The sequence below is a fragment of the Zootoca vivipara genome, chromosome 6, assembly GCF_963506605.1.
Source record: "Zootoca vivipara chromosome 6, rZooViv1.1, whole genome shotgun sequence".
Classification (NCBI taxonomy): domain Eukaryota; kingdom Metazoa; phylum Chordata; class Lepidosauria; order Squamata; family Lacertidae; genus Zootoca; species Zootoca vivipara.
The window spans coordinates 5945049-6000624 of record NC_083281.1 but is presented as its reverse complement, the minus strand read 5'-3'; the positions used below and the strand labels follow the sequence as shown (position 1 = coordinate 6000624).

Below are 55576 nucleotides of genomic sequence, written 5' to 3'. Positions count from 1 at the left end.
GTAAAAATAAATAGATAAAGAACCATTGAGAACCATCAACTGTTTAGAAGCTGCCAATTCCAGTTCAACATGCAAAACTCTGTACATTTTAGGAACATTTCCTGACTGATTTTCACATGAAATAATTTTCCCTTTCCAGCAGGATGCTGAGATTCAGGGTGCAGAAATTCTTTCAGGACCTTAATGCAAAATTATCTCCCAATAGGGGGGGGGGGGGACACGCCACCTAAACAAGCCCCCTCCACACTTGGAAATTCATAGAAAATTGCTGTCTACCAGTTGACAGACTATGCAAACAAAAGGCTCCATTTCTTTCCTAGCAGGTACTCAGGATGGATACTTATCTCTCATTTGCATTTCACCCCGAAGCATTACCCTATGTTAATATAACCCTCCCTTTTCTAATGTAGCAATGATTGAGTGTTTTGCCAATTCTTTTCTTCCACAGCAAAAAAAAAAAAAAAAAGTGAGGAGTGAGGAGATACAAACAGTAATTTCATTTCTCTTTGGTTTTGCCTCTTCTCTTTAGCTTATAATCTGCTTCCATTTATTAAATCAGTTTTTCCATTATGTCTATGAAATTATTCTAACAATAACCAGGTATTGTTTTGTGATGCTCATTATTAGAAATTGTGTGTTTTAGCAGTTATTTATTTATTGGTAAGTGTTTTGTTTTGTTATATCTTGGAGCATGTCCACCAGTCCATCACGTGGAATGAGGTCTTTCACTTATTGCATATCCAAAAACTTATTACTGATGTTTGTTCAGGTACCATCTGTTTTTCCCCAAAGAGTTCTCTTTTATCAGATAGCACATGATGAATTTCAAAGCTTTTTCCGTTATTTTACCATTTTTCCATCTTAATTGGATATTTCACCTTCAGATCTTTAAGGTTCCTCTCCAATTTATAATGTCTTTGTATTATTTAATGATAATCCTTTTTTAAAAAAAATCTGATATCTTTGTGTCAAGTCCAATTTCATTTGAAAAATTGTTGTGAGAGTGGTAATCTAAATTTTATTGTTTTATTTTTTTATCTTTTTTTTGGTATTTCTACTTTTTCTTTCTGTACATACAAATGTAGCATCTAACTCATTCTTTCCTGTAAATAATAATAATAATAATATTAATCCCTTTCAAACAAGATACGTGAACCTCAAAGAGAATTCAGAACCACATAAGGAAAATGTTAATAACTTATCGATTGTGTCCTAATTAACAAAATTTTTGTCCTTTGTTTCCTCCACAGCCAAACTAGGTGAAGTAAATTAAACTGACTGAGTGGACAATAACAGCAGTAATTAAATATGAATGATAATAGTAATATTTAAAATGAATAAAATGCTTAACTATGATCTTATATTATTTGCAGCTTCCCAAGAAGAAATTTCTAGAATATTCTCCCCTTTCTTGATTATTTTTAACTAATTATATCTTCAGGCCCCAACCCCCTGCAGGCCTATTTTCAAAAGGATGTGTATCATTTACAGCTTCCCGACAATTTTTTTAGAAATACTGTAGGATATTCTCCCCTTTTGTTTTCCCACTCCTTCCTTCCTACGTAACTGTCTTTTAGTTCCAAGCACTCCTGTCCCTCTGCAGACTGTATTTCTGAAGACTGAATAATGAACCTACAGCAGCTGAACAGCATGAGAAAGCCCACAGCCATTGTTTCCATAAATGACTTTTTTGGGACTTTTTGGGACTTAAGGGAGGGGGGAGAAAGGGGGGAACTATTGTTGAAAAGTTTTAAGGATTTTGACTATAAGACTGTTTATTATCTGCAACAACAACAGACATCAGATTTTCCAAAGTAGCCACAGCATCTTCAAATTCTCCTTCCAAAAGAAACAGACTGAAGAGGGGCAAGGGAAAGTGAATTGCAAGGACATACGCTCTCTTTTGACTTCAAGACTCTGTGCCCTATTAAGAATTGGCCTCAAGACATACAACTGATATAAATTATTATGTTTTATGTTGTGTGATATTCGACAGAAACATTGAACTATGTCTGACAGTATGTTATTTCCACAAGGAGGGGGGGGGTGAACCAATTTTGTGTTTAATTGTTTTTTAATGTTTAATGTATAGTGTCCCAATGTTTTTTTTTTGTATTATTGCCATGCATTGTATGCCTTTTAAAGGATCAGGATATTGCATAGTCCAGTATTTAGATTAGATCAACTTATGACCATGTTTTCTTGTCCCACCTGGCACTCTGCAGTGTGCCAACCTTCTCTACACATTTTTTAAAATTGTTTTTACTCATTTTACCAAGAATAAGCTCCAAGATCCATGAAACACCAGATAATTGAAGGTATTTATGTCTTGATTTAACAGGAATGATCCCTTTTAGAGTTAAATTTGACTAATTTGGACATGTTTTATGGGGCTGTATAAATTTTAATTTGGCTTCAGTTCTAATTGGGCAAGTGTATCCAAGGTGCAAGTAGCTTTCTTCCTTTAAGAGCAACTGGGCAACTCCCTACAGTGCAAGGCCAGAGCCTCTAATAAAGGCCCATAGAAAGCCCAAGGCAAAGGCATCTCTCTCATGACATGTCCAAACCTGTGGCAGCTATGGTGAGTGCCAGGCGACATGGTCAATATGAAAGCCCTAAGGGGATTCACCAGGGATTGTTGCTGTTGTGCCACGATGGAGGTGTGCAACCAGAGGAGAGCTAGCTTTTGACACCTGAAGAACACACAAAAGGGTAAACAAACAAACTGCACTTTCCAGTCAATATTGGTGGACCATCCTGTTAAATGAAATACGTAGACCATTTTTGAGAAATGCTTCTCCCAAAGTACTAAAACAACACATCTGGTTATTCTTTTGTGGGGCAACAATTTTTAAGAAAAATTATAGCCCCAAATGGGGGATATTGTTATAAGAATTTTGAGGTCATATATATATATATAATAATTGTTCATAAAACATGTACATGAATGTACAGAAACATGTCTGAAGCAGCACAGGAAAACAGGCCTGACTGACACCATTTTGACTCTCTGACCAGGTGTTCCTCTGCAAGGAAGAAGTGGGGTGGGGGGGAACCTTCTCATTGTCTCAGGAATTAAAGTGATAATCCCTGGCATCCTGATACCTGACTGCCAGACAAAAGGGTGTGATTAACTTGGCTGGGAAACAGGGAAATGTAAATATCTCTCAATTTTGTTGATTAGGTTTTGGGGGCAGGGGGCAGGGTCCAGGATGCTCAGATTACTGCCACCAGACCTCCCCTTTCATGATGTACCTATGATGAATCTAGGGAGAGGGGTCTTGGGCTACACCCCTTCTGTGACATATGGATGATGCTTCTGGGGGGTGGGCTGAAACCAATTTCAAATCTCTTTTTAAGGACAAGACATCTTTGTTTGGGGTTCCTTCCTTGTTCTCCTGTGTGAGAGGAAGGACCCTGTTGCAACAGCAAAAATAAAAGTGCCTTGCTTCGCACGTCCTGGTTTGGTCTCTGTTATTTGGTGGGCAGGAGACGCTTAAACTTTGTCTGCTTGCCAGGATACCTGGACTCTTCCTGGGTCGAGGATCCACTTAATTCTAGGGCCGTGTAGCTCTGCAAAATTTTTACAACACCCACAAAGGTAAGGCTGGTTGATTTGATTTCCCCATCTTGTTCCAAATCACTCCCCCCTTCTTCCTTGGCGGTGGGTGAGGAGGTGGCATTTTGTGGCCAAAACGATGCCGAAACGACTTGGGCCGGCCCTGCTCTGCTCTAACCACTACACCACCCTGCCTCCAGCCAACCAATGCATCCTAGAGCTGCAGCCCCCCCTCCCACAAATTGACGGGAGCCCCCAACTCCCTCCAAGCCAAAGAGGATGCTGGGAGCGAAGGTGTGTCTCTCCCCACCCCACAGCTAAATTTAAGTCCCATTAAGAATAATTAGATCCAGGTGTGCCAACTTGAATAAAATATGGGGGGGGGAGGTAAGCCCCGCCGCCCTACATAATTGATCACATGATGCGCTGCACGCAGACCATTTGAATGCCAATGCCCATCAAATTTGCCCCCCCTTCAAATATTTTATTGGGGGGGGTTGAAGGGATGCTTGTCCCTAGGAGTTTGCTCCTATGATTAGACCCCCCCTCTCACCCCCCTCCCCAATTGCAATTTAACCCTTGCAAACTCTCAGGCTGATGGCGCTGCCTCTTGCGCTCTGTTCCCCCTCCCAGGACCCTCTCTTTGTGTTAATACCCCATGAATGAAGTTAGCCCCCCCCCAAGCCCAGCCCACTTTCCCACTGCGGGCTCCAGGCCAGAGGGGGAAGGGGCTTTGGAATGCGTTGATAAAGGGGCCCCCCGCCGCCGCCGCTTGGCGTTTGCGAGCAGCGATTGGCGGGTGGGAGGGGACGGGGGCGGCGCCTCTAGGAACAGATGTGTGCGGGGGGGGGGAAGGCTGGACAGAGTACGAATCAGTGAAAGTTTGTAGCAGGTTTTTTTTTGTTTTAATTTTTTCTAGCGGAACCTGGAGAAGCGCGCGCAGACCGGTAAAGAAAATTGGGGTGTGGGGGGCGGCATAAAATAGGAGGTAGCGATTTGGGGAGGGGGCAGCATGGTGAGGGAAGAGATCTCAAATGATAGGGGATAATCAAGCGGGGGGGGGAGAGATCTGGGGTGCCAGGAGAGAAGCGGTGCTGGAAAGGAATTCAGGATGGAGACGGAGAGAGCTGCGGGGAATGGTTTTTGGGTTTTTTGGCTGGGGGGGGGCGTGTTGCATTGGGGGGGGAGGTGAAGCTCAATAAAGAGGGTGGTGTTGGTAGGGTGAATTTGTGGGGGCTGTTTGTGGAAGTAAAAACTGGGGGAGGGGTACCATTGTATGATGGGGGGCTTCTGGTACGGGGGGGGCGCGAAAGTTAAAGGAATTTATCTTGTTTTCTTAGGGGTTAAGAGGCCGAGATTTGAGGGGCTGCTATGATGGAGATAGGCTGATGGGGGGGGGGGGAGAGTGGATAAATTTTTTTTTTGGTGGGCAGCACACAGAAAAGAGCTCGGCTGGGAAGAGAATAGTGTCGGGGATCCTTTGAGGTTTGGGGGTTCACCGCTTGAGTCCTGGGGTGCCGGCGTGGGTCGCAGAGGTGGGGTTGATTTGGAGAGAGGGGGTGTGTGTGGGGTGGAGTGGATTTGGGGGTGGCGGAAAATGAGGATGCTGTCTAGCCCAGACGGGAGCCCACCTTGGCTATGCGCTGGGGGTGGGTTTCAAAGCAGCAAATCAAACATGGGAGGGTAGTTCTTGGAATGGGGAGTCGGTGACAGATTTGGGGTATGCAACCCCCCCTCCCCACTTTTGCTGTACTTTTAAACCATCAAATCCTCCTCAACAGGACTTTTTGTTGGGGGGGGGAGTGACAGAGGCCGAGAGAGATCCCTGTTTTTGGCCAGAACCCTTCCTAAGAAGTGGGGGAAATCCTTGCATTTCTGATCTATAGGAGGTGGGGGCGGGGGGCTGCATTTATTTCTTCCTCAGCATTTGGGGGGGGGGGCAAGAGAAAGAGGTCAAGTGGTTGGAGGTCGAAGACAGCTGCATTTATGCCTTGGGATTCTAGTTAAAAAAAGAAGAATAAAGGGGGAGGGACTTCGCACAAGCCGAAAGTCTCCCTGTCCCTGCGATAGGCTATTAGCCACCTGTCAATCTGGCCACTGGAGAGACAGCGGGGAGCATCACGGAATGCTCACAAACATTTTGTGGGCTGAAAGGGCAAACTGTCCAACACGGGAAATGGTCAGGGATATGAAACCTGCATTTGGGGGGGGGGAAGGAAGGGAGCATAAGAACAGAGGCTGCTGCCAACCCATCATGGTTAACATCTACTCTGCTACCGGTTCTTTCATGGGATGGTTGCAGGACAAGGAGGAAGAAAATTAAAAGGCCGGGGTGTGTGTGTGTGTGTGTATAGAGCAGTCGAATAAAAAGGGCGGCGAAGCAGTCCCCGGTGAGAGGGAGCAAAACGGTGACCTATTCCTCGAATGTTCGTTTCCAAGTTTCTAGTCCTTTTGAGGCCTGTGCCCCAGGACTCGCTCCAGGTATGAAACAAAATAAAAGAATTCCTTCCAGTAGCACCTTAGAGACCGACTAAGTTTATTATTGGTATGAGCTTCCGTGCGCTACCTACCTGTTTCCAGGTATGAAGGGAGGAAAGTGGACTCTGGTAAGCCCCTCTTTTGTTAGTATGTCCGGAAGGGGCCAGGTGGTAGTACCCAGAGACACCACTGAGTTGCTGAGCATCCGCCTCGGAGCATTGCTGTTGTCGTCTATGCTCTGGTAACCTCAGGGTTAGATTACTGCAATGCATTAGACGTAGGGCTTCCTCTGAAGACAGTTCGGAAACTTCAGCCGGTGCAGAATTCAGCATCCAGGTTGCTCACTGTGTGGCAAGACAGTTTGAGCATATTGCACCAATCCTGGTTTGACTGCACGGGCTACCAATGAGTTTCCGGGCCCAATTCAAAGTGCTGATTTTGACCTATAAAGCCTTAAACGGCTCAGGACCGCAATACCTCAAGGACCACCTCTTTCCATATGAACCTACCTGGACCCTGAGATCATAGGCCCTTCTTCGTGTGCCTCCTCCTTGAGAGGTCTGGAGGGTGGCAACACGAGAACAGGGCCTTTTCTGTGGTGGCTCCCCTTCTGCGGAATGCTCTCCCCAGGGAAGTTTGCCTGGCGCCTTCATTGTACACCTTTAGGTGCCAGGCGAAAATGTTCCTTTTTAACCAGGCCTTTGGTTGATCCTATACCCTTTTAAAACGTGGCTCTTTTTTGGGGGGGTGTTATTGGGTTACTGTTCTTATTTTGATTTTATATATTATGATCTTTGTTTGTGAACTGCCCTGAGGCCTCTGGGTATAGGGCAGTATATGAATTCAATAAAAATAAATAAATATTTTTTTGGGGGGAGTTAAATGTCAGGAAACAGTAGCATCGGGGAAGGGGCCAGCCAACTACCCAAGGATGCCAGGTCATGCCTGCTGTCTTCTTTCCAGACACCCTCGCCCGTTGCTCACCCTCTCTCCCTACGATGGCGACCACAAGGAGCCCCGCCAGCCCCCGCCAGCTGAAGGAGTTTGACAGCGTCCGAGACTCTCTTGCCGACATCATCGGCCAGCTCCGTGACATTGACCCTAGCCACCTCTCCTTCTCGCCATTCCTGGACCTCGACACCCAGATTTCCCTGGCGCCCGTCTCCGACAGCCCTGAATCGTCTCTCGAGGAGCTGCATTCTACTGAAGCGGAGGAGGAAGAGGAAGAGGAGGAGGAGGAGGAAGGAGGAGGAGGAGGAGGAGGAGGAGGAGGAGGAGGAGGAGGAGGAGGAGGAGGAGGACGGATGTCCTCTCCCAGCCCTCTCCCTGGGCTAGCCTTCCCCGACCCCCTGGTTCAACCTAGTCTCCCTCCGCCGCAGGGGGCAGCGCAGGCCCCAGAAGGGAGCGACGTGGGGCTGCCCCCCATGGCTGGGGCCGACACTGTGGCCACCCGGCTGCCCAAAGAGACGTCCTTTTTGGACTCCGTCCATGTCGTGCCACGGTTTCCCCTTCCCCATCCTGAGCAAAGGTCAGAAGGCGGCCAAACCGGGACCCTCACACCGACCGACTGGCCTCCCCACGAATGCCAGCCCTGGCTGGAAGCGGGAGACAGCGCCTGCCCGGTTTTGCGCCACGGCTCGGGGGAGCTGACCTCCTGCGTGGGGGGCAGCAGGGGTTGCCGGGCCTGCTCCGGGAGCGAGCACATGAAAGCCGTGGCCTCGGCCTTCGTCGCCCTCCTCCTGGCTCCGTGGTTCCTCTATGTAACCTATTACTTCCTTCCGCTGCCAGCCCTTGCCTGCCCGGATCTTGCCAGTCGTGTTGCCTTGGCTCTGCGTTGCCTGCCGGTCGCTGGGCTGCCTATCCTCCTCGGTAAAAGATGCATGTTTTGGGGGGTTGGGGGGAGCAGCAAACAGAAGGTGCAGACCCCCCCCCGCAAGGGTCCTTATTTTGCAGGGACAGTCTCAGGTTTACAGAAACCGTTACAGAAAATGTCCCTATTTTCATCGGGAAAATGTTGGAGGGTATAAATAATAATAATAATAATAATAATAATAATAATAATAATAATAATAATAAATTATTTATACCCTGCTCACATCTGGCTGGGTTTCCCCAGCCACTCTGGGCGGCTCCCAAACAGAATATTAGAAACACGATAAAACATCAAACATTGAAAACTTCCATAAACAGGGCTGCCTTCAGATGTCTTCTAAAAGTCTGATAGCTGTTTTCTTTCCTTGACTTCTGATGGGAGGGTGTTCCACAGTGTGGGCGCCACCACCGAGAAGGCCCTTTGCCTGGTTCCTTGTAATCTCACTTCTCGCAGGGAGGGAACCACCAGAAGGCCCTCGGAGCTGGACCTCCGTGTCCGGGCTGGATGATGGGGGTGGAGACACTCCTTCAGGTATACTGGGCTGAGACCGTTTAGGCCTTAGGGCTTGAAAGGTCAGCACCAACACTTTGAATTGTGCTTGGAAACGTCCTGGGAACCAATGGGATGGAGTTATGCGAGCCCCAAGCCCTTTATAGGGAAGCTTTTTAATGTTTAATGTTTTATTATGTTTTTATATCTGTTTGGGAGCTGCCCAGAGTGGGGTATAAATAAGAATATTATTATTTATTTATTTATATGCCGTTTTTTTATTCAAATAAATCTCAAAGCGTCTTACAAACAAAAGATAACATAATGGAACATCACGAATACAGCATAAATTGTATAGAATACTTAACGTCAGTAAAACAATCCCTAATCCCAAATAAAACAATTGCCATCTATGTAATACTATTAACAGAACAACTAACAAATAAGCTAAACATCACAGTTACACAGTTATTGAATAGGATGTCCCTATTTTTATTGGAGAAATGTTGGAGGGTGTATAAGCCAGGTGACATTTCCTATTGCAGCAGAATGTTTCCTCCACCAACTTCTCTCCCCTCGCTCATTTTTTTTCCTGGGTCTGCCACCTAGGTGCAATTTGCCAGCGGCGTGGTCCCATTGCGGCCCCGTGGAGATTTCTGGGCACCAGTTTGGCGAACACAGTTTATAAACCTCCGCTTTAAAGTTAAAGGGACCCCTGACCATTAGGTCCAGTCACGGACGACTCTGGGGTTGCGGCGCTCATCTTGCTTTATTGGCCGAGGGAGCCGGCGTACAGCTTCCGGGTCATGTGGCCAGCATGACTAAGCCGCTTCTGGCGAACCAGAGCAGCACACGGAAACGCTTGTTTACCTTCCCGCTGTAGCGGTACCTATTTATCTACTTGCACTTTGACGTGCTTTCAAACTGCTAGGTTGGCAGGAGCTGGGACCGAGCAACGGGAGCTCACCCTGTTGTGGGGATTCGAACCGCCAACCTTCTGATTGGCAAGCCCTAGGACAAGCATCCCCAAACTGCGGCCCTCCAGATGTTTTGGCCTACAACTCCCATGATCCCTAGCTAACAGGACCAGTGGTCGGGAAAGATGGGAATTGTAGTGAAGGGGCCAGCCAGATGGAGATCTTCACGAGGTCGCAGTTGGACTTGCACCCGTCGCAAAACACGCCTGGCGACTGGGGGATTTCTAACACTGATTTGACACTGGTAATAATAATAATAATAATAATAATAATAATAATAATAATAATACCCTGCCCATCTGGCTGGGTTCCCCCAGCCACTCTGGGCGGCTTCCGACAGGATATTAAAAACGCAGTAAAAGATCAAACATTAAAAAATTCAATAAACAAGGCTGCATTCAAATGTCTTCAGAAAGTCAGATAGTTGTTTATTTCCTTGACATCTGATGGGAGGGCGTTCCACAGGGCGGGCGCCACCACCGAGAAGGCCCTCTGCCTGGTTCCTTGTAACCTTACTTCTCGCAGTGAGGGAACTGCCAGAAGGCCCTCGGCACTGGACCTCATTGTCTGGACTGAACGATGGGGGTGGAGACGCTCCTTCAAGTATACTTGTCCAAGGCCATTGAGGGGTTTAAAGGTCAGCACCAACACTTTGAATTGTGCCCAGAAATGTACACTGGTAATTATCCAATCCAATGAGTCCAATGAGTCCCAATGCGTTTAGGGCGGCCGAGATTCTCGTCCACCCCATCACCTTTCCCATCTCTGTTTCCATTAAGGCAGAAACCTATTCCAGCCACCTGCTGTTATTTCTGCAAACAGAGGGCAGCATGTGAGTTGCGGGGGTCCAAACGCAGAGATTTTTTCCCCAAGCTGAGCATTCCTGGCTTAATGGGATGTTTGGGGGAGCGGACAGAAAAATTTGCAAAGTGGGCAGCTTTCAAGCCACAATTCCTCCGAAGGTTGCAAAAAGCAATGAGAGATATTTATCTTGGAGGCCGAAAGTTCCGGGTTGCAGGCAGCGCTGGCCCTACTCAGAGTTGTTGTTTAGTCGTTTAGTCGTGTCCGACTCTTCGTGACCCCATGGACCAGAGCACGCCAGGCACTCCTGTCTTCCACTGCCTCCCGCAGTTTGGTCAAACTCATGTTGGTAGCTTCAAGAACACTGTCCAACCATCTCATCCTCTGTCGTCCCCCTTCTCCTTGAGCCCTCCATCTTTCCCGACATCAGGGTCTTCTCCAGGGAGTCTTCTCTTCTCATGAGGTGGCCAAAGTATTGTAGCCTCAGCTTCAGGATCTGCCCTTCCAGTGAGCACTCAGGGCTGATCTCCTTCAGAATGGAGAGGTTTGATCTTCTTGCAGTCCATGGGACTCTCAAGAGTCTCCTCCAGCACCGTAATTCAAAAGCATCAATTCTTCAGCGATCAGCCTTCTTTATGGTCCAGCTCTCACTTCCATACATCACTATTGGGAAAACCATTGCTTTAACTATACGGACCTTTGTCGGCAAGGTTATAAATCTTCAACCTCTGACCTTTATATCCTTATAATCAAACTCTGTCTCTTTGGTCTAGAAAGTTTTTAAAGTTTTTCGTTGCAGGATTTATTTCAGTCCCGCTAGCGTCTTCACATTTTTACAGTAATTATTCATATACCAAATAAATTTACTCCAGTCTCTTTGAAATTTTTGGTCGTCTTGGTTCCGGATTCTACCGGTCAGCTTGGCTAGTTCCTCATAGTCCATCATCTTTGTCTGCCACTCCTCAAAACTTGGAGAGCTTTTAAAAGAAATTAGATAAATAATCTTTATGTTGAGATTCCTGCATTTCAGGGGGTTGAACTAGATGGCCCTTTGTTTCCCCAAGGTCACTCAGTGAGCTTCGTGGCTGAGTGGGGATCTGAACCCAGTACAACACTCACTCATTTTTTAAATTTAATTAAAATTAATTAAAATTAAAATTTTATTTTTTTTAAAAAATATTTATTTGGTTTGTCAAATTAAAATTTTTCAGAGGTATATCAAGCATAAGTCATAAAAACAAGATTCTAAGGAATCTCCTGGACTTCCCCCCTCCCCTTTGTAGGTTCTATTATTAATCATTTCCTCCTGCATCTCTTATGACGATCCTAATCTTTTACCTCTCCATCATGCCCAGAATTCGACCTTAAATTACAAGTGATATTCCAATCCTACTAACAATTTTAACTGTTTACAATGATCTTTCAGATAAGTTATAAAATTTTCCCATTCCTTATTAAAATTTTGGTCTTCCTGATTTCTGACACTTCTGGTCATTTTAGCCATTTCAGTATAGTCCATCAACTTCATCTGCCATTCTTCTCTGGTGGGAACTTTATCTTCTTTCCATCTCTGGTCCATTAACATCCGCACAGCCGTGGTCACATACATAAATAGTCTTTACTGCTCCTTTGGGATTTCGGCACCTAGAATTCCTAAAAGGAAGGCTTCGGGGGTTCCCCCCCCCCGCAAAGGTTATTTTAAACATTTTTTTCAACTCATTATATATCATTTCCCAAAACCCTTTTACTACCTTGCAATTCCACCACATATGATAGAACAGGCATCCCCAAACCTCAGCCCTCCAGATCTTTTGGACTACAATTCCCATCTTCCCTGACCACTGGTCCTGTTAGCTAGGGATCATGGGAGTTGTATGCCAAAACATCTGGAGGGCCGCAGTTTGGGGATGCCTGTGATAGAAGGTGCCTTCTTTTCCCTTATGTTTCCAGCATACATTTGAGCGTGTTTTATACATTTCTGCTTATTTACTAGGAGTTACAGATCATCGGTATGGGGACACAGATGGCGCTGTGGTCTAAACCACTGAGTCTCTTGGGCCTGCCGATCGGAAGGTCTGTGGTTCGAATCCCCTCCGATGGGATGAGCTCCTGTTGCTCTGTTCTAGCTCCTGCCAACTTAGCAGTTTGAAAGCACGTCAAAGTGCCAGTAGATAAATAGGTGGGTGGGAAGGTAAACGACGTTTCCGTGCGCTGCTCTGGTTTTGGTGTTCCATTCTCCAGAAGCAGCTTAGTCCTGCTGGCCACATGACCCGGAAAAACTGTCTGCGGACAAAAGCAAAATGAGGGCCGCAACCCCAGAGTCGTCTGCAACTGCACTTAACTGTCAGGGGTCCTTTACCTTTCTTCCTTTTTTACAGACCATCAGTACATCGTTTTCATATAATTTTCTTTCAACGTACAGTATAACATGCCGTGAACTTTAAATCCCGATTCCATAACTTTCCCCAAGCTGTAGGTTGTATGTCGTACGCAAAGTCTCTCCGCCAGTGTATCCTTATAGTCTGAGGTACTCCCATTTCACCCCGATGCTGTTGAACTGGAAACGGTCTCCGAAAAAAATCTCACCCTACCCTCCTTTCTCCTCCTGGCTGCAGGCATTGTTCTGAGGGCCTTTTCTGCCTTGTGCCTGGACAACCTCGGCCCCCTGGGCACTCGCTCTCGGCCCGCCCTGCTCCACCAGCTTTTCGTCGCGGGCTCCGTGGACCAGCTGTCCGTCTTTGCCCTCAATGTGGTGGTGACGGCGACTTTCCTTCCCCAGGAGCACCTGCGTCTCATCCCGATCCTTGTGGGGCTCTTTGCTGTTGGAAGGTGAGATGTTGAGTCAGGGACTGCGGCCCCCTAGACATCTCTGCCTGGCCTTTGGGACCTTCCTCGGGCCAAACCCTCCAATCTCCAGGCTAGGCAACCTCTGACAATCCTGCTCTACCCTTTTCATCGAGGGGTTTTACCCGACAGGAACGGCTGAGATTGCAGCCCGCCCTCTGAAAACAAAACCCAAGTTCCCAGACCTCATTGTTCAGGAAGCAGTCCTGCTCTTAAGAGCAACACAGGAAGCTGAATTTCGACCAGCTTAGTGTTGTCTACGGCTAGTAAATACAGCGCCTTCTAGGTGTTGCTGTCTCTCATTGCCTGGGGTTGGACTAGATGACCATTTGGGATCCCAGCTCTACAACTCTGTGGTTCTGTGAGTGGGGCTCGGCGGGGTAGGGTGGCAAGGAGAGGACTATGAAAACCAGTGAACGCAAACACACAGCGAAGGCGACTTCACAGGTTAGTCCGTTTCTAACCTGTGGGTTTTGCATCTATTTGTTTCTAAGTCCACTTACTGACTCCTGTTTCCATATTACAGGAGCAGAAGCAGCACCAAATGCTTAGAACGTATAACCCAAATACAGTCGTACCTTGGTTTTCAAATTTAATCCGTCCTGGAATGGGTTCGAAAATCAAGGTGCAGCTTCCGATTGGCTGCAGGAGCACGCCAGACGCCCGGCTTCTGAAAATCATTCGAAAACTGGAACAATCACTTCCGGTTTTCGATCGTTTAGGAGTCAAAACGCTTGAGTTCAAAGGTGTTCGGCTTCCCAGGTTCCACCTTGTTTGATTTCGCTAATGGCGACATGCTGCATTTAACGGATGCCGCTAATTCAGTGCTTTTTTTTCTAGAAAGAGGCGCTGGAACTCACCTTGAGCACCTCCGCTGTTCTCTTAGAATGGAAAAGGCGCCCATCCGAGAGTTCTGGCTGGGGGGAAAAGCCCTGAATAGGAACAAACCGGTTCAGCCGATCCGGTTCAGCCGACGAATTTAATCCGTTCCACGGGTCTTTTCTTATAATGAAAAATTTGTCTAGCAAATCCCATAGGAATGCACTGAAATTTTTTTTGCCCATAGGAACGCATTAATTGAATTTCAATGCATTCCTATGGGAAACCGCGATTCGCTAGACGAATTTTTCATAAAACGAATTCATCTAGCGAGGCAACCTCCACTCGAAAAATCCTTTCGTTAAGCGGAAATTTAGTTAAGCAGGACATTCGTTAAGCGAGGCACCACTGTATCTCCGAATTACTCCTGAAAGGTGCTGGGTGAACTGAACGGGAGCAAAGTTTGTTGGGGGGGGGGTAGCAACCTGAATGACTTCTACTTATCTTCAAGTTCAATTCTCTTTTTGACGCTTTGGAGCAGGGTTTTTCCAAAACTGGGTCTCCAGCTGCTTGAGGATTACAAAGCCCATCATCCCTAGCTAGCAAGACCAGCGGCCGTGGATGATGGGAACTGTAGTCCCCAAACAACCGGAGACCCAAGTTTGGGAAACGCTGATCTCGAGGCTCTTCTTTGCTCCGCTTTGCTTTCACAGGTGCTGCTACTGGGCCTGCCTGCACCTCTGCAGCACTTACCGTGGGTTCGGGTTCGGCCTCTCCTTCTTCCCGACAGTCGGCATGAGTATCTACAACCTCTTCTGCCTCTACCACCTGGGCTTGGGGTTCCTGTTCGCAGCCTTGCCCGACATCCGCAACACATCCGCTCCGGCGCTCGAACTGACTATGCCCAAGAGATGAGGGACTACAAAACTCTTCCCCCCGCCCCACTCACTTCTCAAGCTCCCTATCCCTGCAAAAACCAGCACAACTCTGCAACACCCCTCTTAAGTTTATGGGTCAGCTCCAGGAGGACTTAAAAGAGACCAGCCATCTGCTTCAAAACATGGATTTTCTTTGCAAAACCCCAGTGGCTTCGCAAGAAAGGACTAAATTTGCAGACAGGGTCAAATGCTCCTCCCTTAAAAAGAAAGGCAAGCACTAGCATGTCAGAAGGAAGCTAGGCTGGAGCTCCCCCCCCCCCACATGCTGAATTTCCACATGCAGGGGATTATTCGACGCTTCCGGGTATACGCAAGGTATAGGGGTGTCTGCCAACTGAGTGTGGAAAGCTCAGTTGATTAGAGCGTGGTGGTGATAACGTCAAGGTCGCAGGTTTGATCGGGGGGGGGGGCAGCTGCATATTCCTGCATTGCAAAGGGGTTGGACTCGATTGCCCTCAGGGTCCCTTCCAATTCTATGATTCTATGAAATTTCTCTTTGCAAAAAGGTTCCTGCATTGCAAAGGGGTTGGATCAGATGAACTTTGGGGGGCGCTTCCAACTCCACACTTCTGCGATCCTGTGGAACACCTGATGTCATAAGGGGGAACTGTCTTCCATAAATAAGAACGAATTTAAATCGAGCCTCTGCGGAATGTGCAGAGAGGGGGTATTTAATTGTCCGCACTCGAGTGTCCTGTATTAGCAATGGGTTGGTCTCGATGACGTATGAAGTCCCCTTCCAGCGATGTGATTGTTCATAGTGCTTTTGAGCATATGCATACCATAGAATCATAGAATCATAGAATCATAGAATCATAGAGTTGGAAGAGACCACAAGGGCCATCCAGTCCAACCCCCTGCCAAGCAGGAAACACCATCAAAGCATTCCTGACAGATGGCTGTCAAGCCTCTGCTTAAAGACCTCCAAAGAAGGAGACTCCACCACACTCCTTGGCAGCAAATTCCACTGCCGAACAGCTCTTACTGTCAGGAAGTTCTTCCTAATGTTTAGGTGGAATTTTCTTTCTTGTAGTTTGAATCCGTTGCTCCGTGTCCGCTTCTCTGGAGCAGCAGAAAACAACCTTTCTCCCTCCTCCATATGACATCCTTTTATATATTTGAACATGGTTATCATATCACCCCTTAACCTTCTCTTCTCCAGGCTAAACATACCCAGCTCCCTAAGCCGTTCCTCATAAGGCATCGTTTCCAGGCCTTTGACCATTTTGGTTGCCCTCTTCTGGACACGTTCCAGCTTATCAGTATCCTTCTTGAACTGTGGTGCCCAGAACTGGACACAGTACTCCAGGTGAGGTCTGACCAGAGCAGAATACAGTGGTACTATTACTTCCCTTGATCTAGATGCTATACTCCTATTGATGCAGCCCAGAATTGCATTGGCTTTTTTAGCTGCTGCATCACACTGCTGACTCATGTCAAGTTTGTGGTCTACCAAGACTCCTAGATCCTTTTCACATGTACTGCTCTCAAGCCAGGTGTCTCCCATCCTGTATTTGTGCCTTTCATTTTTTTTGCCCAAGTGTAGTACTTTACATTTCTCCTTGTTAAAATTCATCTTGTTTGCTTTGGCCCAGTTGTCTAATCTGTTAAGGTCATTCTGAAGTGTGATCCTGTCCTCTGGGGTGTTAGCCACCCCTCCCAATTTGGTGTCATCTGCAAACTTGCTCAGGATGCCCTCAAGCCCATCATCCAAGTCATTGATAAAGATGTTGAACAAGACTGGGCCCAAGACAGAACCCTGTGGCACGCCACTAGTCACTACTCTCCAGGATGAGGAGGAGCCATTGATGAGCACCCTTTGGGTTCGGTCAGTAAGCCAGTTACAAATCCACTGAATGGTAGCATTGTCTAGCCCACATTTTACCAGCTTCTTTACAAGAATATCATGGGGCACCTTGTCAAAGGCCTTGCTGAAATCAAGATAGGCTACATCCACAGCGTTCCCTTCATCTACCAGGCTTGTAATTCTGTCAAAAAATGAGATCAGATTAATCTGACATGACTTATTTTTCAGGAACCCATGCTGACTTTTAGTGATCACAGAGTTTCTTTCTAGGTGCTCACAGACTGTTTGCTTAATGATCTGCTCTAGAATCTTTCCTGGTATTGATGTCAGGCTGACTGGGCGGTAATTGTTTGGGTCCTCTCTTTTCCCCTTTTTGAAAATAGGGACAACATTTGCCCTCCTCCAGTCTGCCATAGTGTTGCTGTTCCCTCCCTCTCCCCCCTCTCCCCCCCCCATATTGAAAATTGGAAGACCAAGGGAAGCTCCCAAGTCAAGCTTCTAGGGAAGGGTGAACCCAGAGGATTTTCCCGTTTTCAGAAACGGGCCATCAAACAAGGACTCAAGGAATACCAGAAGCCTTGGCCTGCAGGAGGCAGGGATAGTAGTAAAAAAAAAAAAGTCTGGGTATGTTTAGCCTGGAGAAGAGAAGGTTAAGGGGTGATATGATAGCCATGTTCAAATATATAAAAGGATGTCATATAGAGGAGGGTGAAAGGTTGTTTTCTGCTGCTCCAGAGAAGCGGACACAGAGCAATGGATTCAAACTACAAGAAAGAAGATTCCACCTAAACATTAGGAAGAACTTCCTGACAGTAAGAGCTGTTCGGCAGTGGAATTTGCTACCAAGGAGTGTGGTGGAGTCTCCTTCTTTGGAGGTCTTTAAGCAGAGGCTTGACAGGCATATGTCAAGAATGCTTTGATGGTGTTTCCTGCTCGGCAGGGGGTTGGACTGGATGGCCCTTGTGGTCTCTTCCAACTCTATGATTCTATGATTCTAAGTCCATCAAGCATGTGCAGAGCGCAGTTCCCTTTGCTGAGCGCTACCAGGTGTGCTCCAGTACGAACGCTCGAGATAAAAGCAATAATAAACAACCCGCGAAACTTAAATACACAAACCGCACCCCTAAATCACAAACACACAATACACAGGCTGAGATTGTATTACATTCGAGAAAAAACAGGGTTTGGTGTTTTTTTTTGGGGGGGGAAGAGTAAAAAAAAGAACCAAGGCATCAATGCAGAGCCGGGTTCGAGTCCTCCTGCTTTCGTTTTCACGGGAAAGGCTTCTGCAGCGGCTCCTTTAAACATTCCTCTGTCTGGTTTAGGCACAGCATCTCCGACCCGGATATGGCCCGGGCCCCAGCCCCCTTCTGCCCCTTGGCCCTTCGGGAGGCCAGGCGGTAAGCCCCGTAAAGGAGGGAGAAGAAGATGGGCCCCACAAACAGCAGGGCCACCGCAAGCAGGAGGGGGAGGTGCCTTTGCCCCTGAGCCACCTCCCCTCCACGGGACGTGTAGAACGGGTGCTGGGAACAGCTGTGGGTGGCCTCCTGCAAGCTACTGAAAGGCGGGCAGGCGGTGCAGTTGTTTGCCATGCCTCCGCGGCAGGTGTAGCAGGATGGGTGGCAAGCGGCGCAGGACCGGGTGGAGCGGGGCGTCCCGTCGGGAGCCAGGGAGGGCCGGGAGAGGGCGTAATATCTGGGGGGGCAGTAGGCGACGCATCGGCGCTGGAGAACGTAGAAGCGGCCGTGGCATTCTGAGAAGAGAAAGAGAGGGTGAGGCACCGGAGGGGAAGCGGGGAGCAATGGTTCCCCATTTTTGTTGGAATGCCCGCAGGGTTCCATTAACTCGTTCCCAGGCACAGCCCGCCCCCCGCCCTGTAAAAACAGCATTATAGTCGTACCTTGGAGGTTGGACGCCTTGCGAGTCGAACGTTTCAGCTCCCGAATGCCGCAAACCTGGAAGTGAGTGTTCCGGTTTGCGAACGTTCTTTGGAACCTGAATGTTCTGACGCGGCTTCTGCAGCTTCCGATTGGCTGCAGGAGCTTCCTGCAACCAATCGGAAGCAGCACCTTGGTTTTTGAACGTTTTGGAAGTCGGGCGGACTTCCGGATCAGATTCCGAGGCATGGCCGTGTTCAGAATTTGTCCGTCTCAAGAGACAATAGCGTGAAAAGCAGCAGGGGTTCCGCGGCTTGGATTTGACTGTATTATTCATCGCACATTTGTTCCAAACCCAGAACTCTCATGGCAAATTTGATGCACTTGATCCGGCGCTGCCAGCTTTCCAAAGTCTGATTGCCGCCTGCACCTGCTGGGCGCTGCGTTTCCCGACGGGAAAGATGTCGATGTGCATGCGTCCGCTGTGACCAGACGGTTCGGATTCCCCCACCTGTCAATGACCTACCAAAGTCGGCCTGGGGTGGTCCCTCCCGCCAAACCAAAAGAGCCCCCCCCCCATTTTCCAACAGTCCATTTCTTTTGTTACTGGAATCCAGTGGCAAGGAGTTCTGCAGGCTCCGCGGCTTGCCAGCAGCGGTAAGGAGGGATGGACGCAACTTACCCAGGCATGCTCCATCAGCGCTTCGCATAGCACAGCTGCCCACCATCGAGGCTGCAGATGGCCTCGCCCTCATATCTTCCTCTGTCCCGTACAGTTTTAACACCAAGCTGTCGAGGGACCCTGTGTTGTATGCATCGCCTTTGTTCTCCAGCAGAAGGGACCAGACACCCCACGGACTTTCGTCCCAATAGTGTGTGGACATGAAAGACCAGTCCCTGTACCCCTCGCGGCTCGTGTCGTGAGGCCTGGCGGGCAAAAGAGAGAAACCGCAGGGGCTCACCGTCGTGCACGAGTTTAACATGAGCCGATGGCGTGATGCAGCAGCAAATAAAGCTAATGCTCTTCTCGGCCACATCCACAGAATTACAGTGTGCCCAAAACAAGGGTGATAATATTCTGCTAAGATCTGGCCCCGCCTGCAGTCCTGCGTGTGGTTCTGGGCACCCCAGTTTAAGAAGGATGTCGACAAGGTGGAAGGTGGAACAATAGGATCGAGGCTCTGGAAACCAAGCCTTATGAGGAACGGTTGAAGGACTTGGGGATGTTCAGCCTGTAGGAGCAAGTGGCGATAATCCGGTTTTCAACATCATGATCCATCGCCAGCTAAACGTTGCTGATATATCAGGATGTCTGAAATAAGACCGGGGCTACGTAGAGGCATGGGCCGGCTTCACGGCTCCCCCCCCCCCACATCTCGTTATTTTTGCAAAGCACACACACTTCATGATTTGCAATATGTTGCTGGGTCAAAAAGTGGGAGGATGCAGTACCTACGACAAAGGAGCGGCAGCTGAAATATGCTGAATTAGCAGGCTTAGCTAGTACAATTAGGGAACAAGATGAGACCGCCTTCAAGGAGCACTGGAGAAAATGTTTGTAGATTATTTAAAAAGTTATTGTAAGCATGTTAAAATGCTGGCAGGTTTGGAGTAAGCTCGGCAGTAAAAGTTATTATGAGGACAAGGTGGAGGAACGAAGCTAGAGAATAATTATAATACGCAGCAGTAATTGATAATTTGTGGAAACCATGGGAGGGTGGAAGGGAAGTCAATTACCAAGGGAATATATACAGTGGTACCTTGGTTTACGGACTCAATCCATTCCGGAAGTCCATTCTTAAACCAAAGCGTTCTTAAACCAAAGCGTGCTTTCCCACAGCAACGGGGGACTCGATTTACAAATGCAACACACTCAACAGGACGCGGAATATGTTCTTATTCCAAGGCAAAGTTCACAAACCAAAACACCTGCTTCCGGGTTTGCAGCGTTCTTAATCCAAATTGTTCATAAACTAAGCTGTTCTAAAACCAAGGTACCACTGTGTTGGGAAGTGTTTGATTATTTTATTTTGGGGAAATTTATAACGATTGATATCATAACACGGGCTTGAAACCGGTTTGGGGGCAAAATATCGCCCATCATGATTTGCGAAATATAGCCCAATCAGAAACGATGGAGCCGACATCACGATATGGACTTCGGTTTGGGACGATGTACCAACATATAGCCCGGCATTACCTGACAGCCACCAGAGTGGATTTGGTCCCCATGGGGCTGGTCAGAGAGATGGCTAAATCCCCTCGCCGGCTGTAGTGGAGAGAGAGCTGGACCTGCACGTGCTCCAGGGAGCGGATGCTCTGGTCGTTCGCCAGGCAGGAGGAGGAGGTAATGTTTTTGGCGATGGAGAGCCTTGAACCGATCGGCCTGCCAGAAAGCCAAAGGAGAGGGAGAGGAAGAAGAGGGAGAGGAAGAAGAGACAGAGTTATTTGCAGTGGTGTTAGAACATGTTCGGCCCCTTTGGGTTTCGGCTTACCAAAGCAAACAGCCTAATTTGTCAACGTCTAAAAGATATCGAGCATCAGAACAACCTGGCCACTATAAGGAAATTCTACCCATGCTATGATCAATTTCCATCTTCCCATTTTGATTCTCTGGCAGGGGCGTCTTACCCATAGAGGCTAGTGGGGCAGGGCGCCAGGGCGCCAAGTTCTGGAGGGCGCCAGGGAAGAGGTGGAGGCTGGCATCAGTTTATAATAATAATAATAATAATCTTTATTTATACCCCGCCCTTCCCAGTCAAGACCGGGCTCAGGGCGGCTAACAACAAATAATATCAACACAAGTATAAAAGAAACAATTCAGTTAAAACGCAGATTAATATAATGTTAAAATTAAATTTTAAAATTTAAAATCTATGAATAAGATAAAACCATTATGAAACAAAACCTATGGGGAAGGTAACCGTGGGGTCAGACTGCGTCAGTCCGAAGGCCAAACGGAACAGCTCTGTCTTGCAGTCCCCACAAAAGGATGACAAATCCCGCAGGGCCCTAGTCTCCTGGGACAGAGCGTTCCACCAGGTCGGGGCCAGTACTGAGAAGGCCCGGGCCCTGGTCGAGGCCAGCCTAACCACCTTGTGACTCGGGATCTCCAATATGTTATTATTTGTGGAACTTAATGTCCTCTGTGGGTCATACCGGGAGAGGCGGTCCCGTAGGTACGAGGGTCCTAAGCCGCATAGGGCTTTAAAGGTCAAGACCAGCACCTTAAACCTGATCCTGTACTCCACCGGGAGCCAGTGCAGTTGGTAAAGCACTGGATGAATGTGATCCCCACCCTCGCTCGCCTCTGCCATGCCGCCTTGAAGCAGCGCCACGCCCGGAGCCTCCATCTGCCGTGGCCACCGCAGTACAAAGCGGCCAGCTGAGCTGGGAGGCGCTGCGTCCAGCTTCCGCCTCTTCCATGCCGGAGGAGCTGCCCTCCAGCCGCTGCCCGCCTGTTCTCTGGCTCCACACCTGTACAAACTAGCTATCCCAAAATACAGGCGTGCTTCCACCCTCGCGAGACTGAACGTTTTGCCATCTGTGGTACCTGAGGGCCGATTCCAAAAGATCCCGCATGAGAAACGCCTTTGCCCCCGTGGAGACGGTAGCACCGAAACAGTGGCACACGCCCTCCTGTTTTGCACTCTCTACAAAGACCACAGGAATGAATCACCCCACTAAATACTGACCATCCCAATGCACACAGCCACTGCCACAGTCTCCTTTCTCCTGGCAGACCAAACGTAGCAGATAACAGCAAAGGTTGCTAGGTTCTTAGCAGGGGCGATCAGAATAAGGGCCACTATCTGACTGTTGATTCAGGACCCTAATCTGTGCTCTTATACTAAATTTCCTTTCCCCCCCCCCTGTGTATATTGTAATATTTTATTGTTGCTATGGCCATCGGCTAACGCAAATAAAGTTTGCCTTTGGATTTCATTTCGTGGTCCGCATTCAAAAAAAAGTTCTGCACCCCTCGATTAGCGGATGGCCTCTAAACGGCCTACGAGAAATATTAAAAAGTATAAATGAAACCGTGGTGTTTTAATGAGGCCTGTCTGGAGCCCCTCTTCATGTACAAAACGAACAAAATTAACTTTGGGATACATTGGCAGCTGTCCCCAAAGTGGTTAATCCTGTGTAAGCCTAAACTCTGTCCCCTTGTCCCTCGCTGTAGTCAAATCCAGTTGCAAGTAACAGCCTCAACGCTCAAGATCTCTTAAGCACAAAAGTGCCTTTTTTAGCTAGGACATTAGTTGCCAACCTGATTGGAGGGTAAATAATAATAATAATAATTAATAATAATAAGAATAAGAATAAGAATAAATAATTATAATTATTATTTTTTATACCCCACCCATGGGCGGCTCCCAACAGAATATTAAAAACATGATAAAACACCAGACATTAAGAACCTCCCTAAGCAGGGCTGCCTTCAGATGTCTTCTAAAAGCCAGATACAGTAGTTGTTTATTTCCTTGACATCTAATGGGAGGGCGTTCCACAGGGCAGGTGCCGCTACCAAGAAGGCCCTCTGCCTGTTGAGATTCCGTCCCTTACAATGGCTTGTAGACAATTCTGACGGAGCATCTCCTCTGGGGCCCAGTCGTATTCCACCTCTTGGCCAGATCCACCAGGCGTCCAGCGTCTAAGAGCCCGTATCCGTAATAGTGACTCACTGAATGGAGGGCGGGGGAGAAAAAAACAACAACAATGGTGAGATCCTGCTCCCTCGGACAGTGGCAAAGCTGCATGCTTCGGCACCAGGGGTGGAGAGCAGTGTTTTCCCCAACATTATGGTTTAATCTGTTTATGATATTTTTCTTTTCTTTTGGAAAATCAATAACTTGTTATTAAAAAAGAGAGCAGTGTCTGCCCAAACTTGGACTACAAATCCCATCATCCCTGACCACTGGTCCTGCTAGCTAGGGAGGATGGGAGTTGTGGCCCCAAAACAGCTGGAGACCCAAGTATGGGAAATGCTGAATTGGAGACTCGCAAAGACAGAGGACGGGGGAACCTGCAGCTCTCCAGATGTGGCAGGCTTCCAGATGTTGCCTCGGCCCCAGCTCTCCCCAGCCTCACCTTTGCGGCCCACGCCATTCACAGCCCAGTCGTCTGCCTGGAGGTGAGCTGGCCTGGAGGCTCTCACTACGAGGTGCTGCATGTCACGCCAGGTCAGGGCTGGGCTACAAAGATGGAGAAGGGCATGAGAATCTTAAGAGTTGCAATGCAGGAATGTGCAGGCGGTCTGTATGGAGATCGAGCGTTATCAGCACCAGGCTCCGGTCCAGGGCTAGGCAACCTAAGGCCCTGGGGCCAGACGCAGCCCAATCGCCTTCTCAATCCAGACTGCGGACAGTCCAGGAATCAGCGTGTTTTTACATTAGAATGTGTCCTTTTATTTAAAACTAGTGTAATTCAGCCCGTTGATGTCTCCGGGATGTCTCCTTCCTGTCGGCGGCTGGGGGAGAGGAAGGAAGGGCTGCTTTCTCCTCCTTCATTCCTGTCCCCCTGCCGCCGACAACAAGGACAGGTCCCGGGGTTACTCCGAACCCCGGTACCTGTCCTTGCTGGACGCACACACACACGCTCTCCCCCCCCCCGCCAACGCTCAGTCTGGCTGGGAGCAGCGGTTGGCGGCTGCAGGGAAACGGTAGGTGGGGGGTGGGGAGAGCGTGTGTGTGTGTGGTGCAGTCTCTGCATCCAATCCCTGTGTCCGTGGGGCACATGCGCAGTAGCGCGGACACAGGGACACAGGGAATCTGGACGCAGAGACACTTGCACTTTATTATATAGGATGCATCTCTGGGTTATTTGTGGGGCCTGCCTGGTGTTTTCACATGAGTAGAATGTGTGCTTTTATTTAAAATGCATCTCTGGGTTATTTGTGGGCCATAGGAATTAGTTCTCCCCCCAAAAAAAATATAGTCTGCCCCCCTCCCCCACAAGGTCTGAGGGACAGTGGACCGGCCCATGGCTGAAAAAGGTTGCTGAACCCTGCTCTAATCAACTGAGATGAGAAGGCAGATTTATGCCTCTCGTTTTATTTGTTATCATTTATCAAATTTACGTAATGTCAGGGAGGATAAAAATTAATGATTTTATTTTTATTTTTTAAAAATCGGATTTTTAAAAATTTAAAAGAGATTTTTAAAATAAGATGCTTCTGGAGGAAAAATATTCCTAAAGATAGCTTTCTCTTTAAGTTACATTATAGTCCAAAGGCTATCATTTAACCGTATCAGTTAACAAACATGGATACACATGCTATAATGTTATTGTTTTAGTTAAATAAATTGTTTAAATTGTTATTAGGGAAATGATTGTTTTTCTCCTTCCAATAAAGTACAGCAGAAAAGCCGTCCAAATATAAACAGTAATTTAATAATTACATGTTTTTCTATTTCTAATAGTATAACAAAATCAGTCATTTTTGATATAACTGTAAAAACTACTCTGAAAATTTATTATTCCGAAAATGAAACTTCATCTGGTTGCAAATATTAAGATTATACCAGCAAGAATGAGTCTTTCCCTTAAAAAAATGATTTCAATCAAGTCTTACTGACTAGTGATTTCAATCAAGTCTTACTGACTAGAGATTTAAATCGTGATTTAAATCATGATTTAAATCGATTTAAATCAAATCCACCCTTCATCAAAAGATTTCGGGGCGGTGCGCAGATGCAGAACACCTACCAGAAATCTAAGGAAGCTTCTGCTTTTAAATACCTCCAGCAAACGGATCCAGGGGGTTGGGCTAAATGAGCCTTATTTGGCGGGGGGGGGGGAGCGGTCCCCTTCCAATTCTTACCATTCTAAGGAAATCCTACCGTGGCTCAAACAAGCTTGTTCTTTCAACAAGCTGCTTTTATACCTAGTCAAACCATGGGCCTATCAAGCTCAGCGCCGTCAACACCGACCATCAGTGTCTCTCCAGATTTTCAGAGGGTATTCCCAGCTCAACCTGGGCATGGAAACCAGCGACATTCTGCCCCTTTCCGCTAAAAAATACCCGATTGTCCAGTTTACCCTTAATGGTTACCTGCCGTTTTATTCTTTTGTTTCGGCACCGCAAGCTGCCCTGACGATATTTCGCGCCACGGTTTTTATCGGAAGACCTTTATGGACAAATAAAGTCCCCGGCACTCTCAAACTGCCCCATCCCCTCCGGAAGATTTGCGGTGGGGCCCTTGGACCCCAACAATGTTAGCCGACTCTCCTCCCTTCTTACTTGGCTTCCAAAGCGAGTGAAATCATGCCGGCCGCGAGGGGGGCGGAAGCTGAAGTTCCCGTGTGGCCGCTGGTGCAGGTGTGGCGAAGGTCTGTGGTCACCTGAGAGGGGAAAGAGCATCACTAAAAATAAAATAAGACCTATAGGATGCACAGATTTCTCAGCCAGCCCACTGTTATAGGAGTTCTAAGGTGCTGTCAATAAAACAAATGCTCATGTGGAAGGTACATAGACCACAGGTCCGAAATAGTGCAGGAGTGCTATCCTGAAGCCACCTTTACTCTTCCAGGGTGTTGGGTCTGTTATAAGAATTTTAAGGTCTTGGATATATAATAAATGTTCATAAATGTACAAGGCAAACACGTACAGAAATCTATAAACCACGTCTGAAACAGTTCAGGAAGACAGCCCTGAAACCATTTAGACTCCCAAGCTGACCAAGTGTTTCTCTGCAAGGAGGGAGGAGGTGAAAGAAACCTTCCCATTTTCTCAGGAATTAAGTGATTACCATCTCAGAGGAATGGCCAGACTACTGTACCAGGAAAGGCAATCAGATAAGGCATTATCGGATAACGTGGCAGACAGGAAGAACAACAACATTCAAATTTCTGTTATAGACCGCCTTTTCTGTTATGTAGGTATGATGTATCTGGGGGGTAGTCTTGGGCTACACCCCTTCTGTGATGTAAGTTTGATGTAGCTGGAGGGTGGTCTTGAGCTCCAGGGCAGAGAATTTCAAAATGTCTATATAAGGGCAGGCACACCTTTGTTCTGGGTCCTCCTCTTTTCTCCTGCCTGTGAAGGGAGCACCCTGTTGCAACAGCTTTAATAAAGATCAGGCTTACTAGCTGCTTTGCTTCTCAATATTCTCTGGTTGGCCTCTGTTATTTCTCCTACTGATGGAGAACCTACAAAGGACTCTGTAAGGGCAGATTTTGTTTACAACAGGTCCCCGTCCAACTCTGAAATTCTATGATTCTTAATAACACCCCCCCCCCCATATTTCCTCTGCAGAAGGAAAAATCTTGGGAGGAAACCTCTCCCAATCGTTGTTTTCACTCACAAAGCCTTCAAATCCAATCAAAAGGGCATGTTTTGTTCAAACCCGGTGAACTGGGTTTGAGAACTAAGGTATTTGCCACCTCAAAAGAATAGCCAAGACTGGCCAGGGTAAGGCAATTGGCAAACATGATCAGGTATCTCGACAAAACAGGAGACAAAAGCCACACTCTCACATTCCTGTTGCAGACCGCCTTTTCCTGTGACGCTTGCATGATGCTTTTGGGTGGTGTTATAGGAATTCTAAGGTCTCATATATATAAATCCTGTAACAGTGGTCTTTGGCTAAGGGGTTGGGCCATTTCTCAAGTTGTTGTTGTTGTTGTTGTTGTTGTTGTTGTTGTTGTTGTTGTTGTTAATATACTGTGTGTGTGTGTAAAATTAAATTTCCACAAATTGCACATAAAGTTCCAATACGTAATAAGTTTTTCTTTCATATCACTGACTTCCCTCCAACCCTTTTCCGTGATGTTTTTCTTTCCACTCTTTGCTAGACCTTATCTTCCTCCTTTCCTATCCCAACTCTAATACAGCAATCTCAAATTCTCTCTGCTGCTCACAGCTCGCATCCCGCTTGCGAGTTCATCACACTGTAATATTCCTTCAAGTAACCCAAAGGAGGCTTCCGTTCTTCAGTAAAGCAACAGCCATAAACTCTCTTAGTTTAAGCTGTTAACTTTGCTGATTCAGCATGTTTCATCACAAGCCTTCAAAAGCAGCAGGAAAACAAAGATCTCCCTTGCTTTACTGCTACTGGTTCCTGCCTCCACTCATTTTCCTCTGACTGATAACGTACTTTGGGGACCCTGAATCTCTCCATGGAGAGCCCAGCTGTAAAATCCAAGCCCATATTTCTCTGTGATAGCATAAATACGTTTGCGTTGCCCATGGGCCCAGAACTGTGTCACATTCCACATCCAACTCAAGCTTCTAGTCCTCAGTTCTCAACATTCCTCTTCTACTACCTTTCCTCCACCAGGCAACCTCTTAGGCATGTCTCCATCCTGGAATTAGTTGCATAAGTTTCAGAAAGCAGGCAGGCAAGACTTTTTCCTCGGTGCTGTCCACCCTAGCTATAGAGCAAAACTAAGAATGGAAAACATCACAGAACAACTTCTAAAGTGGAATAATGCATGGATGTTGTTGTTGTTTAGTCGTTTAGTCGTGTTCGACTCTTCGTGACCCCATGGACCAGAGCACGCCAGGCACTCCTGTCTTCCACTGCCTCCCGCAGTTTGGTCAAACTCATGTTCGTAGCTTCGAGAACACTGCCCAACCATCTCGTCCTCTGTCATCCCCTTCTCCTAGTGCCCTCCATCTTTCCCAACATCAGGGTCTTTTCCAGGGAGTCTTCTCTTCTCATGAGGTGGCCAGAGTATTGGAGCCTCAGCTTCAGGATCTGTCCTTCCAGTGACCACTCAGGGCTGATTTCCTTCAGAATGGATAGGTTTGATCTTCTTGCAGTCCATGGGACTCTCAAGAGTCTCCTCCAGCACCACAATTCAAAACCATCCATTCTTTGTTGGACTGGTCATGTTGTGCAGATGCCTGATTATCGTCTTCCAAAGCAATTGTTCTAATCCGGACTTAAAAATGGAAAGCATAATGCTGGTGGTCAACAAAAGAGGTTTAAAGACTGACTCAAGGCAATTTTTTTAAAAAATGTAGTATAAACACCAACAACTGGGAAACACTTGCCTGAGAGCGCTCCAATTGGAAAAACAGCCTTCCTCAAAGGTGCCATGGGCTTTGAAGACGCTCAAACTCAGGACGCGTGCTAAGAGGAAGGCACGCTTGGCAAACCCTCACTGGGATCAACTCCCGCCCGGAAACCTATGTCCCCACTGTGGAAGGACGTGGGGATCCAGAATTGGCCTCCACAGTCACTTACGGACTCATTGTTAAAACCGTGTTTATGGAAGACAATCTTACTCGGCTACGAGGGATCGCCAAAGAAGAAGATGTATGTATTCCAAAAACAGCCTTTTTACCAGATGGCGCATGCGTGAGATTGGCTGGGCCCCATACCTGCCCTCCAATTCCCCCCCCCTCGTCAAGAGAACCGCAAGCAAAAAAGGCATCTCACAATCTGCTTCTCCCCTTTCGCCCCGCTGCTGTAGGTGGTGGTGAGGGTCGAGGCGCAAGCCTCGTTGTACCAGGGCACCCTGCCCCTCTCGGTCGTGCTGCCCACCGACAAGGTGTAGATGCTGTTGGTGTAGCCGTCGCAGTTGCAGTTGTCACTGCGGAGGCCGCCATTCCCAGAGGCCCAGATGAAGAGGGAGCCCAGCCCCTGGCGGCCCTGAAAACAGAAGGAGAAAATCTGTTGGGTGGAAATAAAGCTGCATCATTCTGATGGTTCCGTTTCTTGTATGTAGATATGCATAGATGAAATAGGCTTTTTAAAATTAAATTTCAGAAATTTTTAACCAATTCATTTCAACATAGATGAAATTTCCATGAACGGCCCTCACTTCCCACAATGTTTTCATTCCCACCCTTTCGTTTCCACTGTGTTAGGTACCATATTTATACCTTGAACTTATTCCTTCTAAAGTATTACAATTGTTGTCAAAACAAAATAAAAAGATCCTTCCACTAGCACCTTAAAGACCAACTAAGTTTGTCATAGGAATGAGCTTTCATGTGCATGCACACTTCTTTAGATACACTGAAACAGAAGTCACCAGACCCTTATGTATAGTCAGAGGGTGGGGAGGGGTATTACTCAGAAGGGTGGTGGGAATGGGTGACTGGCTGATAGGAGTGGTAAACCTGTTGATGACTGTTAACGACTGTTAACGACTGCAATTCTTGTCGTTTCCCTTCCGCTGTTAAATATTTCGAATCCTGCTATCATACTTCCTTCAAATAGTCCAAAATAGTCTTCAATAAAAAGTTCGCCAATCTGATCTCTTTCTGCGCATAGTCCATTCATTTTAAGATCTGTTCTTTCTTGGTTTCAGCGTCTTCCTTGGTTTCAGCATCTTTAGTTTCAGCGCCCAATTCAATGTGCTGGTTTTGGCCTATAAAGTCTTAAAACGGCTCAGGACCACAATACCTCCAGGACTTGAACCTGAATCCCGAGATCATCCTCCAAGGCCTTTCTTTGTGTGCCTCTTCCATGAGAGGTCCGGATGGTGGTAACACAAGAATGGGGCCTTTTCTGTGGTGGCTTCCCGCTCAAGGGCAGGGGGAATGGTCGATTTAATGTGGCTGCTTTTTGGGAGGTTGAGGTTTCGCTTATTTTTGCTTATTTGATAATTAAGGGGTCTGATTATTGCTTTATTATTCGAGAGAAAGAAGATTCCACCTAAACATTAGGAAGAACTTCCTGACAGTAAGAGCTGTTCGACAGTGGAATTTGCTGCCAAGGAGTGTGGTAGAGTCTCCTTCTTTGGAGGTCTTTAAGCAGAGGCTTGACAGCCATATGTCAGGAATGCTTTGATGGTATTTCCTGCTTGGCAGGGGGGGTTGGACTGGATGGCCCTTGTGGTCTCTTCCAACTCTATGATTCTCTGAGTTACAGGTCGGTAGCCGTGTTGGTCTGCTGTAGTCGAAACAAAATTTTAAAAATCCTTACAGTAGCACCTTAGAGACCAACTAAGTTTGTTATTGGTATGAGCTTTCATGTGCATGCACACTTCTTCAGATATGATTTGAGTATTTTTTTTAAAAAGGATGTTATGTTATTTGCAATATTAATGCATTATATTATTCCCCCCACCCCACAATACTCCTAAAGTATTGTGCACCCTATTTCCTTTTTGGACTGATAAATGAAATGAACATGAAATATGCTATAGGTAAAAGGTAAAGGACCCCTGGACGGTTAAGTCCAGTCAAAGGAGACTAGGGGGTTGCAGCGCTCATCTCTCTTTCAGGCCGAAGGAGCCGGCGTTTGTCCACAGACAACTAGTTTCCAGGTCATGTGGCCAGCAGGAGTAATCCGCTTCTAGCACAACAGAACACCGTGACGGAAACCAGAGTGCAAGGAAACGCCGTTTACCTTCCCGCTGCAGCAGTACCTATTTATCTACTTGCACTTTGACGTGCTTTCAAACTGCTAGGTTGGCAGGAGCTGGGACCGAGCAACGGGAGCTCACCCCGTCACGGGGATTCGAACCGCCAACCTTCCGATTGGCAAGACCAAGGGGCCGTACTTCAGCCCAGCAGCTTGCAGCATTCTGAACGCTGGAAACAACTTGCCAGGGACTGTTTAGGCGGATGTGAAATCTTACATTAATTATGCCCTTGCGGAAGGCTTCCATGGCCAGAATGCCAGGGCCGTCCACCGTTTTGCCATCATCTTCTGGGCCCCAACTAGCACTGTAGATATCAATGTGCTGAGGGTGGAAACTCAAGGACTGAGCCTCGACAATGTCCGTCACGGTGCCATCCAGCATCCTCACCCCTGAGAGGAAGGAAAAAAAGGGAGGGGTGCTCTGTCAGTTTTCCCAGGCCGCAGTCTCTATTATTTTATTTATACCAATATCTTAAACCTGAAGCCACAACAGACAAATTAAACAGAAATATTTCCCCCAAAAAATTTCACAGCTTTGTATACAAGGAGCTACACTAATACCAAGTTGCTGATATCTATAAATCAATAATCAATTCATTTCTCTCCCTCTCAGCCTCCAGGTTCTCACCCAGCAAACTCTCAGCTCACGCACAAAAGGCTCACAACAAAGAGAGTTCCTGCAAACAGCAGTCACCATTCTAGTCCAGGCATGGCCAAACTTGGCCCTCCAGCTGTTTGGGGACTACAATTCCCATCATCCCTGACCACTGGTCCTGTTAGCTAGGGACGATGGGAGTTGTAGTCCCCAAACAGCCGGAGGGCCAAGTTTGGCCATGCCTGTTAGTCTCTCTCTTTGGGCTTTTTGTTTACGGGTGCCAAGGTAGATGGCAGCTCCTCAGGCTGCCCACAGCCGCGTCCCGTTCTGCTGCCCTCAACCACACCCAGTTCCAGGGGCAGCAGGTTTGCTGACACGGCACAAAAGGAAAAAGCGGTGGGGAGGGAGGAGGAAAGCAAGCAGCTTACTCCTTCTCTGGGCTATGGGCAAGCCCGGGTTGGTCTCCCCTTTCCCATGATGTTCTTCCTGCAAGATACTGAATGCAGTCTCCTAATGTTCCTGGGGCCACCTGGCTTCCTTTCAAGCTCTATAATCCCAGGTAACAGGCCACAAGATCAGAATATCCTCTTTTTGCTCTCAGGTGTCTTTAAATGCTGGAGAATAGCTAACCCATGTAAGCAGAGCCCAAACATACAAGCTGATGCTGTTTGCAGCACGGGCTCCACACAACCTGTACCTTTAAATTGCATTTTTACCACCCCACAAAAAAGTGGGAACTGTAGTTTAAGGATGCTGGGAATTGTAGCTCGGAGAGAATTCTTGGAGGTGTGTGGGCTTTGGGTGTACTTTAAAAGTATGGGGTGCATGGAGCCAAAAATGCCAGTCTTATAATCTAAAATCTATTGGCCCCTCCCTTGTAGCATCCTCCTGGGGAAGGAACCTGGGCTGTTTCCTCTGCAGCCATCCACTTGCAATTCACCCGAAACCCCAGACCCCCTCCCTTTCCCCAAGTCATCCCAGAAACAGGGCTCACTTGCCCCCAATCTTTGCCCGGTAAGCGATGCCGGCTCCGCAAACATCGTTGTCGGCAATGGCGGCCACCTCCCCAGCGCAGCGAGTCCCGTGCCTGCGATTAAAAGACACAAACAGCAGTTAAGGACAGGGGAGCAGTCCAGTTCTGTTCCGCGTTTAAAGACGAACCTACAAAAAAAAAACCACCAAGCTCCAAAGCAACTCGCGAACCAAAACACTGCAGCCTTTTGAAATTCGTGCTTCTCTGAGTCTTGCAGTGCGTTTCCTCAGCCAACGAATGGATCAGAAATAGGCACCTATTAGGACCTCTGCCTGAAAAATATTGTGCATAATATTATGGGAAATAGCTGCGGAAAACTCACGAGCAGGAGGTGAAACGGTGTACAAGCATGTACATTAAGGGAAATTCACACTAAAATGCTGGTGAATTTCCATGGTGACTTTTTTAAAAAAATGCAAACTGATGGGGAAATGTAGAGTACAGTGGTACCATGGTTCTCAAATGCCTTGGTTCCCAAACGCCGAAAACCCGGAAGCAAATGTTCCGGTTTTCGAACATTTTTGGGAAGCCGAATGTCCGATGCGGCTGTCGGCTATTGTTTCTGGGGCGCCTGTACCAATCAGAAGCTGCGCCCTGGTTTCCGAACATTTCAGAAGTCAAACGAACTTCCGGAAGGGATTAAGTTTGGCGCTTTTGTTTTTGCTATTTATTTCGCGTTTTTGTTTTTGAGGCTTTTTCAGTTCATTTGCTCTTGTGACTGTGTGGAACCCAGTTCAGCTACTGATTGGTTGGTTGGTTGGTTGGTTGGTTGCGTGACTGCGGAAATGGATAAAAGCCCCCCATCCAAACAATGGCTATCATCAGTGCAGGTAAGGAAAAATAAAAATTTTAATTTTTTTATCATCTACAATACTGTCTTATTTATTTTACAGTACATTACATTGATTATTGCTTTCATTTTATGGATCCACGGTCCCGTTAGATAGTAAAATTCATGTTCAATTCCTGTTTTAGGGGTTGTTTCTAAAAGTCTGGAACGGATTAATCCGTTTTGCATTACTTTCTATGGGAAAGTGCGCCTTGGCTTTGGAACGCTTTGGTTTTGGAACGGACTTCCGGAACGGATTAAGTTTGAGAACTGAATTTAGGACTGGAAGAATCTTTTTCAAATAATTCCTCCGTGTTCCTCAGTCCAGTTGCGGCCACTCCAAGAAGGATTGCCCTTGCTTGCCGGTCCAAAACAGATCTGACTCCATGCCACAAGACTCTGGCAGAAGAATAAACTCACCGGTTCTCATCCCAAGCATTGTATCGAGGCTGTGGGTCGGGGTCGTCGTCATTGAAGTCGTAACTGGCCTCGGGGTCCTAAAAGAAAACAGCAAGACCGATGAGGCTCCAGTTCCCAAGAAACAAAAGCAGTTAATAGCAGTCCGGTGAGAGTGGAATATGGATATAAATTTTACAGCATGTTATGGTTTAAGAGAAAATTATATGAAAATGATATATCGTGGGTATCTAACACCGAGTAAATGGGCCAAAATGTATAAATCTAAATCGAACAAATGTTGGAAATGTAAAGAGGAAGAAGGTTCTTTGTTCTTTTTATCACATGTGGTAAGGTAAGGTTAAAGCTTACCTAGCCATATAAGAAATACGACCCGGCGTATAAGACGACTCCCGACTTTTGAGAAGATTTTCCTGGGTTAAAAAGTAGTCTTATACGCAGGAATATACAGTACTAGGAAATGATATACAGTCATACCTTGGGTTGCGTACTTTCGGGTTGTGTACTCGGCGGACCCAGAAGTGTTTACTTCCAGGTTCCGCCATGCGCGCACATGCGCAGAAGCGCTTTTGCGCACTTCGCGCATGCGCAGAAGTGTTCTGTACGCTTCGCGAGTGTGCAGAAGCTCTCTATCGGCGCTTCACACATGCGCTAAAGCGTCACTCGGGTTGAGTACTTTTCGGGGTGCGAACGGCACCCCGGAACAGATTGGGTACTCAGCCCGAGGTACCACTGTACAATGAATTGAAAAGGATGTTAAAAAAAAAGTCTGAAGCTTTTCTTTTGGGAATTATAGGGACAGATAGGGGTGTAAATTTATTTATGGGTGCTACTATAGCAGCAAGTGTGAATTTCAAAGGATTTTGTTAAGTTTGTATCCTACCCTTCACCCGCAACTCTCAGGGAGGTTCACAACGTAAAAATGCAACATAAAAACAGAAAGTGCACAATAAAAACAAGAACAAAAAATATCCCACAAACCAGTAACCCAAAGCCACAAACACATTTAAAAGGGTGTTAATCAGCCCCAAGCCTGGTTGCAGAGCAACGTTTTCTCTTGGCGTATATGTTGTATACGGTGTATAAAGGTGTATAATGAAGGAGCCAGGTGAGTCTCCCTGGGGAGAGAATTCCACAAACGGGGAGCCACTGCAGAAAAGGCTCTGTTCTTGTGTTGCCACCCTCCAGACCTCTCCTGGAGGAGGCACACAAAGAAGAAAGGCTGTTCGTTTCAGTTCGTTTATCATTTCAGAAAAACGTGAATTAAATTCGAGCTGAACTGTGTTTCTCCCCCTCCCTAGACAAGAGACCCCGATTCTACCTACGTAGTTTGCTACGAGGTCGGGGTGGTCTTTCTCGATACCATCATCCAAGATGCTCACCACCACCCCTGAGCCCGTATAGCCCTGGCTCCAGGCTGTGAGGACGTTGAGATCCGGAAACACATCGCTGTTCTGAAACGGAAGAGTGCAAAAGACGGCAGGAAACGAGGTCAGCTTTGCTGTTCCGCTTTGCTCTCTCAACCCATCTTTTCAAAGGAGCAGGATGGATAAAAATCAATGATTTTAAAAAAATCGTTTTTTTTAAAACAAAAAATCAGATTTTTTAAAAAATTTAAATCAGATTTTTTAATTTAAATCAGATTTTTTAATTTAAATCAGATTTTTTAATTTAAATCAGATTTTTAAATTTAAATCAGATTTTTAAAATAAAATGCTTTTGGAGGAAAAATCTTTCTAAAGATAGTTTTCTATTTAAGTTGCATTATATAGTCCAAGGGCTATTCACCAGGAAATAAGGAGTTTTTCATGTGTACTAAAACTCAGTCTAAGTTTCTTCAGTAGCACCTTAAAGACCAACTAAGTTTTTATTTTGGTATGAGCTTTCGTGTGCATGAGACATCGGATTCTTATCTCATTATGCATGACCAAGCTTTCTTTAGCGCTTCAGCCCTTGCTTCCCCCCCCCCCCAAGGACTAATTGCAGTCATCAGCAGTCGTTAACAGCCATCTACAGGTTTACCACTCCCATCAGCCCATCACCCATTCCCACCCACCCCCACCACCCTCTGTATATATATAAGGGTCTGACACTTCTGTTTCAAGTGTATCTGAAGAAGTGTGCATGCACACGAAAGCTCATACCAAAATAAAAACTTAGTTGGTCTTTACGGTGCTACTGAAGGAATTTTTTTATTTTGCTTCGACTCAGACCAACACGGCTACCTACCTGTAACTCAGTCTAAGTTTGTTTGTTCTTTAATGTTTAACCACATTGATTAACAAACATGGATACATATTGTCAGGGATACATATTGTCAGCATCCCCCTATCATCTTGAGCAGCACTTCGCCCAGCGAAAGCGGCGGCAGCAGGTCAGGGGGAGGAAATGAGGATGGGAGCAGAGCGGAGGAGGCAAGGCTCAGCGATGTATCAGAGCCCCTGCACCACTCCAGCCAACAAGTAGGAGAAGGAGCACAGCCGCTTCCGGCGCCCGAATTGAGGCACACGCCCAAACGCAAGGTTAGAGGGAGGCGTTTCGGGGTGCCCAAGCTTTTATGCTGGCCCCGGAGCAGAAGGGCGCCATTGCCGGATTCTGCGAGTGACTAGGAGGTCATGTTTTCTGCTATCTCTGCACTGTAAATAGTATGCACAATAAAACCATTAAAGACAGAATGGACTGGAGCGTCTTTACTCGGGAGTAGCCGCAACAATCCCCTGACACATATGCTCTAATGTTATTGTTTTCGTTAAATAAATTGTTTAAATTGTTATTAAGGAAATGATTGCTTTTCTCCTGCCAATAAAGTACAGCAGAAAAGTTGTCCAAATATAAACAGTTAACTTATTAAACCTCGCAATAATTTCATAATTATCTGTCTGTGTATTTTCTAACAGTATGACCAAATCAGTCATTTTTAATATAACTGTAAAAACCACTCTGAAAATTTATTATTCCAAAAGTGAAACCTTCATCTGGTTGCAAATATTAAGATTACGTATACAAACAAGAATGACTCTTTCTGTAAAAAAAGAAGAAAGATTTAAATCAAATCCTTTATTTATTTGTATTTTATTTTATTTATTGATTTTATATTCCACCCAAAATATGGTCTGAAGCTCAACATCAAAAAAACCAAGATCATGGCCACTGGTCCCATCACCTCCTGGCAAATAGAAGGGGAAGAAATGGAGGCAGTGAGAGATTTTACTTTCTTGGGCTCCTTGATCACTGCAGATGGTGACAGCAGTCACAAAATTAAAAGACGCCTGCTTCTTGGGAGAAAAGCAATGACAAACCTAGACAGCATCTTAAAAAGCAGAGACATCACCTTGCCGACAAAGGTCCGTATAGTTAAAGCTATGGTTTTCCCAGTAGTGATGTATGGCAGTGAGAGCTGGACCATAAAGAAGGCTGATCGCCGAAGAATTGATGCTTTTGAATTATGGTGCTGGAGGAGACTCTTGAGAGTCCCATGGACTGCAAGAAGATCAAACCTATCCATTCTGAAGGAAATCAGCCCTGAGTGCTCCCTGGAAGGACAGATCCTGAAGCTGAGGCTCCAATACTTTGGCCACCTCATGAGAAGAGAAGACTCCCTGGAAAAGACCCTGATGTTGGGAAAGATTGAGGGCACTAGGAGAAGGGGACGACAGAGGACAAGATGGTTGGACAGTGTTCTCGAAGCTACGAACATGAGTTTGACCAAACTGCGGGAAGCAGTGCAAGACAGGAGTGCCTGGCGTGCTATGGTCCATGGGGTCACGAAGAGTCGGACACGACTAAACGACTAAACAACAACAACAACATATTCCACCCTATACCTGGAGGTCTTGGGGCAGTTCACAGAAAAGATCACAATATATGAAATCAAAATCAAAACAATAATAAAGACAAATCATGAAAACCTTTAATAATAATAAAAACACATTTACCCCATTTCTCCCAGCAACCTCTCGGACCAACCCCAGAGCCTATCCGAGCTCCTCGCCTGCCCTCCTCCAAATCCTTGCCTGTTCCCCATGTCGTTTCTGATGACACTCACCATGTACCATTGTTTGTAAAACCACGGATCGGTGGGGATGACTGTTCTCCTCGCTCGCCTCTTCACTGTCTGCTGTTCAAACCAGGGGACCTACAGGCAAAATGACGGGCATTTTAAGAAGTGTTCCCCTTCTTGTTCGCCACCCCAAGGATGCCAGTATGGATCTTAAGGGCTGCCTGAAATTTGCCGCCGGCTATACATTAAAAGGGGATGCGGGTGGCGCTGTGGGTTAAACCACAGAGCCTAGGGCTTGCCGATCAGAAGGTCGGTGGTTCGAATTCCCGCTATGGGGTGAGCTCCCGTTGTTCAATCCCAGCTTCTGTCAACCTAGCAGTTCGAAAGCACGGCAGTGCAAGTAGATAAATAGGTACCACTCCTTTTATACATTAAAAGAAAATGATATACAGGTGGTAAAGGTAAAGGTAAAGGGACCCCTGGCCATTAGGTCCAGTCGCGGACTACTCTGGGGTTGCGGTGCTCATCTCGCTTTACTGGCCGAGGGAGCCGGCATACAGCTTCCAGGTCATCTGGCCAGCATGACTAAGCCGTTTCTAGCAAACCAGAGCAGCACATGGAAACGCCGTTTACGTTCCCGCCGGAGTGGTACCTATTTATCTACTTGCACTTTGACATGTTTTCGAACTGCTAGGTGGGCAGGAGCTGGGACCGAGCAACGGGAGCTCACCCTGTCGCGGGGATTCGAACCACTGACCTTCCGATCGGCAAGCCCTAGGCTCTGTAGTTTAGGCCATAGCACCACCCACGTCCCTAAAATTAAAGTACTTAAGGCCAAATAAAATGCCCAGGATGTATAAAACTGTCAGGTAAATGTTGGAAATGTTAACATACCGAAGGATTTATTTTTCCCATATGTGGTGGATATGCAAAAAAGCTAAAGGTTCAGGGGAAATGATACCTAATGAAATGAAGAAAATGTTTAAACTGGTTACTCCCCAAAAACCTGAAGCTTTGCTTCTAGGGAAAATAGGATCAATAGACTATTTACGCACTCAGCAACAGCAGCCAGAATCCTATATGAGCAGAAATGGAAGGAAGGAGAAGTTCCAACCAAGGAAGAACGGATCTTAAAACGAACGGACTGTGTGGAAATGGCAAAGAGAAGGAGATCAGATGGACAAACTTTTTATTGAATGGTGGAAACCCCTTTTGGACTGTTAATTTAAGCAGCAGAAGGAAAATGACAGCAATTGTAACAGAGGGAATAAGTACGAGATATAAATACTGTACATGCTTGGTTGTTGTTGTTTTTCCTGCTCTGGAGGGCAGGACTCGAACCCATGGCTTCAAGTTACAAGAAAGGAGATTCCGACTAAACGTTTAGAAAAAAAAATTCTGGTGGTAGGAGCTGTTTGGCAGTGGAACGGTCTCCCTCGGGAGGTGGTGGGCTCTCCTTCCTTAGAGGTTTTTAAGCAGCAGCCGGATGGCCATCTAGCAATGGGTGTTTTAGCCGAGATTCCTGCATTGCAGGGGGTTGGACTGAATGGCCTTCGGGGGGTCCCTTCCAACTATACAATTCTCTGATTCTACATAATATAGTGGGAGAAAAGGGTGGGAATGAAAACATCACGGAGATAAAGGTGGGAAGTCAAACCATTAATAATAATAATAATAATAATAATAATAAATTTTTATTTATACCCCGCCCTCCCCAGTCAAAAACCGGGCTCAGGGCGGCTGACACCAACAGAACCACAATAAAACATAAAAACAATTAATTAAAATACAGGTTAAAATACAGTATTAAAATTTAAAGTGCAGCCTCATTTCAAGTAGGCCATAAGTGGCTGACACCAACAGAACCACAATAAAACATAAAAACAATTAGTTAAAATACAGATTAAAATACAGTATTAAAATTTGAAATGCAGCCTCATTTCAAGTAGGCCATAGATCCAAGCCATGAGGGAGAAAAACACAGGGGTCAGGCTGAGTCTAACCCAAAGGCCAGGCGGAACAGCTCTGTCTTGCAGGCCCTGCGGAAAGATGACAAATCCCGCAGGGCCCTGGTCTCCTGGGAAAGAGCGTTCCACCAGGTTGGGGCCAGTACTGAAAAGGCCCTGGCTCTAGTAGAGGCCAATCTAGCCATCTTATGACTCGGGATCTCCAGAATATTATTGTTTGTGGACCTTAAGGTCCTCCGCGGGGCATACCAGGAGAGGCGGTCCCGTAGGTACGAGGGTCCCAAGTCGCATAGGGCTTTAAAGGTCAAAACCAGCACCTTAAACCTGATCCTGTACTCCACCGGGAGCCAGTGCAGCTGGTAAAGCACTGGATGAATGTGATCCCGCGGCTGGGACCCTGTAAGGAGCCTCGCCGCGGCATTCTGCACCCGCTGGAGTTTCTGGGTCAGCTTTAAGGGCAACCCTGCGTAGAGCGAGTTACAATAGTCAAGCCTGGAGGTGATCGTCGCATGGATCACTGTGGCCAGATCGGGGCGAGAGAGGTAAGGGACCAACTGCTTGATGCGGCGGAGATGGAAAAATGCCACCTTTGCTGTGGATGCAACCTGCGCCTCCATGGAAAGGGAGGCGTCAAAGGTTACACCCAAACTCTTGACAGAAGGCGCTGGTACCAATTGAGCCCCTGCAAAAGATGGGAGTTGGCCCCCCAACCCCATGTCGCCCCGACCTAGCCAGAGGACCTCTGTCTTCGAAGGATTTAACTTCAGTCGGCTCCCACGTAGCCATCCAGCCACAGCTTCCAAGCACCTGGTGAGTGTGTCCGGGGCCGAGGCAGGGCAGCCGTCCATCAACAGATAGATCTGGGTGTCATCAGCATATTGATGACAACCCAGCCCAAAACTCCGGACAATCTGGGCAAGGGGGCGCATAAAGATATTAAAAAGCATTGGGGAAAGGATTGCGCCTTGCGGGACTCCACACACCAACGGGTGCCGCGGCGACAACTCCCTCCCTAGCGCCACTCTCTGTCCCCGACCTGAGATGAAGGAACGCAGCCATTGTTGGACTGTGCCCTGAATCCCCACGTCGGCAAGGCGGTGGTCTAAGAGTTCATGATCGACCATATCGAAGGCTGCTGACAGGTCTAAAAGAATCAGCAGTCCCGACCCACCTCGATCCAGCTGTCTACGGAGATCATCTGTTAAGGCTACCAGAACTGTCTCGGTCCCGTGACCAGGGCGAAAGCCGGACTGAAATGGATCTAGAGCCGATGTTTCATCCAGAAACCTACCAAGCTGTTCGGCAACCACTCTCTCAATTATCTTACCCTGTTACGGAAGATTCGAAACCGGGCGATAATTGGATAGATCTAAAGGATCTAGAGATGTTTTCTTTAAGAGTGGACGCATCACTGCCTCCTTCAACTCCTCTGGGAAAGTCCCTGTGCCCAGGGACAAGTTGATGATCTCACCCAGGGGGCCCCGTACCTCATCTGGACACGCTCTAATCAGCCAAGACGGGCACGGGTCCAGGGAGCAAGTGGTGGGCCTTCCAGCCCGGAGGAATCTGTCTACATCGGCAGGGAGTATCTGATCGAATTGGTTCAATACTGAACTCGAAGACAGTCGAGGGGCCTCCAGTTCCGTTATTGTATCCAAATTGGCAGGGAGGTCACGGCGGAGTGTCAAGACTTTCTCCGCAAAAAAGCTCGCAAATGCCTCACAGCTATGGGTCAAATTCGTATTTAAATTTGGCTGTTCCTCTAGGGTTGTTAAAGACCTGATTATTCTAAAAAGTTGTGCTGGGCGAGAGCTAGCGGATGCAATGGAAGCTGAGAAGTAGGACTTTTTTGCAGCTTTCACCGCCATCTCATAGGCTTTCATAAGTTTCCTGTAAGATGTTCTTGAGGCTCCGTCGTGAGCACACCGCCATACTCGCTCTAGCCGTCTAAGGTCCCGCTTCATTTTCCGAAGCTCCTCGGTAAACCAAGGGGCCCGGTTTCGGCGGGGTCGCAGAGGGCGCTTAGGTGCGATCTCATCGATGGCCGCCAAGAGCCGGTTGTTCCAGTTCTCGACCAGCTCTTCTAATGAGCCGCCAGGGGGAGCAGGGTCCCGCAAGGCCTGACGGAATCCGTCAGGATCCATCAGCCTATGCGGGCGAGCCCAAATAGGCTCGCCACCCAAGCAGGGGAGGGGCGGGAAGTCAATCCTGGCTATCAGAGCGTAGTGATCAGACCATGGCACTTCCACAGTTGGGGACATGATCACGTCTATACCCGCACCAAAGATCAAATCCAGCGTGTGGCCTGCTTGATGTGTGGGACCCAAAACAAACTGGGAGAGCCCTAGTGTCGCCATGGAAGACACCAGATCCGGAACCCGTGAGGAGGGGGTGGCATCTGCATGGACGTTGAAGTCCCCCAAAACCAGTAGGTTAGGGAACTCCAAGGCCCAGCCTGCCACCACCTCCAGCAGGTCCGACAGGGTGGCTGCTGGTGCGCTAGGTGGTCGGTACACCAGCCAGACAGCCAAGCCCCCCTTGGTGCCCCACACTAGGCCAACACATTCAATGCCGGTGATTGATGGTGATGGCAGAGCCCTGAAAGAGCAATCCTCCCGGATTAACAGCGCTACCCCTCCCCCCCGACCCACAGTCCGCGACTGGTGGAGGACGGAGAAGCCCGGGGGTGTTATTTCATGCAGGGCAACTACTTCGCCCTCACGCACCCAGGTCTCAGTCACGCAAGCCAGGTCGACCTCCAGTGAGATGAAAAAGTCTCTCATAGTGGCGGTTTTATTGCCTATAGACCTGGCATTGCACAACACCAGTGACGGAGGTGGGTAATCCCTGCTCGCCCTACCCTCGTCCCTCGGGATGGGGCGAAGATTGGAAGGGATTCGAGCATCACCACATCTCAAAACCCTTCGCCTGTAAAATCTACCCCCACCGCCATACCTCCCTCGCCCTTCCATGGTGGTGATCCCAAACCCCATGTTGGCCTCATCTATAAAGGACTGGTATCCCCTCACTAACCAGTCATCCCTGGGCCAGGTCTCTTGGGTCGGAGGGGTATAATGATGGAGTATGGAATCAGCTGGACAAACATCCCCACTAGGTATGGCCCATCCCGCAGCACCCCATGTAAGGAGGGCGGCCCCACAATGGCCCACTAGCTGTCAATCCCTTTCTTGCTCAAGGGATGACCGAGGGGCTGCTAACTCTTTCTGGGCCTTTGGGAATATTAAAGAAGCATGTGCTGTAAAATGGGGATCATTCGCCAACAGAGAGCCAGCTTCCTGCTGAGGAACTCCATCTGTCCTATCTTGCCAAAGATGGAATGGGGATGAACGGTTGTCTTCGTGGGTTTTGGGAGTATTAAGCAAAGGACCAGCCTGAGTATTTTGGATCAAGAGTCTATCAGCAACCTGAAGTTCTTTGGGAGTTGTTAACATGGAGTTATCATGGTCGCCAGGCTCTTCCTCTTCATTGCTATCACTTAGGAAGAGGTCCGAGTGTTGGACCGATGTCCTTCCTTGGGATGGAAAGTTGTTGGGCATATTTAAATATTGTGTTCCAGGCTGTAGTGTCCTTATACTTTGAATTGAAATCTCCGATTTTATGCTTAATAATCTTCTCTTCAGTTCTTGTATTTCTGAGCTCACGACTTTCTCTTCCTCTTTCGTATTTATGATGTCTCTATTGTTTAGTTTGATTTCCCTTCTCAGCATTTGTTTTGATTCTCTGTCAGGGACCAACTGTCTCACTACTTCATCTTTGAAAACCCTTACCGGGTGGAGAGAGTAAGACCGCCATAAGATGTTTTTCATCTCCATAAGTCGGGATGGGAATGCCGGTTTACTAAAGGTCATAAGTAAACGTGTGGCATTTCTTGTGTTGGGCAAGAAGTGGAAGTTTTCCAGGCCTACTTAAGGGAAATGTGTATTAAAAGTTGAAGTTTGTTAACATTTCTGAAATTTGCACACATTGTATGCAGTGGGAGGCGGTAGCGGGTAGAGACAAGGTCAAAGGTGAGGGCCCCCCTTTCTCTCTCTTCCTGCAGCCCCCTTCTACGCCCTTCCACAATTTGCTCTGCTTACCAAGGGCTCTTTCTTCAGACGGATATGCCAGCCCCAGTGTCGAGTCAGTGACCTCTGTGTGATGCCTCTGTGCTTCAGGTGGTAATAAGGTTCTCCCTCGATCACCTGCCGGAACAGAAGGGAGAACCGGGAAGTCTTAGGATGAGCTTTCCCCTCCGCCTTGGCCAACGGGACTGAAAAAGGCAAGGGGGAAACTTCAGCTTGGAGGAAAGGGAGAATTTCTAAGACAGAGAAAGAGGGCAGTGGCAAAAAGGAGTAGGCAAACTAAGGCCCGGGAGCCGGAGCCGGCTCAATCGCTTTCTAAATCCGGCCTGCGGACGGTCCAGGAATCAGCGTATTTTTACATGAGTAGAATGTGTCCTTTTATTTATAATGCATCTCTGGGTTATTTGTGGGGCCTGCCTGGTGTTTTTACATGAGTAGAATGTGTGCTTTTATTTAAAAGGCATCTCTGGGTTATTTGTGGGGCATAGGAATTCGTTCATATTTTTTCTCTTCAAAATATAGTCCAGCCCCCCTCAAGGTCTGAGGGACAGTGCACTGGCCCCCTGCTGAAAAAGTTTGCTGCCCCCTGACCTATCCGGCCATTGCAGACCGATTGGAGACATGCTGGGACCCCCATGGAAAGAATTTGTTTAGCATTTCCAGAGCAGTTGTTCCTGCCTGGTATCTCGTCGTACTGCCCTGGGATTGCTATAAAAATCAGAAAATGAGATTTCTGCAAAAAATAAATGCTCTCTAACTCCAAGGACAATCGGCTCCCTATTTCTCCACACACAACACCTGGTTAAAAAGAATTATTTTATTTAACATTCATAGCCAGCTTTTCCGTGTTCGCGGGGGGGGGGGGGGGAGAGACATTGAAAAGGGAGTAGATTTTGCTTTCCCAGTTAGGAGATAGAACTGCCTCATTGCTTTGGGTTTGTTTGTTTTTAGTCTTATTTGGCATGTAAAAAAAGTATGTGTTTTTAATAACCAGGAAGCCACTCTGATTGAAGAGCATGATATAAATATTTTAAAGGAATAAAGCAACTGTCTCTCTCTCTCTCTCTCTCTCTCTGTGTGTGTGTGTGTGTGTGTGTGTGTGTTATCACAGAAGAGTTGTTAGCTGCTACAATTATGGCATTCTGCATAGGTCCAGAGGCACTTTGCCCACAACCCTATTCTACACAAAACACACAAAAAGGAATGCATAGTTTTTCTGCTGCTACCACAAGACACAACAACGGCAACAAATGCATGGAAGTGGAAACCCCATACTCAGTAGCAGTCTATCTGTAAGGACAAGACCTAGGAGGGCAGAGCTTTGGGGCTGCTCGGTCCAGGTGCGCCAAGTCTTTTGGTGCAGAAGGCACTCCACATATGCTCAGAGGCCACACTCGACCCGACCTGGGAGGGCAGAGCTTTGGGGACGGCAATCAAGTCAACTCAGCTCAATCAAACCTCCATGTCCGAGAGCAGCCTATCGGGGCAACAGGGCAGCAGCCTGCAGCTCGCAACACCTGGACGCTGGAACCACTCCACCTATGCTCAGAGGCCACGCTTGACCCAACCTAGGAGGGCGGAGCCACCCACCACTCGCACCAAGTCTTCCGGTGCAGAATGCACTCCACACGTGCTCAGAGGCCACACTCAACCCGACTCCTTCCAGGAAGAGGGAAAGAAATTGGCCCCATCTTTCCTATCCCTTCTCAGCCCTGGGGAAGGGCAGTCAGATGGGTGGGGGTCATATTATTATTATTGTTGTTGTTGTTGTTGTTGTTGTTGTTGTTGTTGTTATTATTATTATTATTCCCTCCCCCCCCACAAATTATTACACTGGGAAGAAGGATGGCTGCTGCTCTCCTTTTTTCTTGCCCAGGTAGATGCAAGCCACCCTCACCTGTCCCAGGTAAAGCATCCCATGCCTGCGCGCCAGGCGCTGCGCCACCTGGGCCCCCGCGGGGACGCGCACCGCCCAGCTGCTCAGGTAGACGCGCGGCCCCGCGCGCCCTCGGGAGAACCGGCCCCAGAAGAGGAAAAGGCAGAGCACCAGCCCCGCAGCCACCACCCGCTTCATGGCTTCCAGGAAAAGGAAGACCTGCCCCAGGTGGCTTTTATATCGGGGTGCGGCCTAGCACGCCCCGCCGAAGCCTGGGCCTCGATTTTCACTCCACGCCCGCCGCCAGCAGAGCAAGGGCGGGCTCGTCAAGCTCCACGTGTTAGGAGGCGCGCGGTCGCCATGGCGACGGGAAGCCGGAACGGGACGGCGCGGGAACTACGAGTCCCGTGGGGCCTTGCGTTTATTTGCAAAGCGAAAGGAAAGGGGTGGGATGGCTGCAAGTTCTGCTGGGAGTTGAAGTTTTTTTTATTTCCTTAAGCAAGGGGTTCATCGGAGGAAGGGCGCGCCCTCTTGCGAATAAGTTGCTTGTTTGCGTTTGTAAACGGTGCAGATGTGCTTTAAAAAGCACACCCACCATCTACCTGATTTTATCTATGTGCAGTATTTATTCCTTTTTTACATATATGCTTTTATTGGCATCAGAATCGGATGCAGCCCAATAATACTATACAGTAAAGTACTACACTTCCATTTTTTTAAAATGCAAAAAGTGGTTTACAGTCATAAATAGGAGAGAGAAAGCGTGCCTCTGCCCATCTACAGAGTGCTTGGGCACTCATCAATGGAGAGAATCATAGAATCGTAGAATCTTACAGTTGGGACCCGAGGGCCATCTAGTCCAACCCTCTGCAATGCAGGAATCTCCGCTAAAGCACCCATGACAGGTGGCCATCTGACTTCTGCTTAAAAACTTTGAAGGAAGGAGAGTCCAGCACGCACCTAGACAAGTGGAGGCTGGTGCTGGGGGAGGAAGTCTAGCTCCAATAACAACGTTTGAAATGGGTTCCTCAACTCCTCCATGGTTGGGTGGGATCCAGGTCAAAACTGGCCTTTTGGTCCTCTGCTCGCTTCCATCAATGATGACGATGGATTTGTGGAATGGCAAGAATCCCCGTCCAGCTGCTGCAGCAGGAAGAAGCTCTTCTCAGAGTTTGCCTGGAAGCAGCCTCAATGAATTCTTCTGCTGTGGAATCTTTTTGGTCTCACTGACACCTCCCAGGTTGTTTTCACTGCCCTTTTAGGGGACCCTGAAATGACACGCTTTCTTTGTGGGAAGGGCTGCCGATCTCCCGGGAAAAGCATCCGCTTTGCACACAGAAGGTCTCAGAAGCTTCCATTCTCCAGGGATGGCTGAGAGAAACCAATGCCAGCCTGTGTAGACAGAACCAAGCTCACAGAAGCAGAAGGACTTCTCTGCGTTGCCGACCTGATTGGGTTTCCGAAAACAGGTGCATTTGAAACCCGAAAGGGCTTTTCGTTTGAGATGTGCATGCTCCTTTCCTCTGCACCCCACATGGTGTCAGCTTATGAGTCACCCCGTTGCTCAACGCCAGCAGGGAAATGTTGGAGAGGACATCCTTAATTAGACCACTTTTTCCAGTGGGGGTTATGCAAAGGCCTTTCTCTTGCGGTGGGTTGTGGATCTCAAAGCAACCAAGTACCCTGAACGACAGGCCCCGCAAGCCGAACCTGAGAGCCACGGCGGCTGTTTCTCTGCTTGCAATGCCCAGCGAATCCAGAAACGTTTGCTGTCTCCAGCAGTGAAGGGGGAGAACACCGCCGTTGTGGCTGGTAGTAGCCCTGGGCAGCCTTGCATTTGTCTAGCTTTCTTCCGAAGCCACCCAAGCTGCTTCTTGTGGGGTCCAGCTCAGCAGCACCTCTTCACTGACCGCTGCCCTATCAACTGAACTGCTCCATGCCAGTTCGGCACACACAAGCACCCAACATATCTGGAGAAAGTCTTCTTGAATCTCCAAGTGTCCCTATTTGCTAGGGACAGTCCTGGGCTTACAGAAGCCGCCCCGGTTTCTGATTTGATCCCGGAATGTCCCGCTTCCCCCTTAGGATGTGTCTATTTTCATCAGAGAAATGTAGGGCTTACCCCTGAGCCAAGGAGATAAGTAACTATGCAACCTTTAGACAGGGCCGTCTCAAGCATGTCGGGCGCCCGGGCGCCGTGGTGCAGAGATCGCTCCAGCGCCCCCTCCCTTGTGGGTGGGCGCAGCGCGCAGCATGGCTTCCGCACAGCCCCGCGCCACCCAGCCTACCCCTAGAGCCGGCCCTGCCTTTAGAAGGCACCTGAAAGCAGCCCCATATAGGGAAGTTTTTTTTCAATAGTTAATGTTTTATTGTGGTTTTATATATGTTGGAAGCTGCCCAAAATGGTTGGGGCAACCCTGTCAGATTGGCTGGGTATAAATACAGGGCTGGCTCTAGGTAGAGTCCCGGCGGCGCAGTGCGCCAGGGCGCTGGGCTGGTAGGCGGGGCGCTGTGCGGCAAAGCCGCGCGGAAGCCATTCTGCACCCAGCGAGGGCAGGGGCGCCGGAGTGATCTCCGCCCCTCAGTGCCACTGCTCGAGACTGCCCTGTATAAATAATAAAATTATTGTTAAATAAAAAAATTCCTTCAGTAGCACCTTAAAGACCAACTAAGAAAGACCAACTAAGTTTTTATTTTGGTATGAGCTTTCGTGTGCATGCACACTTCGTCAGATACACTGAAACAGAATCCACCAGACCCTTATGTATATTCAGAGGGTGGGGGTGATGGGAATGGGTGATGGGCTGATAGGAGTGGTAAACCTGTTGATGACTGTTAACAACTGCTGATGACTGCAATTGGTCCTGCGGGGGAAAGCAAGGACTGAGGCGTCCCTATTTTCACCAGAGAAATGTTGGAAGTTATGCTTAAGTTATCTCCCCCCAAAAAACTAATATCCCATACAGTAACCCCAGTCACCCCCAATTCAGACTCCTCTCTCTAAATCCATTGCCTGAACAGGAGCACTCAGATCATTAGAAAAAATGATTTGGGGATGTGGGCCACACCCTGCGAAGCCCTGCTCCCCCCAAACCAGCCCCCCAGCATCCCATAAAGCTTCTCCCCACCCTATAAGGAACAGCTCTCTGGTCTCATAGAGGCGAAACATTCGCAAACAGCTCCAAAGCCATGCTTTCAGTGAAGGTTTCCCAACAGAATTGGCTTGCGGCTTCTCAAATATGGTGAGGAATTTGTTCCTTGCCCCAGAGGGGAGGTTGTGAAATAATTGTGAGAGTCTTGGGTTGCAGGTCCCCTAGTGATGGGGGGAGGCGTATGGGATGCAACGGCAATGACGCCCTCGTGAATCAACATCGCTTGCAACTCCAATGTTTGGACGGGTTCATTCCACACGGATTTTATGTTTTATGGCTTCCGCTGCCTTGTAAATCGCCCGGCCGTCATTTTCGGAACGAAGGCTCTGCGGCTTCACGAAAGCTCACCACCGACTGACCCAATAATGGAAGACGCCGAATCACCGCAAAAATATTTGGATGAAAAGGAGGCCCAGATTCCCCCACCCACCCAAAAAAAACCACACTTGACGTTCCAGCCCCTTGGAGAGGGTGCGATCCGGTTTGCGCCGGGAGTCCTGAAAGGAAGCCTCGCATCAAAGGAAGGGAACATCAGAATTATGCAATTGCAGAGTTGGAAGGGATCAGGGGTCATCTAGTCCAACCCCCTGCAGTGTAATGTTGGTGGGCTCCCTCATCATTCCTGACCATTCTTGACCGATTCAGCCGAGGCTGGTGGGATTTGGGAGGCCAAATACATATGGAGGGGGCCACAGGTGACCCCCTGCCCCCCATCCTGGTCTTTTGCCTTAGTTGGACATACAAAATGACCAGGTTTAGAGGCTGATTGGAACCCGCCTCTGGTTGATGTTTTGTGTTCAGACCAGTTGCCAGAAAGGCAAAAGGCAAAGGCTTGTTTGGAGAAGGAGCAAAGTCGTAAAGAGAGCCTTCCTGGATCAGGCTGAAATCCCGATTTGAACTCTAGACCCGTCGCCGCTTTGCAAGCCTGAGCTCTGGAGGGTAGGACTCAAACCCACGATTGGCTTCAAGTTTCAAGAAAGGAGATTCCAGCTAAACATGAAGAAGAACGTTCTGGTGGTATGAGCTGTTAGACCGTGGAACGGTCTCCCTCGGGAGGTGGTGGGCTCTCCTTCCTTGGAGGCTTTTCAGCAGAGGTTGGATGGCCATCTCTCCTGGATGCTTGAGCTGAGAGTATGCCTCTCAGCCCCAGTAGCTGGAAACCACAGGGTCATCCATTACTGGCCTCGGCCCAGTATACCTGAAGGAGCGTCTCCACCCCCACCACCTGAAATTACAGAGAAATTTCAGGAACAGAGTTGAAAGAGAAGTTTCTGAATTGGAACTCATTACCAAGCTTAAAACCATGGAGCCACCTGGGATGAATAAAGACATCGGATTCTTATCTCATTATGCATGATCAACTTTCTTTAGCGCCTCAGCCCTTGCTTCCCCCCCCCCTGGACTAATTGCAGTCATCAGCAGTCGTTAACAGCCATCTACAGGTTTACCACTCCCACCAGCCCATCACCCATTCTCACCCACCCCCACCACCCTCTGTATAAGGGTCTGACACTTCTGTTTCAAGTGTATCTGAAGAAGTGTGCATGCACACGAAAGGTCATACCAAAATAAAAACTTAGTTGGTCTTTAAGGTGATGAAGGAATTTTAAATACTGAAGGAATTTTTTTATTTTGCTTCGACTCAGACCAACACGGCTACCTACCTGTAACTCCACCCCCACCGTTCTGCCCGGACACTGAAGTCCAGTGCCAAGGGCCTTCTGGCGGTTCCCTCGCTGCGAGAAGCCAAGTTACAGGGAACCAGGCAGAGGGCCTTCTCGGTGGTGGCGCCCGCCCTGTGGAACGCCCTCCCACCAGGTGTCAAAGAGATAAATTAACTACCTGACATTTAGAAAACATCTGAAGGCAGCCCTGTTCAGGGAAGTTTTTTAATGTGTGACATTTTAATGTGTTTTTAATCTTTGTTGGAAGCTGCCCAGAGTGGCTGGGGAAACCCAGCCAGATGGGCGGGGTACAAATAATAAATTATTATTATTATTATTATTATTATTATTATTATTATTATTATTATCATTATTATTATTATTATCCAGTCCAACCCCCACCAATGCAGGAATCTTGGCTCAAGCATCCATGGCAGATGACCACCCGACCTCTGCTACCCCCCCCCATCTCCCTAAGGAGGTGCAACCGTTGCGTTCCGTTTCCATTTTGGGGCTTCCCAGAAATCGGTGTCCAGTTGGGCACTGCCACAGAGAACAGCAGACCTGGCCTTTGCCCTTTCGCCTTTGCCCCCCCATCCCCACCCCAAGCACCTGCAATTGCTTCAAGGAAGAAAAGGAAAGGAAAGGGGGGAAAAAACACCAGCCAACTGTCAAAATCTTTTTCTTTTTTTTTACCCTTTTCTCTGTTTACTGTACTTCCACGTCATTGCTGACAAGTTCGCCTCGGGTATAAAGCCAAAGGTCTGGGCCAAGCGAAGGGAAGCCGAGCACAGCTCTCTGGAGAAATTCACCAGCCCCGAGGTCTCTGACTTCCCCCCACCCACCCACGATGCCCGGAGCCTCTCGCCTTGCCACCAGCCTCTGGGTGCTGTTCCTCCAGTCTCTCCTGTCTGGCATGGTTGACCTGCGACCCCACAGCCCCCAAGACGCCCACCCGCAACTGGAGGCAATCAAACGAAGCATCCTGGACCGCCTTGGGATGGAGAAGCCTCCCAGCGTGCCAGGGGCATTGGGTCAAGGTGGGCTGCAAGAGGCTCGACAGGTCTACCAGGAGATGCTGGCACAACTCAGAGCGAACCAGACTTTGCCACCAGCAGCAAAAACTGTTCATACCCTGAGGGCGAAAGGTAAGCAGCCACCGGCTTCCTTGCATTCATATATATATAAAGATTTTTACACAAAATTTGACATCATTCAGTTCGCTTTCAATCTCATAATTCCTTACGTTTCGACTTCCCAGCCGTGTGTCCACGATGCTCCTGTTGTGTTCCTTTATCTGCTGTTTATTTTCTACTGCATTATAATTTATATCACCATCCCTTGCCTGTTATTCGAATCCTGGTCGTGATTTTGTTCGACTGTCGTTTTCTTTCTTTCTTTCTTTCTTTCTTTCTTTCTCTCTCTCTCTCTCTCTCTCTCTTTCTCTTTCTCTCTCTCTCTCTCTCTTTATAGTATTTTTACTAAATTTCCAAAAAATTACACAGAAAATTCCAATGCATTTTAAAAAGAGATTTCTTTTCTATTTTCGGCTTCCGAGACCATTTCCCGTGACGTTTTCCTTATCCCCACCCCCCCTTTGCTGCATCTTCACTTTCTTTTAAAAATCATAATCATAACACAATAGTCTCTCGTTCTTTCCGCTGCTCATAGCTCAAAACCTGGTTGCGGATTCTCCCTGTTGTCATTTTCCTTCAAATAATCCGAAAAGGTCTTCCATCCTTCAAAAAAATTAGATTTGCTGTTAGCTTTGCTGATTCAACCTAGCTCAGAGATTGTCAACCTTGTTGAGTCCACGGCTCCCTTGACCAACTACATTCTTTCTGCAGCTCCCCTGTGGGGCTCAGGAGCCCAGTTATGTCCCCCCTTCCCTGCAGAGCTGGCAGCCCCTCACCCCTTTTTGAACACCCTCCCTTGTGGAGTGTTCTCTCAGCCTCCTCTCCCCTCTCCTTGGGAGTCCTCCAGGCAGCCACTGCTTCCATCCCTGGTCTCTGATCTGACCCCCCTCCCCTGCCCCAGAGATTTGTCTGCCCATTCGCAATAGCAAGGGCTGGCAGACTAGCTGGCTGGGCTCCCCTGCCCGCTTGCTTGCTTGCTTTCTCCGAAGCCACCGAAGCCCCTGGCACCCAGCACCCCCTGGCCAGCCCCAGAGGCACCATTCGCCTGTGGAGCTTGCAGCCAGGGCTGCTGCAACAAACGGCTGTGCAAGCCTTTGGGAAGCAGAGACGCCAGAGGGCATCAGGGGAGGGAGAGAAAGAAAGAAAGAAAGAGGGATGGAGGTCAGGGTTGCCCGCAGCATCCCTGACCATCATTCAAGGCACCCCAGGGTTGAAAACCACTGACATAGCTCATTACTTTGCTTATCCGTTCTTCTTTAGTAGTAGGAACTTCTTCATCTTTCCATTTCTGAGCGTGAAGAATCCTAGCGGCCGTAGTTAAACAACTTCAACATCCCTTTTGGATTTTCTATCCTTACGATTCCTAGCAGGAAAGCTTCAATGTGGTTTTTTGTTTTGTTTTGTAAACTCACTTTAAACATCTTTTTTATCTCATCGTATATCCTATCCCTAGGAGGGACCCAGGTGGCGCTGTGGGTTAAACCACCGAGCCTAGGGCTTGCTGATCAGAAGGTCGGCGGTTCGAATCCCTGTGACGGGGTGAGCTCCCGTTGCTTGGTCCCAGCTCCTGCCAACCTAGCAGTTCGAAAGCACGTCAAAATGCAAGTAGATAAATAGGAACCGCTACAGCGGGAAGGTAAACAGCGTTTCCATGTGCTGCTCTGGTTTGCCAGAAGCGGCTTTGTCATGCTGGCCACATGACCTGGAAGCTATACGCCGGCTCCCTCGGCCAATAATGCGAGATGAGCGCGTAACCCCAGAGTCGGTCACGACTGGACCTAATGGTCAGGGGTCCCTTTACCTTTACCTTTACCTTAATATCCTATCCCAAACTACCCCAGCTTTTTTACAAGCCCACCACATATTTTAAAAAAAGAACCCCCTGTTTGTTTACACTTCCAGCAGTTATCGGGGACCTTCTTATAATTCCCCCCAGACACACAAATACTCTGAAAAGAACATCCACTCTTCAGCAAAGTTCTCCCTGTCTTTTCGATATCTTTTTTTCTTTTAGCCACCATCTTTGCCCTCTCTGCCTGGTCTATCAACTTTAAAATCCATTCTTTCGTTGGGGCTTCTCCATCTTTCCACTTCTGTGTATACAGGATTCTGGTTGAGGTAGTAACGTAGATAAATGACTTGACCATCTCTTTGGGAGCCTCTGCCCCTATCATCCCTGGTAGAAATACTGCAGAGTGCTTGGGAATGGCTATTTTAAACATATTTTTAAATGTGTTATGCGTAGCAGCCGCCGGCTTCTTGGGGTGTCCCAAGGGGCAGTGGGACGAATGGTCAGAGGGAGCAGACTGGGAAGAGGAGGTGTCGGAAGCTGAAGAGGCAACAGGACTTAGTGAGCGGGGAGAGTCTGTGACAGAGAGAAGTTCAGAAGCAGGAGAGGAGGGAGGCCAAGAGGCAGAGAGGAGTCCAGCTGGGGAAGAGGCATGGGGGTCTCCCCCTTCTGCTGCAACAAGCTCCCCTCTCCTCTTGTCTCCCAGAACCAAGAGAGGCACGAAGAGGGCGGAGGAAAGGCTGGCTCCACACAGGCACCATCTCTGATTGCTTGGAAAACACTGAGGAGAGGAGCAGACCTAGACATCTATGGGGAAGACAGGGGCCTTCAGCCTCAGCCACTGATCCATGGGGCAAGGCCTACCAGGGATGAGCTGCTGTGCTCATGTGGGCTGACACCCCACCGAGTCTGTGCAGATTGTGTTCTTGCTAATAAAGAGTTAACATCGCCTGCTCTGTGTGATTTATTGCTGGCCCGCTCCTGACATCTTCCTCTCTTCATTCTCTCCACAGTTAAGCTTCTGGGGCAAGGACTGGCTGCAGGTACCGGGGACACCAGTGACCCACTTAGGCCCCTATACGGTCTGGAAGTCTCCAGGACAGCAGCGCTCAGCCAGGGCCTCCATGTCTTTCGGGCCGAGCTGACTCTGTCCAAGAAGTTCCCGGACATCCCTGGCATCTCCCAGCTCAACTCAACAGGGTTGGCTCACGTCAACATCTACAGACTGGCCGGTGGGGATGGAGAAACCCCCGTGCTCCTGTCCTCCCAGGTGGTCTCGAGGACCACACCCGTCCTCAACCTTGGAGACGCCGTGGGGCAGTGGCTAGCCAGCCCCGACCCGAGGCTCCATTTGGGTCTGGAGTTTCCCATGGATGTGGCTGCCTCCACCCTGGAAGGGAGAGAGTGGCTCCCCCTGGAGGTCGAGACGCAGGGGCGCAGGCGGGTCCGGAAGCCGAGGCAGCTGGACGAGGAGTGCGGCAAAGGCGACACCAAATGCTGCCTCCGCTCGCTCAAGGTCTCCTTTGCCGACATCGGGTGGTCCGACTGGGTGCTGGCGCCCAGCAGCTACTCCATGAGGTTCTGCGAGGGTTCGTGCCCCCACAACTACAAGCCGGCCAGCATGCATGCCCAGATCAAGGCCAGGCTCCATAGCCTGTCTGGGGAGACACCGGCGCCGTGCTGCGTCCCAGCCGCCTACGAACCCATGGTCCTCATGCATTACGCCAGCGACGGGAAGGTGGTCACGCAGCTCTTTGACGACATGATCGTCACACGCTGCCACTGTGCGTAGCAGCCTGGGGAGGGCGGAGAGAGGGGCTCTGCGGGAAGCAGCATCCCGTCTGTCTGGAGCAACAGGACAATAGGAACAGCCCAGGGTCGGTGCAAAACAGCACTTTTGGGGAGGATGTGTGTGTTCTGAACATCGTCTCTTCTTGCCAGCTGTGCACCAGTGCATTGCCCAATTGGCAGCTCCTTTTTACTACTAGGTCATCTTTTCTCAAAGGTCTGTCCTAACCAACCAGGGACCTCTTTTATCAAAAGCCCATCCCAACCAATCAGGGACCTATTTTCCCCAAAAGCCCTTCCCAACCAATCAGGGATCAAGGACCTATCTTATCTAGGTCATCTTTTCTTGAAAGTTTGTCTTAGCCAACCAGGGACCTCTTTTATCAAAAGCCCATCCCAACCAATCAGGGACCTATTTTCCCCAAAAGCCCTTCCCAACCAATCAGGGATCAAGGACCTATCT

At 48.2% G+C, this 55576-nt stretch overlaps 3 protein-coding genes across 3 annotated transcripts; 2 read left to right on the top strand and 1 right to left on the bottom strand.

The window, feature by feature from the left end:
- The first annotated feature begins 7035 nt into the window (after positions 1-7035).
- Positions 7036-14755, top strand: LOC118086050 (transmembrane protein 79-like). Its single transcript, XM_060275229.1, has 4 exons — positions 7036-7269; positions 7417-7906; positions 12793-13006; positions 14554-14755. Exons 1-4 carry the CDS (start codon positions 7036-7038, stop codon positions 14753-14755), a joined length of 1140 nt encoding a protein of 379 aa, XP_060131212.1.
- A 3101-nt stretch (positions 14756-17856) lies between these two features.
- LOC118086049 (proprotein convertase subtilisin/kexin type 4) lies at positions 17857-45782 on the bottom strand. Its single transcript, XM_035117276.2, has 14 exons — positions 45606-45782; positions 43724-43828; positions 37705-37794; positions 34985-35113; positions 33663-33739; positions 32379-32467; positions 31003-31175; positions 28851-29063; positions 25706-25806; positions 23554-23657; positions 23029-23146; positions 20663-20848; positions 19145-19389; positions 17857-18338 (listed from the first exon to the last, which is right to left on the bottom strand). Exons 1-14 carry the CDS (start codon positions 45780-45782, stop codon positions 17857-17859), a joined length of 2289 nt encoding a protein of 762 aa, XP_034973167.2.
- Positions 45783-51250: 5468 nt separating this feature from the next.
- On the top strand, positions 51251-55117 carry GDF15 (growth differentiation factor 15). The gene is made up of 2 exons (XM_035117275.2): positions 51251-51548; positions 54339-55117. Exons 1-2 carry the CDS (start codon positions 51251-51253, stop codon positions 55115-55117), a joined length of 1077 nt encoding a protein of 358 aa, XP_034973166.1.
- Positions 55118-55576: the final 459 nt, after the last annotated feature.

Coding starts and splice junctions, on each gene's coding strand:
- LOC118086050 (XM_060275229.1), top strand. CDS start 7,036: ATGGCGACCACAAGGAGCCCCGCCAGCCCCCGCCAGCTGAAGGAGTTT. Junction 7,270..7,416: donor AGGAGGAAGAGGAAGAGGAG/GAGGAGGAGGAA, acceptor CCTCCGCCGCAG/GGGGCAGCGCAGGCCCCAGA. Junction 7,907..12,792: donor TGGGCTGCCTATCCTCCTCG/GTAAAAGATGCA, acceptor TCCTGGCTGCAG/GCATTGTTCTGAGGGCCTTT.
- LOC118086049 (XM_035117276.2), bottom strand. CDS start 45,782: ATGAAGCGGGTGGTGGCTGCGGGGCTGGTGCTCTGCCTTTTCCTCTTC. Junction 29,064..31,002: donor TCCGCAAGGGCATAATTAAT/GTAAGATTTCAC, acceptor TTCTGTTTTCAG/GGCCGCCAGGGGCTGGGCTC. Junction 20,849..23,028: donor AGAATTGTCTACAAGCCATT/GTAAGGGACGGA, acceptor GCTTTCTGGCAG/GCCGATCGGTTCAAGGCTCT.
- GDF15 (XM_035117275.2), top strand. CDS start 51,251: ATGCCCGGAGCCTCTCGCCTTGCCACCAGCCTCTGGGTGCTGTTCCTC. Junction 51,549..54,338: donor TCATACCCTGAGGGCGAAAG/GTAAGCAGCCAC, acceptor TTCTCTCCACAG/TTAAGCTTCTGGGGCAAGGA.